The 72,089-nt window shown below is 45.7% G+C and overlaps 4 non-coding genes across 4 annotated transcripts; 1 reads left to right on the forward strand and 3 right to left on the reverse strand.

Annotated features, from left to right (window-relative positions):
* Positions 1-4,018: 4,018 nt before the first annotated feature.
* On the reverse strand, positions 4,019-4,091 carry trnav-uac (transfer RNA valine (anticodon UAC)). Its single transcript has one exon. It is a non-coding gene; the product is annotated as a tRNA-Val (tRNA).
* A 26,708-nt stretch (positions 4,092-30,799) lies between these two features.
* On the forward strand, positions 30,800-30,872 carry trnan-auu (transfer RNA asparagine (anticodon AUU)). Its single transcript has one exon. It is a non-coding gene; the product is annotated as a tRNA-Asn (tRNA).
* A 439-nt stretch (positions 30,873-31,311) lies between these two features.
* trnal-cag (transfer RNA leucine (anticodon CAG)) lies at positions 31,312-31,394 on the reverse strand. The gene has a single exon. It is a non-coding gene; the product is annotated as a tRNA-Leu (tRNA).
* Positions 31,395-54,558: 23,164 nt separating this feature from the next.
* On the reverse strand, positions 54,559-54,632 carry trnan-guu (transfer RNA asparagine (anticodon GUU)). The gene has a single exon. It is a non-coding gene; the product is annotated as a tRNA-Asn (tRNA).
* Positions 54,633-72,089: the final 17,457 nt, after the last annotated feature.

Below are 72,089 nucleotides of genomic sequence, written 5' to 3' on the forward strand. Positions count from 1 at the left end.
AAATGAAATGTAACTGTGCTGAAATGCAATTGTAGGGATGGAACCCCCTCCAAGCTGGGAGGGTGTAAACGTAAAAAGTTTGTACCTGTAAAGGGAAAAGTGTGTATCTGTGGTGATGTTGCATAAGTGTAATGCATATTTTGGTATGAGTTTAGTTAATTTACAGGGAAGGTTATTTCTTGGGAGCCAGGAACTTTGCTCACCTGTAAGATGATACCATAAATGACATGGTATCACAGGGGGGGAATGTAGAATTTATCAATATCTCGCAAAGATGCCTGTTACCTTTCCCCTGCAGAGGAGAAGAATCCCTTTCTGGGCTTTTAAAATGAGTTTAAAGGGGCAGACGACGCCTGCAGGGGATAAAAGGGAATGCATTCATCGAGACCCCCCCCCCCCCACAGTGTTTGGACTCATAGGAAAGAGAATTCAAAATGGACCTAAATTTCAGAAGCCTGAGATCCCCTAAACATCTATGGAAAGGAGCAGATCAATTTTAAGATTCTACAACATTTTGGCTGTGAAAAAGAGTTACCGAGTACAGAAGGTGGGGCTAAACTCTGTGAAGCAAATGCATGTATTAAGGATCCCAGACTGTCTGGGGGGAACTATTCACCCCCAAAGAGATAATCGAATTACCGAATCAAGCACAATGGAAATCATGGTCAGGAAACTGGACAATTCTCAAACAATGCAAAACCATGATAGCACATTCTCACTCCCTAATCGAGTTGCTGCCGACAAAGGAGACATTTGAAAATCAATGGACAGAACAGTTTAAACAGAGCCCAAGAGATTTGATGGGGGATAACAAAGCCTTTTTTGGGGGATATATCGATCCCCCAGTTTTACAAGGAAAAACTAACAGAACACAGACTGGAACTCGCACTGACTCGAACAAGGACATAGACTGGAACACAGACACAGACACAAGCAGCCTGCTTCCTCTACAGTGAAGAAATGGAACAGTGAAGGAAACTACCAGAACTCATCAAGAACTGACCGAGCACGAGGCCCAGGAAACGGAAGGTTGTCAGCAACCAAATTGACAATCACTCTACAATCTACTTCTGAACGACCCAACGGGGGAGAAATTACCAAAAGGGACTAACTAAAACTATTCCGAACCAAAGAAAGTGCGTACTTACCCCATACATCCAAAACGCAACTTAGCGCATCAACGGACGCACCCCAACCGAAGACTACGCAGTCCGAAGTCCTCTCCTCTGTCCGGGGTACGGCTCGCCGAGAAGGCCAAGTGCAGCGAACCCCGAAACCGCGAATCACCGGCAACTGTCTAAAGGGATTGGTGAGCATAGCCCCTGAAACCTGAGAGCTATAACTTAGTTAGTTAGGGGAATTGGGAGGTGGGAGGTTGGGATAACTTGTGTAAATGTATCTGCATTCTCCTCTTTACTCCATTTAGAGTTTAAGCTGTATTCTTTTCCCCACAGGCTGTAATTTGACAATTTATTCAATGTGTTGTACCCCTCAGTGTGTATTGGTCTGTGTGTGTTATTAAAGGTGTGCCTTTTACTTCTTTATAAACACAATAAAGCCATACCTTCTTCCTACCTTGAAACCGATTGTCTGTCCAAGTCTTTTACAGTCCCTTCATAATTCCAGTGTCGAGAACCAAGGGTGTGGGAGCGATTCGGAACCACTCATATAAGGTCAGAAGGGAAAGCTGACCCCATGAAAACCACCCCTTACACTGCCGGCCACAACTCCTTCATAACCGATCTTATTCCTCTCACTACTTCTTTACCCATGGATTCCTCGTGAGGTTGTGGTGACCTGAAATTTCTAAAATCTTAATTTAAAACTAGAACTCTTCAACATTCTTAAACTCATATCGTGCTATTATATACATCTGCCACCCGTCTCCGACAGGCCAAGTTAATCCCTGTTCTTCTCCTTCCCTTATTCAGCCTTTGGTTTGCCTGTGTGGCCGGCGGTAAGGCGGTCTGTACCACAGGACCCAGAGTGTTCTGACTGGAGGTGTGCCTGAGTCCCACATTATCGGGGGAATGGCCCCTCCGGGGCAACAACACACTTCCCCTTTAGGTGTGGCTGCTGAGTTCATTTCATTAACTGAGGGTTCTGCACAGCCGGGGGCTGTAGGCTGGGGACTCTCAGTTAGTGGCAGGTCCACCACGACCTCTCCTGTGAGTCCCTCACCGCCGAAGGCTGCCGGCTGGGGATCCCTGTCCGGAGACTGATCCCTGATCTTGGGTATTCTCTAACGGATGGCCAACCTCCCGGGGCTGACCCACTGAAACTGGGGCACTGGTGACCACGGTGTCTCCGGGAAGCGAGCCGGGACAGCTTTGTCAGGAATCTGTTTGAACATCTTAAACAGATTCACTGGCAGGCTGCTAACAACATGGGCAATGAACTCAGCACTTTAGCTCCAGTGTTCAGGACAGAATGCGCCCCTGAGCATGTATGAGGAAAAAGCTCCAGAAAATATTCTCGTACAGGGAGCTTTCGCTTGTGAGGTGAACGTGTTAAGCGCGACACTGTGGAAACATCTCCACTTTCAGCACCTGGTCAGACAGAAATGTGAAGCGAGCAGGTGGACTGCAGAATCCCACTTTTAAGGAGTTGGTCGTGGTGTCAAACAAAGAGTTTCACTAAATGATTAAAAATAAGAAATGTCAAAGTCGAACATGCATCTCCAGAGGAGACTGCAATCTGAACACAGCACTTTAAACCACTCCGCCACCCTGAGTATTCAATGCTAGATGTGGCCACCTGAAGGTTGATTTTGAACTTTTGTGTCCTGACACATGAAATAAATGAGGGCAGCATGCGTATCTCTGCCTGACACCGGGGAAACAGTGAGACAGACCTTGGAGCAAGGGTCTGGTTATTGCCAAACAGCAAAGAAAATATTTTCTGGAAGAACAATGTTGAAATTAATTGCAACCCCAACATGATTAGAACACATAACCTTTCGATTTGGAGTCAGGCATGCTACCCTTGCCTGACAAGGTCCACACATGAAGTCTGAGATGTTCGGCAATATGAAGGTTTCACAATACAAGGGGCTTTAAAATCCCCGCCCATTCCCACCAGGTATCAGAAGCAGCGCTCACCTGCCAGTCACCGTATGTTTTTTTCTTAAACTTTTGTATTGTTTTCACGGGAAAGCATCATTAATTAACCCATCACCTTCTTTTGCACAATGAAAGAAATGCTAACTGAGGGAGAGTCGATACTTCAATCATTTGTCCTGTGTTTTGGGGAGTGGGCAGGGAAGTGGACCTTAGTCCATGATTGCATCGGCCATGATCGTATTAAATGTCGGAGCAGGCTCGAGGGGCGTATGGTCGACTACTGCTCCTATTTCTTATGTTCTTATGTTCTTCTGCATGTTGACCCATTTTACTCACTGTATTTTAGGATCTGGTTCAAAATCTTCATTGCCGATGACATCAGGAATCTGGGGCAACTTTTGTCAAATTTAACAGCACCGGTTATTCCGACCGTGCACAGAAAATAGAATCAGTAGTGAAGATAAAATCCTACGGTGCTCATTTTCAGATTCAATGCAGCAGGATTTCAAATAAAGTAAAAGAATTTTACAGTGAAAAGATTTAGAAGTGTTACTTGTATTTGTGTCTTTAATTAAACTTTGTGGCGTCTGATTCCCGTTCATGCCTCTGCTGAATAAGAAAGGAGGGTTTGACGTTGACCAGACTGCACTGCCCCTGATATTTGTGAGCTCATCCTTTATATTCAGTGGTTTCTCGCCCTTTGATGGGCTGCAGTGTGGCGGATATCACGTTGGCCTCACACGCGAAAGGTCCCCGGTGGATCCGTTTTCTCTCACTCAAAGTTATCTATTTATTGGTTAAATAAAGAGCAATTCAGGAATAAGGGAACCCTTTTGCCAGGAGAATAAATAGCAAAAAAAATACAGCAAATTCTGCAAATCTCAGAAAATCAGGCAGCATTTGCCAGGAGACTCAACTCGCCTCCGATTGTTCCCATTTGGCAAGTTTAAACAAAATGTTCCTGCTTGGGATTGAAGCAGGGACCTTTTGCGTGTAAAGCAAACATGATAACCATTACACTACAGAAACCACTGGTACAACAGCCCCAACAGAGGGGAGCTGACCAATGAGCTCCCTCTGCGCTGATCGGGAATGAGGAGGCTCACCTGAAACAACTTCTGTCCCACACTGAAAGTTCTCAATCCTTCTCCTCCGCTGCCCTTTACAGAAATGTCACGGATCACCCAGCCACCGTGTTCACTTCCACATCCTCACAGTGGGGCCACAGATGCTCCTACCGTCTCCCCGAGATCAGCGAACTCACCCAGTTTGTAAAATTAAACCCAGAACACGTGCCCGGCAAAGGGCGGGAGAAGCCAGATAGTCTGTAAGCTCGGTCTATCGCAGAAAGTATTGGTATTCATGGTGCTTACAGCAATTATTAATCGTCTCACAGAACTCAATTATTTTTATGCGATGAATTGATCGAGTATCGTTACCACGTCAGTGCGGCAGATCTTAACCCCTCGACCACCAGGGAACAGTTATGATAGATGTTGATATATTTATATATATTTATATAAGAACCTGAATATCAACGGCTAGCTACCTTGACCTCATGGCGAACAGCAGTGCATCTAACTTTGAGTGAAGTAAATTGTTCCGCATTGAAACCCATTTCATCTTTTGTTCCCTTTTAAACACTAGAAACTGAGACAGGGGGAATAAATAGAGAAATAAAAGCACAGGGATAGAGACAAGAGGAAGAGAGAAGGGGAAAGATACTGTCCCCACCCAGAACTAATGCAGAAACCCCTCTGCTGCGCTCGAAGTGGCCACCCACAGCCTGGATACACTAACGGGAGAACACCAGCGGCAGGTCGGGGCCATAAAAGGAACGGCGAGCGGCCCTGGTAGCAGCTTGGAGGTCCCGGGAGACTGCTCCAGGGAGCAGCGTGAGCTGGTGCAGGAGGGCGGCGGCAGCGAAGAGTGACGTCATCAAGTTCCAGGTCAGTGATTGGAGCGTGGGCAGATACAGCAGGTAGCGGCGAGATCGGGGCGAAGGAGCGGCGAGAGACTGTAGAGGGACGTGATCAGGGCCCAGCGGAACATGAGTTCGGGGCCAGGGGCCCAGGGGCAGCACGGGCCAGCCCACACTGCGATATGTGTGCACACTGGGTCTGTGCAGCAGAGCTGGTCTCCAGTCGTCTTGTTTAACCCTTGCCACTGGACGAATACCTCGCTCTGTCAAGCCCGTGTGATGGCTGGAGTGCAACGGCCATCACACGTTAAAAAAATCCATGCACACGCATCTTCCACCCTTCAACATACATTTCAGGACCTGGAATATTGAAACACCTGTGAACTCATCCTTTTTTGGCGAGGAAGCAAGTCATCCTCTCTTCGAGGGACTGCCTATGATGATGATGAACTGGATTTGCTGCAGTACGCGGGCAGCAGGTGATGAAAGCGGGCGTGAGAGAGTGAGTGACAGGTGGGCACTGCTTCTGATGCTGTCTGACCCACGGTGGGATCGGCCGGGGATTTTAAAGCCCTTTCATTGCACCAATGCAGGGTAAATGAAACTGTGTTTCAGGAACCTTCATGTTTCCAAACATGGACAATTTGCACTGTAGACCTTGTGGTGCAACGGTAGTGTGTCTGACTCCCGATCAGAAGGCTGTGTATTCAAATCATGTCCGGATCATTGTTCTTCAAAAGTTGCAAACTTCTTTGCTGTTTGGCTATAACCTGACACTTGCTCCAATGTTTGTCTCACTATTTCCCCGGTGTCAGGCACAGATATGCCAGATGCCCTCATTTAATTCATGTAACAAGACACAAAAGTTCACAATTTAAATGAACTTACAGTCTGGATGGCCGAGCTGTCGAAGGTGCTGCGTTCAGTTTGCAGTCTGCTCTTAAAGCGCGGTTTCAAATCCCTTTTCTTATTTTTAGTCATTAAGCAAAACTCATTTGCTTGGCACCACGACCAGCTCCTTAAAAGTGGGATTCAGCAGTTCACCTGCTCGCTTAACATTTCCGTCTGACCGGGTGCTGAAAGTGGCGATGTTTCCGCAGTGTAGCGGTTAACACGTTCGCCTCACACGCGAAAGCTCACCGGGTGGGAATATTTGCTGGAGCTATCTCCTCATACATGCTCAGGGCGAGATTGTTCTCCTGTGAAAGGTCATATGATCATAAACATGTAAGGACTAGAAGCTGGAGTTGGCCATTCGGCCCCTCGAGCCTGGTCCACCATTCAAGAAGATCCTGGCAGTTCTTCGACATCAAGTTTAAACATCTGGGGCGGAGCCAACAGGCGCCTGTCTGCAATCAGTGACAATAACGTTTGCTTTAGCAGAAGCACAGCGAGCTCAGTTGATACAGCGTGAGATTTAGAAACATAGAAACATAGAAAATAGGTGCAGGAGTAGGCCATTCGGCCCTTCTAGCCTGCACCGCCATTCAATGAGTTCATGGCTGAACATTCAACTTCAGTACCCCATTCCTGCTTTTTCGCCATACCCCTTGATCCCCCTAGCAGTAAGGACCTCATCTAACTCCTTTTTGAATATATTTAGTGAATTGGCCTCAACAACTTTCTGTGGTAGAGAATTCCACAGGTTCACCACTCTCTGTGTGAAGAAGTTCCTCCGCATCTCGGTCCTAAATGGCTTACCCCTTATCCTTAGACTGTGACCCCTGGTTCTGGACTTCCCCAACATTGGGAACATTCTTCCTGCATCTAACCTGTCTAACCCCGTCAGAATTTTATATGTTTCTATGAGGTCCCCTCTCATTCTTCTGAACTCCAGTGAATACAAGCCCAGTTGATCCAGTCTTTCTTGATAGGTCAGTCCCGCCATCCCGGGAATCAGTCTGGTGAACCTTCGCTGCACTCCCTCAATAGCAAGAATGTCCTTCCTCAGGTTAGGAGACCAAAACTGTACACAATACTCCAGGTGTGGCCTCACCAATGCCCTGTACAACTGTAGCAACACCTCCCTGCCCCTGTACTCAAATCCCCTTGCTATGAAGGCCAACATGCCATTTGCTTTCTTAACCGCCTGCTGCACCTGCATGCCAACCTTCAATGACTGATGTACCATGACACCCAGGTCTCTTTGCACCTCCCCTTTTCCTAATCTGTCACCATTCAGATAATAGTCTGTCTCTCTGTTTTTACCACCAAAGTGGATAACCTCACATTTATCCACATTATACTTCATCTGCCATGCATTTGCCCACTCACCTAACCTATCCAAGTCGCTCTGCAGCCTCACAGCATCCTCCTCGCAGCTCACACTGCCACCCAACTTAGTGTCATCCGCAAATTTGGAGATACTACATTTAATCCCCTCATCTAAATCATTAATGTACAGTGTAAACAGCTGGGGCCCCAGCACAGAACCTTGCGGTACCCCACTAGTCACTGCCTGCCATTCTGAAAAGTACCCATTTACTCCTACTCTTTGCTTCCTGTCTGACAACCAGTTCTCAATCCATGTCAGTACACTACCCCCAATCCCATGTGCTCTAACTTTGCACATCAATCTCTTGTGTGGGACCTTGTCGAACGCCTTCTGAAAGTCCAAATATACCACATCAACTGGTTCTCCCTTATCCACTCTACTGGAAACATCCTCAAAAAATTCCAGAAGATTTGTCAAGCTTGATTTCCCTTTCACAAATCCATGCTGACTTGGACCTATCATGTCACCTCTTTCCAAATGCACTGCTATGACATCCTTAATAATTGATTCCATCATTTTACCCACTACCGATGTCAGGCTGACCGGTCTATAATTCCCTGTTTTCTCTCTCCCTCCTTTTTTAAAAAGTGGGGTTACATTGGCTACCCTCCACTCTATAGGAACTGATCCAGATTCAATGGAATGTTGGAAAATGACTGTCAACGCATCCACTATTTCCAAGGCCACCTCCTTAAGTACTCTGGGATGCAGTCCATCAGGCCCTGGGGATTTATCGGCCTTCAATCCCATCAATTTCCCCAACACAATTTCCCGGCTAATAAGGATTTCCCTCAGTTCCTCCTCCTTACTAGACCCCCCGACCCCTTTTATAACCGGAATGTTGTTCGTGTCCTCCTTCGTGAATACCGAACCGAAGTACTTGTTCAATTGGTCCGCCATTTCTTTGTTCCCCGTTATGACTTCCCCTGATTCTGACTGCAGGGGACCTACATTTGTCTTTACTAACCTTTTTCTCTTTACATATCTATAGAAACTTTTGCAATCCGTCTTAATGTTCCCTGCAAGCTTCTTCTCATACTCCATTTTCCCTGCCCTAATCAAACCCTTTGTCCTCCTCTGCTGAGTTCTAAATTTCTCCCAGTCCCCAGGTTCGCTGCTATTTCTGGCCAATTTGTATGCCACTTCCTTGGCTTTAATACTATCCCTGATTTCCCTTGATAGCCACGGTTGAGCCACCTTCCCTTTTTTATTTCTATGCCAGACAGGAATGTACAATTGTTGTAGTTCATCCATGCGGTCTCTTAATGTCTGCCATTGCCCATCCACAGTCAACCCCTTAAGTATCATTCGCCAATCCATCTCAGCCAATTCACGCCTCATACCTTCAAAGTTAGCCTTCTTTAAGTTCTGGACCATGGTCTCTGAATTAACTGTTTCATTCTCCATCCTAATGCAGAATTCCACCATATTATGGTCACTCTTCCCCAAGGGGCCTCGCACAACGAGATTGCTAATTAATCCATTCTCATTACATAACACCCAGTCTAAGATGGCCTCCCCCCTAGTTGGTTCCTCGACATATTGGTCTAAAAAACCATCCCTTATGCACTCCAGAAAATCCTCCTCCACCGTATTGCTTCCAGTTTGGTTAGCCCAATCTATGTGCATATTAAAGTCACCCATTATAACTGCTGCACCTTTATTGCACGCACCCCTAATTTCCTGTTTGATGCCCTCCCCAACATCTCTACTACTGTTTGGAGGTCTGTACACAACTCCCACTAACATTTTTTGCCCTTTGGTGTTCTGCAGCTCTACCCATATAGATTCCACATCATCCAAGCTAATGTCCTTCCTAACTATTGCCTTAATCTCCTCCTTAACCAGCAATGCTACCCCACCTCCTTTTCCTTTTATTCTATCCTTCCTGAATGTTGAATACCCCTGGATGTTGAGTTCCCAGCCCTGCTCATCCTGGAGCCACGTCTCCGTAATCCCAATCACATCTTATTTGTTAACATCTATTTGCACAGTTAATTCATCCACCTTATTGCGGATACTCCTTGCATTAAGACACAAAGCCTTTAGGCTTGTTTTTTTAACACCCTCTGTCCTTTTAGAATTTTGCTGTACAATGGCCCTTTTTGTTCTTTGCCTTGGGTTTCTCTGCCCTCCACTTTTCCTCATCTCCTTTCTGTCTTTTGTTTTTGCCTCCTTTTTGTTTCCCTCTATCTCCCTGCATTGGTTCCCATCCCCCTGCCATATTAGTTTAACTCCTCCCCAACAACACTAGCAAACACTCCCCCGAGGACATTGGTTCCGATTCTGCCCAGGTGCAGACCGTCCGGATTGTACTGGTCCCACCTCCCCCAGAACCGGTTCCAATGCCCCAGGAATTTGAATCCCTCCCTGCTGCACCATTGCTCAAACTACGTATTCATCTGAGCGATCCTGCGATTCCTACTCTGACTAGCACGTGGCACTGGTAGCAATCCCGAGATTACTACTTTTGAGGTCAGATTCTCGGGTTCGAACACCAAGTTTGTTGATTACTTTTTAACTACATTTTATGTTGCTTTCACGGGAATACATCGTTAATTAACCGATGATCTTCTTTTGCACAAATAAAGAAATTCTAACTGAAGGAGATTCCATAATTGGATAATTTACCTATGCTCTGCAAGTTAACTCTTAAACCATAAACCATTTTACACACTGCTTTCGGGATCTGGTTCAAAATGTTCATTGCTGGTAACATCAACAGGAGACTGGGGAAACAGTGAGACTGACTTTAGAGCAAGGGTCTGGTTATTGTGACACACCAAAGAAAATATACATTCTGGAAGAATAACATCGAAAGGAAATGTGACCCGACACCCAGAAAGAAGTGTTAAGACAGAAGATGAAATGCTGCATCCCTTTCTGCAAAAAATTCCTTTCACAAACATTTCTCTGACCGAAGCTGCACAAAACAAAAATGTTCGTTGCAAAGTCATTAAACTCCCGAATTTCCGCTTCACCAGAATCTCCTGAATCAGATGCCTCTAGTTTTGCAAATCAATCCATGTCCCTTTGCAATGTTCTGCTTCCACCCACACTATGAAATGTGCCGCTAACTTATAGAATCATGGAATGGTTACAGCACGGAAGGCCATTCGGCCCGTCGAGCCAGTGCCGACTCTCAGCGAGTCCCACTCCCCCGCCCTTTTAACGTAGCCCTGCAATTGTTTTTCCTTCAGACACTGATCCAACTCCCGTTTGAAAGATAAGATTGAGTCTGCCTCCACCACCCTTTCAAGCCGTGCATTCCAGATCCTAACCACATGCTGCTAAATGGTCATCTCCTGTTCCTATGTGTAAAGTCTGGGAAACACGAGATCAATTCCTGCCACACTCACAGACTTCCTAAATATAGCACCATCACTCTATTCTAATAAAACCAGCTCCTGAAGTGTGGGCCAGCTGTGCAGGTGAAAGCTCTGGTTATGTTCCTAACATCACTTCAATTGCAGTGTTTCTGTCGTGTAGTGGTTGTCACATTTTCTTCACCCGCGAATGATCTTTGGTTCGAAACTGGGCGGAAACATTTTGAAAACCCGTTTAATTAAATATTAGAAAAAATGGATTTATTCATATTAATGTTTCAATATTAACAAAACACAATGTCCCACAGCCTTGTTAAATTTTCTGATATCTATGTTCAGTTCTGTATACACTCAAACTCGACACTTGAACTGAATGCTCATATAAGTATTGAAGTGGGAACTCACTGGATAACAGCACAGCTGGCAATGTTTGCAGAATATATTCGTGACACCAAAGCACACAATGACAACCTGGAACTGTGCGGCACAGCATCCTCGGGGAAAACAGTTGAAGTCCCTGAGAGGGCTTAAACCACCAACTTTTTGGTTCACAACCGAACACGCTAACCCATTGCGCCACAGAGACTGACACAAGTGTATACTGCAAGACATCCCAAACCAGGGCGTCCGTCAGTTAAAGCTTCAGATTGCTCCGACCAGTTGGAACTTGTCTACTCTCAGTTGCACTTTTCCCAAATAAAGAGTGGGACATTCATTGTGGATATGTGGAAGCAATCTGATCCCGCACACTGCAGACACTTCCATGTCACTACCAACCAGCTCTCCCGCAACCGGTGTGATCTACCTTCCAGCCTTCCGGTGCCTTGTCTGTGACAAAGTATTCTGATTGTCCCGAAGCCTTATTAGGTTTTAATTCCTTTTCAGCTCCTGACTGCGGATATTCCTGTGATTAAACGGGAACTAAATGCTTGCAGGGACAGTTGGATTCACCATTTCTTTGCTTGGTGCAATTTCAAAGATTGAAAGTGACGCACATCAACCCCAAACCTCGTCACCTACTCGCTAACTGCTACACGCTGCTCCCGTCAGATGGAAGCTCAGTTGCTGTTTCAAGCTTGAATGCAGGTACAAGCAGAACTCATTCAAAGAAAGTCCAAGTCCCTGAGGCACCTGATTATTTGCACCAAACTTCTTTGTAAAGAGTTGAGGTTCGTGTGGGGTGATTTGGGCACATCTTTCCCCACACTACAACACTTCAAACATAACTCAAGGGCTGTAAAGCGCTTTGGGAAGTCATGAGTTCCTGAAAGGCACTGCAGAAATGCAAGTCTTCCTTTGCAAAATTTCTATGCAATTTCAAAACTCGCCGGCAAAATAATGGACTCGTCCAGGATTGGAACCCAGGACTTCTCACAAATTTCATTTAACTTCGACTCATCTAAAGTCACATCTTTAGATCAATGAACCAACTGCTTGATGGTAATGGTAATGTATAGCCATTATAGAAGCAAGTTTTTGTGTGTGGCTACTCTTGATTAGAGAAGCACGTGAGACCGAATCAGTGACTTTGCTTTTTCGACCTGTCTTCTGAAGCGCCGCACGGTCCCACTCCGACAGTCAATGACCTGTTGGGACGTTAGTGTATCCAGGCTGTGGGTCGCCACCCCGAGCGCAGCAGAGGGGTTTCTGCATTAGTTCTGGGTGGGGACAGTATTTCCCCTTCTCTCTTCCTCTTGTCTGTATCAATGTGCTTTTATTTCTCTATTTATTCCCCCTGTCTCAGTTTCTAGTGTTTAAAAGGGAATAAAAGATGAAATGGGTGTCACTGTGGAATAATTTCTCTCGCTCAAAGTTAGATTCACGACCGTTGTGCCATGAGGTCTACACAGCTTGCCGTTGACATACAGGTTCATATATAAATATATATTTTTTATTGATACAAGTTATCGAAGCTGTTCCCTGGTTGAGTGGTTAAGATCCCGAGCTTTAACCCTTTCCATTCTCAATCAGTTCATTGCAGAAACATAATTGAGGTGTGTGAGAGGATTAATGATTGCTGTAATCGCCGTTAATAACCCCACTACTATCTGTTACAGAATGAGCTTACACACTCTCCCGCTTCTCCTGCCCTTTGCCGGACACATGTACCGGGTTTAATTTTACAAACTGGGCGAGTTTGCTGATCGCGGGGAGACGGTAGGAGCCTCTGTGGCCCCACTGTGAGGATGTGGAAGTGAACACGTGACATTTCTGTAAAGGGCAGCAGAGGAGAAGGATTGAGAACTTTCAGTGTGGGACAGAAGTTGTTTCAGGTGAGCCAACACATTCCTGATCCTCCTCTCTTCTTAAGTAATCCCGGAGTCGAGGATGACTTGCTTCCACATTAACAATCAGTGGTGATCAACACAGAGGGAGCTCACTGGTCAGCTCCCCTCTGTTGAGATCACTGTGCCAGAGGTTTACCTAGTGTCGCGGTTATCACGTTTTGCTTTACACATGCAAGGTCACTGGTTCGATGCCAGGCGAGAACATTGTGTTGAAATTTCCTATAGGGGAACAATCGGAGGCGAGTCTTGTCTCCTGGCAAATGCCAACTGACTTGCTGAGATTTCCAGCATTTGCTATTTATTCTCCTAGCAAAAGGGCTCCCTTATTCCTCAATTGCTCTTTATTTCACCAATAAATAGATAACTTTTAGCGAGAGAAAATGGATCCACCAGGGAACTTTGGCGTGTCGGAATAACCGGTGCTGTTAAATTTGACAAAAGTTGCACCAGATTCCTGGTGTCGCCAGCGATGAGGATTTTGAACCAGACTCCGAAAACATAGTGTGTAAAATGGGATATGGTTGAACAGTTAACATGCAAAGCACAGAACAAATGATTGAAGTATCGACTGTCCCTCAGTCAGCATTTCTTTCATTGTACAAAAGAAGATGACGGGTTAATTAATGATGCTTTCCCGTGAAAACAACACAAAAGTTAAACAAAAAACATACGGTGACTGGCAGGTGAGCGCTTCTTCTGATACCTGGTGGGAATGGACAGGGATTTTAAAGCCCCTTGTATTGCGGAATCTTCACATAGACGAACATCTCAAGCTCCCTGTGTCGGCCTCGTGGTGCAACGGTAATGCATCTGACTCCAGATCAGAAGGTTGCGTGTTCCAATCACGTCGAGGTCACTGCGCTTTTGGGTAATCCCAGAATTAATATTTTCTTTGCTGTTTGGCAATAACCAGACCCTTGCTCCAAGGTCTGTCTCACTGTTTCCCCGGTGTCAGTCAGAGAAACACCTGTTGCCCTCATTTATTTCTTGTGACAAGACACAAAAGTTCAAAATCAACCTGCAGGTGGCCATACACAGCACTGGATAGTCAGGACAGCCGAGCGGTCTAAGCTGTTGTGTTCAGTCTGCTCTGAAAGTGTGGGTTTGAATCCCACTTCTGGCACCTTTTATTTTTAGTCATTAAGCAAAACTCATTTGCTTGGCACAACGATCAGCTCCTAAAAAGTGGGATCGTGCAGTTCACCTGCTCGCTCAGCATCTCCGTCTGACCTGGTGCTGAAGGTGGAGATGTTTCCGCGGTGTGGCCGTTCACACGTTCACCTTACTGTCATGTATCTCACACTACTCTGCAGTTCTAAGTCGTTTTGAACATCTCTTTCAGCCAGGTGTGGGTACCTTCAAAGGGGCTAAAGTTAAAATCTACATCACACAGGATTGCAGACCAGTCCATCACAAGGCTAGAGCTGTGCCTTATGTGATGAGGGAAAAGATTGAACACGAACTGGACCTGCGGGAAGGCATTATCTCATCCGTGGAATTTAGCGACTGGTCAAGTCCCAGCCTCCCCGTCATGAAGCCTGATGGATCCGTACAAATCTGTGGGGATTACAAGTCTACCATAACAGAGTCTCCCTACAGGACCAATACCCGCTGCCCAGAGCAGAGGACCTATTTGCCACGTTGGCTGGAGGAAAACTTTTCTCGAAACTTGATCTTACATTTGCGTATATGACGCAAGAACTGACCGAAGAGTCTCAGCTACTAACCACCATCAACACACATCGAGGCCTTTTTATGTACAATCGATGCCCATTCGGCATCAAGTCGGCAGCTGCTATATTCCAGCGCAACATGGAGAGTCTGCTCAAGTCCATCCTGGGGACGGTTGTGTTTCAAGTTGACATACTCATCACGGGCAGGGACACCGACTCCCATCTCCGCAATTTGCAGGAAGTACTAAGTCGATTGGATCGAGTAGGCCTAAGAGTTAAGAAATCCAAGTGTCTGTTTCTCGCGCCTGAGGTTGAATTTTTGGGCAGAAGGATTGCCGCTGATGGAATCGGCCCAACAGAATCAAAAACCGAAGCAATTCGTCTGGCACCCAGGCCCTGGAATATCTCGGAACTGCCTGCCTTTTTCGGGCTATTCAATTACTTTGGGAACTTTATGCAGAACTTGAGCACGCTGCTGGAGCCTCTCCACATGCTACTCAGAAAGGGGTGCGATTGGTTTTGGGGGGACGCCCAAGAACGCGCCTTCAATAACTCAATCTTATATGTTCCAACAGTGTTTTAGCCTTTTTGACCCAGGTAAAAAGTTAGTTCTTACATGTGATGCGTCAGCGTACAGGGTCGGGTGCGTTTTACAGCATGTCAATGATGCGGGTAAATTACAACCCATTGCTTGTGCCTCCAGGTCACTTTCGCGGGCGGCGTGCGGGTATGATATGGTTGAGAAGGAGGAGCTCGCGTGCGTGTACGATGTCAAAAAGATGCACCAATACCTTTTCGTGGCCAAGTTCGGGTTAGAAACCAACCACAAACCCCTCACGTCCCTGCTATCGGAGTGCAAGGCAATAAAGATCAAAGCCTCGGCACGCATTCAGCGGTGGGCACTCATGCTGGTGTCTTACGACTATACAATAAGGCACAGACCAGGCACAGACAACTGTGCCGACGCGCTTAGCAGGCTACCCCTGGCGACGACAGAAGGTTCGGACGAACAGGACTGTGAGATGGTCATGGCAATCAGTGCCTTTGAATCCACAGGTTCGCCCATGATGTCGCACCAAATCAGAGCCTGGACGAAAGATGCGGTTTAACTGGTGACAGGGCAGAGACCCGCGATGACTGCCCCGAGGAGATCAAACCTTTCCATAGGCGCAGGCATGAACTATCACAACAGGCAGACTTCCTGATGTGGGGCAGCCGAGTAGTTATGCCCTTGCGAGGCTGCGAGGCGTTTGTCCGGGAGCTCCACCGCGAGCACCCGGGGATCGTCATAATGAAGGTCATAGCCAGATCCCACGTCTGGTGGCCTAGCACTGACGCGGACTTGGAGCTCTGCATCCGTCGGTGCACCATTTGTGCCCAACTCAGTAATGCCCCCAGGGAGGCCCCCCTAAGCCTCTGGCCCTGGCTCACAAAAACCGTGGTCGCAGGTGCATGTAGACTATGCGGGCCCATTCATGGGCAAAATGTTCCTCGTAGCCGTTGATGCATTTTCAAAATGGATCGAGTTCACCATTTTAAACTCGAGCACCACCTCCACCACTGTGGAGAGCCTTAGAACCGTGTTTGCAATGCACGGAATTCCTGACATATTGGTCAGTGATAATGGTCCGTGCTTCACTAGCGCAGAATTTCAAGAATTTATAGTTGACCACGGCATAAATCACGTTAAGACGGCACCGTTAAAGCCGGCCTCCAATGGCCAGGCGGAGCAAGCAGTGCAGATCATTAAACAAGGCATGCTCAGAATCCAAGGTCCCACGCTGCAGAGCCGCCTGTCGCGACTGCTGCTGGCATACAGATCTCGTCCCCATTCGTTGACTGGGGTTCCCCCCGCGCAACTATTGATGAAATGAACCTTAAAGACCAGGCTCTCGTTAATCCTCCCAGACATGCATGAAATTGTTGAGGCTAAGCGCCGGAAGCTAACTGAGTACCATGACCTAAATTTGAGGGGGAGGTGGAATGAGATAGGGGACAAAGTGCTTGTGCTAAACAATGGCAGGTGTCCCAAATGACGTACAGGGACAGTAACAGGCAAGGAAGGAAACAGGCTACTGGTTGTACAAATGGACAATCGCCAAACCTGTCGGAGGCATTTAGACCAAGTAAAAAGTAGATTCACCAACAATACTACAGGACGAGAGGCAGACTACAGTATGGAACTCACACCACACCTGGTGGACAGACAGAGGGAACAACCTGAGGAAAGGGCAGTCTCAACAGACAGCCCAGGCGAGATACCAGCAATCACACTGAAAGAAAAACAGGCACCAAGGCAAACAACTGAACCACAACTAAGACGCTCCACGCGAGAGCGTAGACCACCTGAGAGTCTGAATCTATAAAGACAATAAGACCTTGGGGGAGTTTGATGTCATGTATCTCACACTACTGTATATAACTGTATCTTACCATGCTATACATGACTGTAACTAGATATGACCTGTAACCACAAGCATACGTTACCACCAGGGGTGCACTTGCAGGAGACACTGCATACCTGTTCTACACAGGTATATAAAGGCAGGTCTCAGGCAAGTGTGGCACTTGAGAGCTGTGAAATAAAGGTGCAGGTCCAGAGTGACCTTGACTTCAGCATGTGCCTCGTCTGAGTCTGTACTGCAGGGTCAGGACTTAACACTTACAAGCGAAAGCTCAGCGGGTGGTAATATTTTCTGGAGCTTTCTCCTCATGCTTGCTCAGGGGCGAGTTTGTTCTCCTGTGAAAGGTTATAAGATCATAAACATGTAAGGATTCGGAGCCGGAGTAGGCCTTTCGGCCCCTCGAGTCTGGTCCACCTTTCAAGAGGATTCTGTCAGTTCCTCGACAGCAAGTTTAAACATCTGGGGCGGAGCCAACAGGCGCCTGGCTGCAATCAGCGACAAAAAGGTGCATTTGGCAGAAGCCCGGCTAGGTCAATCGGTCGAGCATGAGAATCTTAATCTTGGATTCAGGGGTGCGAGCCCCACGTTACTTGGTAAATCATGTCCCATTTTACACACTGTGCTTTAGGGATCTGATTCAAAATGTTCATTGCTGGTAACATCAACAGGAGACTGGGGGAAAAGTGCGACTGACTTTAGAGCAAGGGTCTGGTTATTGTGAAACAGCAAATGAAATATCAATTCTGGAAGAATGACATCGAAAAGAAATGTGACCCCGACACCCAGAAAGAAGTGTTAAGGCAGAAGATTAAATGCTGCATTCCTCTGTGCAAAAAATTCCTTTCACAAACATTTCTCTGACCAAAACTGCACAAAACAAAAATGTTCCTTTCAAATTCATTAAACTCCCGAATTTCCACGCCCTCCGAATCTCCTGAATCAGATGCATCTTGTTTTGCCGACTCAATCCATGTCCCTTTGCAATGTTCTGCTTCCACCAACACTATGAAATGTGCCACTAACTTATAGAATCATGGAATGGTTACAGCACGGAAGGCCATTCGGCCCGTCGAGCCCCCCCCGTGCCGACTCTCAGCGTGTCCCACTCCCCCGCTCTTTCCCCTGAGGCCTGCAATTGTTTTTCCTTCAGACACTTATCCAACTCCTGTTTGAAAGATAAGATTAAGTCTGCCTCCAGTACATTCCAGATACTAACTACTCGCTGCTATATAGCCAGCTCCTGTTCCTATTTGTAAAGTCTGGGAAACACTGGATCAATTCCTACCACACTCACAGCCTTCCTAAATATAGCACCGTCTTTCTATTCTCGTAAAACCAGCTCCTGAAGTATAGTCCAGCTGTGTAGGTTAAAGCTCTGGTTATGTTCCTAACATTACTTCAAATGCAGTGTTTCCGTAGTGTAGTGGTTGTCACATTTGCCTCACACGCGAAAAGTTCCTGGTTCAAAATTGGGTGGAAACATTTTGAAAACTTGCTCAATTAAATATTGGAAAAAATGGATTGATTCATATTCGTGGTTCAATATTAACAAAACACAATGTCCCACAACCTTGTAAAATTTTCTGATATCACTGTACAGTTCTGTATACACTCAAACTCTACACTTGAACTGAATGCTCATAAAAGTATTGGAGTGGGAACTCACTGGATAAGAGCACAGCTGGTAATGTTTGCGGAATATGTTTGTGCAGTCAAAACGCGCAATGACAAACTGGAACCGTGCAGCACCGAATCCTCAGGGAAAACACAGTTAAAAACTTCGCTTCTGGGTGGGCTTGAACCACCAACTTTTTGGTTAATCGCCCAACGCGCTAAACCATTGCGTCACAGAGACTGACGCAAGTGCGCACTGCACGACATCCAAAACCAGGTTGTCAGTCAGTTAAACCTTCAGATTGCTCCGACCAGGATGGAACTTGTCCACTCTCAGTTGTACTTTTCCCAAATGAAGGGTGGACATTCAGTGTGGATGTATCGAAGCAGTCTGGTCCCGCAAACTGCAGACACTTCCATGTCACTGCCAACCAGCTCTCCCACAACCGGTGTAATCTACCTTCCAGCCTTCCGGTGCCTTGTCTGTGACGAAGTATTCTGATTGTCCCGAAGACGGTATTCGGTTTTAATTCCTTTTCTGCTCCCGACTGCAGATATTCCTGTGAATAAACGCGAACAAAGTGCTTACAGGGTCAGTTCGATTGACCGTTTCTTTGCTTGGTGAAATTTCAAAGATTGAAAGCGACGCACATCAACCCCAGAAAATGCTGGAAACACTCAGCAGGTCGGGCAGTATCTGTGGAGGTGGGGAAGTGGGAATAATCGATTGGTTTGTTTGCGGCTTTGATCTGCTGCTGGGAAGTGAGGCAGCGCTGCAGGATGCTTTTTTTCGAGGTGTAAGCAGAGGTTTCCGTCGTGTAACGGTTATCACGTTCGCCACACATGTGAAATATCCTCGGTTTGAGCACGGACAGAAACATTGTTTTGGAGAATATTTTTCTGTGGAATACATTTTTTAAAAGTAGCCCCAGGTTCCTTGTATCATGAGCGATGGGCATTTTAACTCACTCTCCTAAAATACAGTGTGTGTAAAATCAGATAGGGGATAAAACTTCATCAATGATTAAAGTTCCTTAACTCATTAAAGTTCAGTTCTTGAAGTTTCCATCAATTCATTTCATAAACATAATTGAAGTGTGTGAGAGAATTAATAATGGGCTTTAATCGTTAAGGACCCCATTACTTTATGTTATAGACCCAGGTTACACACTCTCTTGCTTCTGAAAGAGTTGAGGTCCATATGGGGGTGATTTGGGCACATCTTTCCCCACATTACAAGTGTGTCAGGAAATCAACCACCCAAAGCGCTTTCATTAACCACAGGGGTTCCCGCAATTGTCTGGTCTCAAAGCGGTTTTAGTCCTTGTCAATATCTCTTGTCCATTTCCCGATGTTTCCCGATTCTGTCGGTCTCCCTGGCTCTCTTCAATCTGTGTGTGGCCACCTACAGATTGGATTTCAATGAATACCTGTGTTTGTGTTTTCAATAACAACAGAAAATGTTTCTTATATATTTCTTATGTTCTCTCCAAATCCTCGATATCCTTCCTAAATTGTGGTGCCCAGAACTGTAAACAGGATCCAACTGCGGCCTAAGCAGGGATTTATAAAGCTTTGGTGTAAGTTCCTCACCGGTGTAATCTATTTCACGTTATAAAGCCAAGGGTCCTGTATTCTTTATTAGTAACCTTATCAACTTGTCTACCCACCTTCAAATATTGCTGTGTGTAAATCTCTCGGTCACTCTGTTTCTGCATCCCCTTTAAAACAACACCATTTAGTTGAAGTTTCCAAAGATGACCACCGTGTGTTTCCCAGACCTTACACAGAGGGACATAGGAACAGGAGGAGGCCATTTAGCCCCTCGAGCCTGTTCCACTATTCAGTGAGATCATGGCTGATCTGATCTTGGCCTCAGCTCCACTTCCCTACCATCTCCGCCTAACCCTTGACTCCCATATCGTTCAAAAATCTGTCTACCTCCACCTTAAATATATTCAATGACCGAGCCTTCACAGCTCTCAGGGGTAGAAATACAAAGATTCACGCCCCTCTGAGGGAAGAAATTCCTCCTCATCCCCATTTAAAATGGGCAACCCCTTATTCTGAAACTATGTCCCCTCGTTCTAGATTCCCCCACGAGGGGAAACATCCTCTCTGCATCTACCCTGTCTATCCCCTCAGAATCTTACACCTTTCAAAGATATCATCTCTCACTCTGCTAATCTCCAATAGGTAGATCCCAACCTGTTCAACCATTCTTCATAAGACAACCTTGTGAACCTTCTGTGAAATGCCCCCAATGTAAGTTTATCCCTCCTGAAATGAGGAGAGCAAAACTGTACGCAGTACTCCAGGTGTGGTTTCACCTGTGCTCTGTACAGTTGCAGCAGGTCTTCCGTACTTTTATATTCCATCCCCCTTGAAATAAAGGCCAACTTTCCATTTGCCTTCCTAATTACTTGCTGTATCTGCATGCTAACTTTTTGTGATCAGGAAGGCCAATGGTATCTTGGCCTTTATTGCAAAGGGGATGGAGTATAAAAGCAGGGAAGTCCTGCGACAGCTGTATTACGTATTGGTGAGGCCACACCTGGAATACTGCATGCAGTTTTGTTTTCCATATTTACGAAAGGCTATACTTGCTTTGGAGGCAGTTCAGAGAAGGTTCACTAGTTTGATTCTGGAGATGAGGGGGTTGACTTATAAGGAAAGGTTGAGTAGGTTGGGCCTCTACTCATTGGAATTCAGAAGAATGAGAGGTGATCTTATCGAAATGTGTAAGATTATGAGGGGGCTTGAGAAGGTGGATGCAGAGAGGATGTTTCCACTGATGGGGAGACTTGAACTAGAGGGCATGATCTTAGAATAAGGGGCCACTCATTTAAAACTGAGATGAGAAGAAATTTCTTCTCTCAGAGGGTTGTAAAACTGTGGAATTCCCTGCCTCAGTGAGCTGTGGAAGCTGGGACATTGAATAAATTTAAGAGAGAAATTGACAGCTTTTTAAATGATAAGGGGATAAGGGGTTATGGGGAGCGGGCAGTGAAGTGGAGCTGAGTCCCTGATCGGATAAGCCATGATCTTATTGAATGGCAGAGCAGGCTCGAGGGGCCGTATGGCCTAGTCCTGCTCCTATTTCTTATGTTCTTCTGTAAAAGGACTCCCAGATCCCTCTGCTCCACAGCATTTTGTAATCTCTCCCCATTTAAGTAATTATTAGCTTTTTTTGTTTTACCGACCAAAGTGAATAACCTCATATTTCCCACATTATACTGCAGCTGCCAATTTTTTCCTCACTCACTGACCCTATCTATATCGCTTTGCAGATTGTTTGCGTCCTCCTCCCAACTTGCTTTCCCACCATATCTTTGTATCAGCAGCAAATTTGTCCACATTACAAACATGCAGAGCCCAGAAGAAATTATTTTGCACCCTGGCGATGTTTTCCCATTGCCTTTGAAGGCGTATATCGCAGGTTATCCAGAATGAAACCGTACATTTAAGATTTATACTATGAGGGAAAATTGCATCTTATTGTATTAGTTCGAGGTGTTTCATTAATTGATTTGAAATGCTGTATTTGTTTGAGGTGCTGTGGAAAAATGGATCCTTACTCATTGCTGACTCTAAGTTAGAACAAATGAGTGTTCGACAGTAAAATGAGTACTGCACTTTAATTGAGAATTACATATCCAGAGTTATAGTAGGCAGCCGCATACCGCAGTGAAGTAGAGCAGACCCGAGAGACTCAGCTAACATTTGGAAAGTAATCACTGAAGAGTGCAAAACATTCATCAGAACAATATACAATGTGTACAATGCGTCTGATTGTGTTTGAAGGAACACGGCCATTGGAGAGAGAGCATCGTTTCCAATTACATTATAAAATAAGTCTGATCAACATTTTCCAGTTTTGGGACGTTTAGCTTCAATTTCGGAATTTTGCATGTAAACATATTCTATGTCATGAGGGACTCAAATCAGCGGCCGTAATGTGTTTGTTCAAACAACTGAAAGTAATTTCAATTCTGTTGCATCTTGACTGTCCCAGTGGGGAGCCCACAGGATATAATTGAAAGGCTCCGGGAATATTTCAGAGTTTAATTCAGAGAGATTGCCTAAAGCACGAAGAGGCAGCATCGCTTAACACAGAAAATGCCTGATACGTCCTTACTACACAGTATAAATACACACGAGGCCCATGCTTGAGAGAAGGTCAGTCTGTGACCTGTCCTTTATTCCTTCACACTCAAGTGATGAAGGTGGGTGGAGCTTCCCCTTTTATACCTGAAGGTACAGGTTAGGATTATCTCCCACCTAGTGGTCAGTGTTCTCACGGTGTACAACTTCGGTCAGTTTATACATGGGTTACAATGCTGGTTGAATACATGACATCACCTCCTACCCCAAAGTCTTATTGGGATCACAGGTTGAGTCTCTCTGGTGGTTTACGCTCCCTTGTAGAGCGCCTGAGTTGGGGCTCCAGTTGTTGGGCGCTGGCCTGATTGTCTGCTGTTTGCAGTGCTCAGGCCTGTCCGGACTGCCCACAGTGACTGGGCTCTCCTCCCTTTGGTTCCGGTGTTCGGTCACCTGTGGTTTAGTGAACTCTATATCGTTCTCTTCCTCTGCTTCTTCTATGGGGTTGGTGAACCTCCTTTTTGTTTGATCCACATGTTTGCGGCAGATTTGTCCATTGGTAAGTTTAACTACCAGAAACCAATTTCCCTCTTTGGAAACCACAGTGCCTGCGAGCCATTTGGGCCCTGCAGCGTAGTTGAGGACAAAAACAGGATCATTTACATCAATACATCATGCCCTCGCATTCCTGTCATGGTAGTAATATTGTGACTGGCGCCTGCTCTCGACAATTTCTTTAATGGTGGGGTGTATAAGGGATAATCGGGTTTTGAGCATCCTTTTCATTAGTAGCTCTGCGGGTGGAACCCCTGTGAGCGAGTGTGGTCGGGTTCTATCGGCCAACAGGAGGCGTGATAAGCAGGTTTGTAGGGAACCCCCTTGGAATCTGAGCATCCCCTGTTTGATTATCTGCACTGCTCGTTCTGCCTGGCTGTTTGAGGACGGCTTGAACGGTACCGTTCTAACACGGTTAATTCCATTGCCTGCCATGAAGTGCTGGAATTCAGTGCTTGTGAAGCACAGGCCATTGTCACTGACCAAGATGTCCGCTAGACTGTGGGCGGCGAACATTGCCTGTAGACTTTCTACCGTGGCAGAGGATGTGCTTGAATTTAAAATGTCACACTCGATCCATTTGGAGTAGGCGTCCACTACAACCAAAAGCATTTTCCCCATGAAAGGACCTGCGTAGTCCACATGGATGCGTGACCAAGGCTTGGCCAGGGGCTAAGGGGGGCTTCCCTGGGCGCATGGCCCAGCTGGGCACATGTGTTGCACCTGCGAACACAAAGTTCCAGATCTGCGTCTATTCCTGGCCACCAAACGTGTGACCTGGCAATTGCCTTCATCGTGACAATGCCCGGGTGCCCATTGTGGAGTTCTCTGATGAACACCTCTCTGCCCATCTGGGGCATGACTACGCGGTTTCCCCACAGTAGGCAATCGGCTTGAATCGAGAGTTCATCCCTGCCCCTGTGAAATGGTTTAAATTCCTCAGGGCATGCCCTGTACGTGGCTGCCAAGTCCCCATTCAGGACACATTTCTTGACTAGAGACAATAGCGGGTCTCTATTTGTCCAGACTTTAATCTGACGGGCTGTCACTGGTGAGCCATCGCTTCCGAAAGCTTCAACAGCCATGACCATCTCAGCACCATGCTCGGTAGCCCCCTCAGTGGTGGCTAGTGGGAGCCTGCTGAGTGCATCGGCGCAGTTTTCAGTGCCCGGTCTGTGCCAAATTGTGTAGTCATAGGCAGCTAACGTGAGTGCCCACCTCTGTATGCGGGCCGATGCGTTTGCATTTATGGCCTTGTTGTCGGCCAAAAGGGACGTTAGGGGTTTGTGATCTGTCTCCAGCTCAAATTTTCTGCCAAACAGGTACTGGTGCATTTTATTTACCACATATACACATGCGAGCGCCTCCTTTTCTACCATCCCGTAGCCCCTTTCTGCCTGGGACAGACTTCTGGAGGCATAAGCTACCGGCTGTAACTGACCCTTGGCATTGACATGCTTCAACACACACCCGACACCATAGGACGACAGATCGCACGTTAACACAAGTTTCTTACATGGGTCATATGGCGTTAACAGATTGTTGGAACATAACAAATTGCGTGCTCTATTAAAAGCCCTTTCCTGGCTGTCCCCCCAGACCCATTCACGACCTTTGCATAGGAGCACGTGCAGCGGCTCCAGCAGCGTGCTCAATTTGGGAAGAAATTTGCCAAAATAATTCAGGAGCCCCAGGAACGAACGCAGTTCCGTCGTGTTACGGGGTCTGGGTGCTCTCTGGATCGCTTCCGTCTTGGATGCAGTTGGGCTGATCCCGTCTGCTGCTACCCTCTTCCCCAGGAATTCTACCTCTGGAGCTAGGAAGACGCACTTCGCAATTTTCAGGCGCAGACCTACTCGGTCCAGTCTGCGTAGCACCTCCTCCAGGTTGTGGAGGTGTTCTTCAGTATCGTAACCCGTAATGAGGATGTCGTCCTGAAAAACCATCGTCCCTGGAATCGACTTGAGGAGGATTTCCATATTTCGTTGGAAGATCGCTGCGTCCGAGCGAATCCCGAACTGACATCTGTTGTGCTCAAACAGCCCCTTGTGTGTCGTGATGGTGGTCAGCTTCTTCAACTCACTCGCCAGCTCCTGGGTCATGTAAGCTGAGGTCAGGTCCAATTTTGAAAAATGTTTGCCACCGGATAGCGTCGCAAAGAGGTCCTCCGCTCTCGGTAGTGGGCACTGGTCTTGGAGTGACACCCGATTGATGGTGGCCTTGTAATCGCCACATATCCTGACCGACCCATCCGCCTTGAGCACCGGCACAATCGGGCTCGCCCAGTCACTGAATTCGACTGGCGAGATGATGCCTTCCCTCAGGAGGCAGTCCAATTCGCCTTCTATCCTTTTCCGCATCACGTTCGGCACCGCTCTGGCCTTGTGGTGTACTGGTCTGGCGTCCGGGTTTATGTGAATCACTACCTTGGCCCCCATGAAAGTGCCAATGCCGGGTTGAAATAATGAGTCAAATTTGTCCAGGAACTGTGAGCATGATACTCGCTCCACAGAGGAAATTGCATTGACATCGCCCCATTTCCAGTTCATGACAGCAAGACAACTCCTCCCCAGTAGTCCGGGACCGTCCCCCGGGACAATCCAGAGTGGCAACCTGTTCTCTGAATCTTTGTGGCTCACGACTTCCGTGGCGCTGCCTTGCACCGAAATGATCTCCTTGGTGTAAGTCCGTAGCTGTGCGTCAATCGGCGATAATTTTGGCCTCCTGGCCTTGGATGCCCACAACTTTTTGAACTGTTTGATACCCATCAGGGACTGGCTGGCACTCGTGTCTAACTCCATTGATACTGGGATGCCATTGAGGAGCACTTTCATCAATATTGGTGGCGTCCTGGTGTATGAATTGTATACGTGCTCCACATGAACTCGCTGAACTTCAGCTTCCAGCGATTTCCTCCAGTGTCCATTTCTGCAATTTCTGTAGGCATTTTGCTCATCTCTGCAAACTCCGGCTGAATGTATGCCTTTACGCCTCCAGCATGAGTTACGGTTTGAAACAAAAGGTCCCTTGCCAGTCGATCGTCCCTGACTGCCCCTGTTATTGTTCTTGTGTGCACCATTAACAGGTGTTGATGGCCCCATTACTGGCCGTATTGTCCCTTGCAATGGCGTGAATCACTGTTTAGCTTGCCATTGTCTCTGTCGAACTCCCCCTCTGGGTTCAACTACATGTTGGGGCATGCCTGACTGCCCTTGTCTGCCTGGAGAACTGTGTGCTGCTTTAACAATGTTGAATCTCTGTCCCAACCATTCCTTAACACAGTACCTCTCGTCTGTTCTGCTAGTGGCCATGCTCGCGTGGTTTAAATCCCAGTTTCTTGTCGCCATTGATAGGTCCTTACTTCACAGTATAAATGCACACAAGGCCTATGCTTGAGAGAAGGTCAGTCTGTGACCTGTCCTTTATTCCATAGCACTCAAGTGATGAAGGTGGGTGGAGCTTCCCCTTTTATACCTGAAGGTCTAGGTTAGGAGTGTCTCCCACCTAGTGGTCAGTGTTCTCATGGTGTGCAACTTAGGTCAGTTTATACATGGGTTACAATGCTGGTTGAATACATGACAATGCCTGCGACATTTTCCATAATTGATAAAATATTCTAAGTGATCCTTGCAGTCACTGCTCTTCCTGGTCAGTGATTATAGTCATTGACGTTGTGTAACTCTGTGTGTGATCCATATTTGGCCTTGTTCTGTATCTGACAATGTCGTGATGACCATTAAATGATAGGGGCAGTGACATAATTTCAATAAATCGGATGTCCACATTAGCCAAATTCCCACTGCTCATTTATGCCGTTCCTTTAACAGAAACCGTAACTCTGTACTCTGCAGACACGCAAATGATGAAGTTATTGCTGTTGTTGGAACACTTTGTATACTTGCACCTGCCCTCGGCACTAAAAGCTCTCTAAAGTTTGTTCCTTACTGGGATTCGCTGTCACAATAGAGTTGTGAGAACTGAGAGGCACTGGGCAGACTGCAATATCTGACCGGACTGAATCTGTATTACTGGGACTATCTGTCATTGTACAACTGTATTGAGTGTCGTTCATTGACTGGGGTCGAATATCTGACCATAGAGGCCATGTAATTACTGGAATTCTTTGAGGATACAACGAGCATGGTGGATAGAGGTGTACCGATGGATGTGGTGTATTTAGATTTCCAAAAGGCATTCGATAACGTGCCACACAAAAGGTTACTGCAGAAGATAAAGATACGCGGAGTCAGAGGAAATGTATTAGCATGGATAGAGAATTGGCTGGCGAACAGAAAGCAGAGAGTCAGGATAAATGGGTCCTTTTCCGGTTGGAAATCAGTGGTTAGTGGTGTGCCACAGGGATCAGTGCTGGGACCACACCTGTTTACAATATAAATAGATGACCTAGAAGAGGGGACAGAGTGTAGTGCAACAAAATATGCAGATGACACTAAGATTAGTGGGAAAGCGGGTTGTGTAGAGGACTCAGAGAGGCTGCAACGAGATTTGGACAGGTTAAGCGAATGGGCTAAGGTTTGGCAGATGGAATACAATGTCGGAAAGTGTGAGGTCATCCACCTTGGGGAAAAAAAACAGTAAAAGGGAATATTATTTGAATGGGGAGAAATTACAACATGCTGTGGTGCAGAGGGACCTGGGGGTCCTTGTGCATGAATCCCAAAAGGTTAGTTTGCAGGTGCAGCAGGTAATCAGGAAGGCGAATGGAATGTTGGCCTTCATTGCGAGAGGGATGGAGTACAAAAGCAGGGAGGTCTTGCTGCAACTGTGTAAGGTATTAGTAAGGCCGCACCTGGAGCACTGCGTGCAGTTTTGGTCACCTTACTTACGGAAGGATATACCAGCTTTGGAGGGGGTACAGAGACGATTCACTAGGCTGATTCCAGAAATGAGGGGGTTACCTTATGATGATAGATTGAGTAGACTGGGTCTTTACTCCTTGGAGTTCAGAAGGATGAGGGGTTATCTTATAGAAACATTTAAAATCATGAAAGGGATAGACAAGATAGAGGCAGAGAGGTTGTTTCCATTGGTGGGGGAGACTAGAACGAGGGGGCACGGCCTCAAAATAAGGAGGAGCCAATTTAAAACCAAGTTGAGAAAGAATTTCTTCTCCCAGAGGGTTGTGAATCTGTGGAATTCTCTGCCCAAGGAAGCAGTTGAGGCTGGCTCATTGAATGTTTTCAAGTCAAAGATAGATATATTTTTAACCAATAAGGGAATTAAGGGTTACGGGGAGAGGGCGGTTAAGTGGAGCTGAGTCCACGACCAGATCAGCCATGATCTTATTGAATGGCGGAGCAGGCTCGAGGGGCTAGATGGCCTACTCCTGTTCCTAATTCTTATGTTCTTATGTTCTTATGTTCTTATAACACGGCAGTGAGAATTGTACAGTGTGCTGCAAGTGTGGTCCAAAGAAAGTTTGATACCAGTTCAACAGAACTTCACTACTTTTCAACACTATCCGTCTTGAATTAACCCTTGGTGCTCCATTATCTTTTTATGGATGTATAACCCGCATCACGACCTTTACTGTTTATTTGTATTTCTACTCTGAGATCCCTTTGCTCCTTGACCTCACTTAGATTCTTATTCTCACGTAGTATTTGACCTTATCTTTCTTACCAAAGTACATGACCTCACTCTGTCTGTGTTGGATTGAATTTGCCAATTCAATGTCCAGTCTAGAAGGTTATTAATGTCTTGTCGTAGTTTGTTGCAGTCCTCCTCAATAATGTCTATCAGCCCCACCCCAATTTGGCCTCATCTGAAAGTGTAGAAATTGTTTTTTTGATTCCAAAGTCTAAATGGACAATTTAAATTGTGAACAGCATTGGTCCCACACTGATCCTCATGGGAGCCCACTTTACACCTTCTGCACTCAGAATAACAGTCCTTTACTTCTGCTTTCTGTCTTGGGGTCAGCTCGCTATACATTCCACGACTTGTCTCCTAACACCGCAAGCTCTGACCTTATTCATTATTCTAATATGTGGTACCTCATCAAAGACTTTTTGGAAATTTAAGTATATTATATCGACCACATTACCCTGGTCTACTCTCCCTGTTACTTCTTCAATGAAATCAAAGAAGTTGGTCAAGCAAGACTTTTGCTTTTGAATCCACGCTGATTATACATAATTATATTTTTGGTTTATAGATATTCTTCTATTCTCTACTTTAGAAGGGATTCCATTATTTTCCTACCACCGAAGTTCCACTGACTGGTCTATAGTTCCCCGGACATGTTCCATCATCCATCTCAAATATAAGTATTACGTTAGCTATCCGCCATTCCTCTGACACTACACATTTTTCAAACTAATCATTAAATATTTGTAATAGTGCTCCTGCTATCTCTTCGCTGAATTATTTTAAAGTGTATGGATGTAATCCATCCAGACCAGGGGTTTAATCCTCCTTTCATTTGGTTTTTCATTTAATATTTCTCCTCTTTACTTATTGCAGTTATATAATTTCCCATACATTATTCCACCATCATGTCCATCTGCCCTGTGTCCCTGGTAAATACAGAGGCAAAGTAATTATTTCATATTTTATGTCATTTTTCCATTGCTTCATGTGATTTAATATTGTCCATCGATATGTGGCCCTATTCCCATCCGACATTCTTGTTTAAATGAATGTGCCTGTAGAAATTTAGATGAGCGATTATTTTATCGGCCACCTAATAGTGGGAAGGATAAAGAGGTGTAAATTTAGGTAAAATGCAGAAAGATTCAAGGTCTGTCGTGATAATTTGGGACTTCAACGTAAACTGGGAAAATAACCATGCAAAGGGAAAATGCAGGGGAGGATTTCCTGAAATCTGTATTAGAACTTTCTCCATCAGTATGTTTCCAGCACGATGGGGAAGAAAGCAGTTCTGGATCTCGGAAATGGATTAAGTAGAGCATGTTTCTGTGGAGGAGCATTGAGGAAACAGTGATCACAATATCAATAGGTTTAGAGTAGTTATGGAAAAGGAGAAGGTATAATCATGTGTTAAAATACCCAACTGTAGGAGGACTAATTTTTTGAGTTGAAAGGGATCCGGCCCAGGTAGATTGAAACCAAAGTTTTCTCGGTAAAACAGTAAATGCACATTGGGAGACTTTCAAAAAGGAGATAGATCGGGTAACGACTAGACACGTTCTCATGCAGGGAGCAGAAATAGCATGATAGCTAGCTGCAGCTCGGTGGATGAATGAAGATCAACTAAAACACAAAAACGGAAGCTTGTGATAAACTTCAGGCTCATATTTCAGCAGAGAACCAAGCAGAATACAGAATGTACAGAGAAGGACTATCAAAGGAGGAGGAAGTAGAATCAGCAGAAAAACAGGATATTCGCCCCTAGTACTTATCTGAGGAAGGACACACTTGCCTTGCAGGTGGTGCAACAGAGGTTCAACAGATTGATTCCTGGGATGAGAGGGCTGTCCGATGATGAGAGATTGTGTAGAATATGTCGATTCTCTCTTGCGTTTCGAAGAATCGGAGGTGATCTCGTTGAAACGGACAATATTCTGAAGGGGATTGACAGGGTAGATGTTGTGAAGCCTGGCTAGCTCAGTCGGTAGAGCATGAGACTATTAATCTCAGGGTCGTGGGTTTGAGCCCCATGTTCGTCAATTGCAGTTCCTTAAAATTTATGTTGCTTTCACGGGAAAACATCATTAATTAACACATTATCTTCTTTTGCACAATGAAAGAAATACGAAATGAGGGAGAGTTGATAATTTAATCATCTGTTCTGTGCTCTGCATAAGAACACAAGAACCAGGAGCAGGAGTCGGCCATTTGGCCCTTCGAGCCTGCCTTCTTTTGCACTGAAACAAATTATAACCGTGAGTTTAAATTAGCAGTGCAAGATATTTACAGGGCACCTTTCAATGCTTCACAAACCCATTCCTTTCACTACAGCCACCCGGGATCGTTTCCCGGTTTAGGAAGGATATTTGATATCACCGCTTGCAATTGAAGTGGAGTAATTTTATTCCGTCAGATGGATGTCCCAAAGCACTTCAGAGTGGTGTCAAAACAAATGAGTTTGCAATTTAAAACACTGAATGTCAGGAGTGGGATTTGAACCCACGCCTCCAGAGAAGACTGCGACCTGAACGCAGCGCCTTAGACCGCTCGGCCATCCTGACTGTGTGATGCTTTACTTACAAGCTATTACTCAGGAAAGTTTCGGACCGGGCGCTTGTTCAGTGTTGCTGGAAGGCCCAGTGATCGGGATATCCTCTCCCCCGGGGTTTTCCTGAGCCTCTGATCGGTGCACGGGGAGGTTTGGCCCGGGTTGGAGGTAGCTTACATCCCAGGGATGGACAATAACACTCTGAGCTCTGGAACTGGGGAAGAGCGAATAATTAATGAGCTGTTTGTGGGTTTCAAATGCAACTTAAATCTGATGGTATTAACCGATAGTGTTGTTTCACAGAATGAAAGAAATGCGAACAGGGACAATCGAAATTTCAATAACTGAACTTTAATAATGAGTGAAACTTTAACCCTTGATGAAGTTTTATCCCCGATCTGATTTTACACATTCTGTATTTGAGTAGATTAGTTTTAAAATGTTCATTGCTCATGCGACAATGTACCCTGGACTGCTTTTGTTCAATTTTATTGCAGACAAGTTTTTGCTTCACAAATAATGTTTCCGCCCAGGCTCGCAACAGAGACCTTTCGCGTGTGAGGCAAACATGATAACCGCTACACTACGGAAACTGCTGCTTAGCTCAGTGCCCAGATTGCAGTGTTCAGCAACAAGCTGAAATGCTCAATCCCTCTCTCTGCAAAAAGTTCCTTTCACAAACATTTCTCTGACCGGAACTGCACCAAACAACAATGTTCTCCTTTCAAAGTCATTAAACTCCCCAATTTCCACATCTGCAATGTTAAGGACAAGGACTGAAAGCGCTTTGCGATCAGAAAATTGCCGGAAACCCCTGTGGCTAATGACAGGACTTTTGATGGTTGATTTCCGTACACACCTTGTGTTATGTATTTAACCTTTGGCCACCTGTATCACACCACCACCAGATGGCCTACCTGTTGGAGTCCCAATGGTTCCCAGCATCCATTTGTATATATAAGCACACTGGAGTCTTATTAAAGGAGCTAATGTCATACTTACTCATTGTTCACAGTACTCAGTTTCATTCTTTATTATGAGCGTATCAATTGGCGACGAGACAACGAACAACCACGCAAAAATGCAAGTAACAGTTGGTATAACTTGATAACAGCACAGCTGGCAATGGTTGCGGAATATATTCGTGCAGCCAAAACGCACACTGACAACTTGGAACTGTGCGGCACCGAATCCTCAGGGAAAAACAATTAAAGGCTTTGTTCCTGAATGGGCTACGATCCACCAACCTTGCAGTTAATAGCTGAACGCCCTAATCCATTGCACCACAGAGACTGATATAGCATATATTGCAAGACGTCCCTGTGATATCTTCACAGAGCACAGCACACACAGCTTCCGAACATGCAGGCTGCTCTCTCGGAACTCTCCGGAAAGAGCCTGTTCTGTTTCATGATTAACTATACAGTTGCAGTACACAATACGTCCACATCCACAGTGTGGAGCTACAAGCATTACATGCTGACAGACATTGCAATCCCAAACTAGGGTGTCAGTCAGTTAAAGCTTCAGATTGCTCTGACCGGGATGGAACTTGTCCACTCTCAGTTGTACTTTTCCCAAATAAAGGGTGGGACATTCATTGTGGATGTGTGGAAGCAGTCTGGTCCCGCACACTGCAGACACTTCCATGTCACCGCCAACCAGCTCTCCCACAACCGGTGTGATCTACCTTCCAGCCTTCCGGTGCCTTGTCTGTGACGAAGTATTCTGACTGTCCCGAAGCCGGTATCCTTTGTCATCAATAGGGTTTTAAGTTGATTCGGTAATTTTTACCTGCTGGACACTCGAGGCACAAATTGTAGAGTGGAACACTTGCGTGGACCCCGGTTTTCTCGTGGTTGATTTTCCTGGTTAGGTCCGTCGGTCGCGGTGGTCCGGTTGATGCCTGTTACCAAGTCAGTTGGTATTGATGTTCCACTGATTGGTTTTTTGAAGTTCTTTTCTCCGATGTCGTGATGTATCTTCCTGTGTTTTCTTGCCGTGTGCTCTCGATCTTGATCTAGTTGTTCCAAAGTGATGGTCAGAAAAATAGGTTGCTCTTGGTACGATAGGCCCCCAGTTATACTCTGAGAGGCTGCTTAATCTTCGTGCCAAATTTAACGTTTCTTTTGTTTAAGTTTTGCTGCCCATTGATTTAAGTGTTCTTCTTTGTATAAGTTTTGGCGGACTAGCTAACTGAGACTTGATTAAATGTTTTAATCTGGTGTTGATAGACTTTGGGAGGGCGATACTCCTTCTTTATGAACTGATGAACTCTTGTCCATTGAAATAGCACTGCTTTGGCTTCGGGAAGTCTGGGCTGAGCCAGATATTTCTATACATGTTGAAAAGGTGTTGGAATATGGATGTGATATTTGGGTCCTGTGGGTAAGGTGGATAATGTTTCTTCCGTGGTCGATTGTTTAAATGCTAATCTTTTCTTGGAGCCTGACTATGGTTAAAGAGCTCCCCCAGACAAACTGATTAGCTACAATATCCAAACTCTAAATCCCACCCCTCTGTCACTGCAGCATTTCCCCACAGGCCCAAACGTGCCTTTTAAAATCCCAAACTTGGTTAAGACTTGTAGATTTCTTCCATATGCTTTTTAGGATCCCAAACTTTATGTTTACTCATCCCAAATCGAATTTCCTTTTCACTTGGGGGTTTCCACGAATCTTGGAATCTACATAGGCAGTCCCTCGGAATCGAGGAAGACTTGCTTCCACTCCGAAAATGAGTTCTTTGGTGGCTGAACAGTCCAATACTAGAGCCACAGACCCTATCACAGGTGGGACAGATAGTCGTTGAGGGAAGGGATGGGAGGGACAGGTTTGCCGAACGCTCTTTCTGCTGTCGACACTTGATTTCTGCATGCACTCGGCGATGAGACTCGAGGTGCTCAGCGCCCTCTCGGATGCACTTCCTCCACTTCGGGTGGTCTTGGGTCAGGGACTCCTGAGTGTCAGTGGGGATGTTGCACTTTATCAGGGAGGCTTTGATTGTGTCCTTGTAGAGTTTCTGCTGCCCACCTTTGGCTCGTTTGCCATGACGGAGCTCCGAGTAGAGCACTTGCTTTGGTAGTCTCTTGTCTGGCATGAGGACAATGTGGCCTGCCCAGTGGAGCTGATCGAGTGTGGTCAGTGCTTCAAAGCTGGGGATGTTAGCCTGAATAAGGTCGTAGATGTTGGTGCGTCTGTCCTCCCAGGGGATTTGTTGCATCTTCGGAGACATTGTTGGTGATATTTCTTCAGCAACTTGAGGTGTCAACTGTACATGGTCCATGTCTCTGAGCCTTACAGGAGGGCAGGTATTACTACAGCCCTGCAGACCATGAGCCTGGTGGCAGTTTTGAGGGCCTGGTCTTCAAACACTCTTTTCCTCAAGCGGCCGAAGGCTGCACTGGCGCATGGAGGCCGTGTTGAATCTCGTCGTCGTTGCCTGCTCTTGTTGATAGGAGGCTCCCGAGATATGGGAAGTGGTCCATGGTGTCCAGGGCCGCGCCGTGGATCTTGATGACTGGGGGGTAGTGCTGTGCGGTGAGGACAGGCTGGTGGAGGACCTTTGTCTTACGGATGTTTAACGTAAGGCCCATGCTTTCATAGGCCTCAGTAAATACATCGACAAAGTCCTGGAGTTTAGCCTCTAATGTGCGCGGACGCAGGCCTTGGTGAGGCCACACCTGGAATATTGTGTACAGTTTTGGTCTCCTAATCTGAGGAAGAACGTTCTTGCTATTGAGGGAGTGCAGCGAAGGTTCACCAGACTGATTCCCGGGAGGGCAGGACTGACATGTATAGAAAGACTGGATCAACTAGACTTATATTCACTGGAATTTAGAAGAATGAGAGGGGATTACATGGAAACATAAAATTCTGACGCGATTGGACAGGTTAGATGCAGGAAGTATGTTCCCGATGTTGGGGAAGTCCAGAACCAGAGGTCACAGTCTAAGGAAAAGGGGTAAGCCATTTAGGACCGAGATGAGGAGAAACTTCTTCACTCAGAGAATTCTGAACCTGTGGAATTCTCTACCACAGAAAGTTGTTGAGGCCAGTTCGTTCGATATATTCAAAAGGGAGTTAAATGTGGCAATTACGGCTAAAGGTATCAAAGGTATGAAGAGAAAGCAGGAAAGGGGTACTGAGGTGCATGATCAACCATGATCATATTGAATGGTGGTGCAGGCTCGAAAGGCCGAATGGCCTATTCCTGCACCTGTTTTCGATGTTTCTATGTTTCTATGTTTCTATGCAAAGCACAGAAAAAAATGGTTGAAGTATCGACTCTGCTTCAGTTAGCATTTCTTTCATTGTGCAAAAGAAGGTGACAGATTAATTAATGATGCAATCCCGTGAAAGCAACACAAAAGTTTAACAAAAAAACATAAGGTGGCTGGCAGGTGAGCGCTGCTTCTGACGCCCGGTGGGAATGGGCGGGGATTTTAAAGCCCCTTGCATTGTGAAACCTTCAGATAGTCAAACATTTCCGATGTGCTGTATCGACCTCGTGGCGCAATGGTAGCGCGTCTGACCCCAGATCACGTCGAGGTCACTGTTCTTCAGGGTAATTCGGGAATTAATATTTTCTTTGCTGTTTGGCAATAACCAGACCCTTGCTCCAAGGTTTGTATCACTGTTTCCCCGGTGTCAGGCAGAGATACGCATGCTGCCCTCATTTATTTCATGTGGCAGGACACAAAAGTTCAAAATCAACCTGCAGATGGCCACATACAGCATTAAATAGTCAGGATGGCCGAGCGGTCTCAGGTGCTGTGGTCAGTTTGTAGTTTTTTTTCTGGAAGCGTGGGTTCAAATCCCACTTCTTCATTCTCGTCATTGAGCAAAACTCATTGTTTGACACCACGACCAACTCCTGAAAAGTGGGATTCAGCAGTTCACCTGCTCGCTTCACATTTCTGTCTGACCAGGTGCTGAAAGTGGAGATGATTCCGCAGTATAGCGGTTAACACGTTCGCCTCACACGCGAAAGCTCACCGGGTGGGAATATTTTCTGGAACTTTCTCCTTGTGCTCAGAGGCGAGTTTGTTCTCCTCTGAAAGGTCATAAGATCATAAACTTGTAAGGATTAGGGGCCGGAGTAGGCCATTCAGCCCCTCTAGTCTGGTCCACCATTCAAGAAGATCCTGGCAGTTCCTCGACAGCAAGTTTAAACATCTGGGGCGGAGCCAACAGGCACCTGGCTGTAATCACCGACAAAAAGGTGTATTTTGCAGAAGCCCAGCAAACTCAGTCAGGAGATCATGAGATTCTAAAACGAGCGCCACATTGGGTGATTATTTTTCATAGAATTATATAATCAGAAGTTTACAGCACGGAAGGAGGCCATTTCGGCCGATTGTGACCGTGCCGGCCAATAACAGGCTCTCCAGCCTAATCCCACTTTCCAGCTCTCGGTCCATAACCCTGCAGGTTACGGCACTTCAGGTGCACATCCAAGCACGTTTTAAATGTGGTGAGCGTTTCTGCCTCTACCACCCTTTCAAGCAGTGAGTTCCAGACCCCCACAACACTCTGCATGAAGAATTTTCCCCTCAAATCCCCCCTACACCTACTACCAAGACTTTAAATTTATGCCCCATGGTTGTTGACCCCTCTGCGAAGGGAAATGGGCAAATTCTATCCAATATATCACGGCCCCTCATAATTGTACACACTTCAATGATGCCTCCCCTCAGCCCACTTTGTTCCAAGAAAAACAACTCCAGCCTATCCAATCTGTCCTCATAGCTAAGATTCTCCACTCCCGATAACATCCTCGAAATCTCCTCTGTAAGTCTCCAGTGCAATCACAGTCTTCTTCCTGTAAAGTGGTGACGAGAACTGCACGCAGTACTCCAGCTGTGGCCAAACCAGTGTTTTATATTCAAGCATAATCCACCTGCTCTCTTATTCTAGGCCTCGGCTAATAAAGGCCAGCATTCTGTATGTCTTCTTAACCAGCTAATCCACCTTGCCTGCTACCTTTAGGGATCTGTGGACATGCACTCCCAGGTCGCTTTGTTCCTCTACAATTCTCAATGTCCTAACCTTTAATGTTTAATCTCTTTCTATTGTGTCTGTAAGCACTCAAGTAATGACTCCATGAGGCAAGGTATTGTACTTGAACTGTGGTGACCTTAGTCCATTTATTGCAGCTCCTGAGTGAGGGTACAGGATGGTGAGCTCCGTTTTATACCTGGTTACCTGTCGTGTACCGGTGACCCCGAGATCTCCACCAGTTGCACCCTCTGGTGGTACAGGCATAGTGTATACAGTGTGAAGGTACATCCAGTAGTCTTATATAACTGTACATTGAGTGTACAGGGAGTATACTTATATTATACAGACACAACATCACTCTCCCCTTAGTCTTGTGCCACTGGCCTTTGCATTGTGTGCTCTGGCCCGAGACTAGAGTGCCCAAAGCCCTTGCACCTTGTCTATGCTTTGGCTTGGTTATCTCCCTGTGGACCCCCAAGTCCTTATTGCCACGACATTGGGAAATGGTCAGCAGTGGATGGTTGGAGGTTGCAGTGGGGGTTGTGTGGGTTCTGGGTGTGATCCATGTGTGTCCATGGCTACATACATCCATTCCCCCCCCCGTCACCCCCCCCCATATATAGACCATGTGTGTGGCTCAACACCTGCATGTGCAGACCTGTACAGACAGAAAGAACAAAAAAACATCGGATTAGTTACATCACTGTTTGGGTTCTGCAGTAGTGGAACAAGTACATTTTACAGGTAAGCTACATACGTGGTGTCACAGTCTTGCCCCTGGGTTGTGCAGGTGCAGGTGGGTGAGGACACCAGTTCCAGAGTAACCAGACTGTGTCCAGGTTGTCTGATGGCGGCGCTGTGTCCCCTGCCAGCTGGGTGGGCTCAGATCGCTCACCTGGCTGAGTCTCAGAGCCTTTGCCGTTGCCTCGTGGTCGGCAGAGCCACAGGAGTGTGTGGCCTCCCTGTCCACCTTTGAAGGCTGCGGTGTCTCCCTGCTGCTCTTCAGCGATAGTGGGAACCTTGTCATCCCAGGTCCTGTTGGGAGGTCAGGAGGGTGCTATCCGCTCGCTCCCAGTACTGGCCCTGGTGGCCAGAGAGGTGGAGCCGATCGGGGGCAGGGTACCGGTAGTGGTGCCTTTGCCGTCCGCTGATCACTGGCCCTGCAGCTGGTATGCTCCCTCTGTGTGTGGCCACACTCCCTGGGGTATCACATTGGGCCCGGAGGGGCAGGCTACATGATCGCGGGACCTGGGTGCTGACGGGAGGTTGCCCTTGGTTTTGTCGGCAGACATGTAAATCGCAGCATCGCACGTCATCACTTCGTTTACTCTCACAATACATTGGTTCTGATCGCAAGTGCCCGACTTATCATGATTAGTTACATTTACCAACTTGAAATTGTCAGTTACATCTTTTACATTTGTATCACCATCATCGCTGTATAAACATAGAAACATAGAAACATAGAAAATAGGTGCAGGAGTAGGCCATTCGGCCCTTCTAGCCTGGAACGCCATTCAATGAGTTCATGGCTGAACATGCAAATTCAGTACCCCCTTCCTGCTTTTTCGCCATACCCCTTGATCCCCCTAGTAGTAAGGACTTCATCTTCTCCGTTTTGAATATATTTAGTGAATTGGCCTCAACTACCTTCTGTGGTAGAGAATTCCACAGGTTCACCACTCTCTGGGTGAAGAAGTATCTCCTCATCTCGGTCCTAAATGGCTTACCCCTTATCCTTAGACTGTGACCCCTGATTCTGGACTTCCCCAACATTGGGAACATTCTTCCTGCATCCAACTTGTCTAAACCCATCAGAATTTTAAACGTTTCTATGAGGTCCCCTCTCATTCTTCTGAACTCCAGTGAATACAAGCCCAGTTGATCCAGTCTTTCTTGATAGGTCAGTCCCACCATCCCGGGAATCAGTCTGGTGAACCTTCGCTGCACTCCCTCAATAGCAAGAATGTCCTTCCTCAAGTTAGGAGACTAAAACTGTACACAATACTCCAGGTGTGGCCTCAACAAGGCCCTGTACAACTGTAGCAACACCTCCCTGCCCCTGCACTCAAATACCCTCGCTCTGAAGGCCAACATGCCATTTGCTTTCGTAACCGCCTGCTGTACCTGCATGCCAACCTTCAATGACTGATGTACCATGACACCCAGGTCTCGTTGCACCGCCCCTTTTCCTAATCTGTCACTATTCAGATAATAGTCTGTCTCTCTGTTTTTACCACCAAAGTGGATAACCTCACATTTATCCACATTATACTTCACCCGCCATGCATTTGCCCACTCAAGAGTGGAACTGTCCCTTTAATTGTGATGGGTTGCCGGTCTCCTTTTAGAGGGTCTTGCAAACTTTACCCCAATCCGGTTCGCCGCTCGGCGTCACGTGATGCTCCCTTTTGGTCTGGCTGCCGCCATCTTGACTTCAGGCGCTTCACCTCGTGGTTTGGACGCCATCTTCTTTCTCTCCATGGGGTAGGCTGCGGTGATCCTTTTCTCCCCAGGTTCTGCCACGGAAGCCGGGAAGTTACCTTCTGCGTGCATTTTCTTCTCTGGAGTCCTGCCACTGGAGCCTGGAAGGTGAGGTCTGGTTGTTTGGGCTGGATCATCTCGCCGTTGGTTTGAGCGGTCTGTGTCGTCGCCTCACAGTCGAGTTGGGCGGTTGGTTTTTCAGGTGTGGTGCTGGATCCAACTTCGGGGCCGCGGAGGACGTCGATCGCTGGAGGTTGGAGCTTTTCCCAGCTCCAAGTGATCTTTTTCATCCACCTTCTTCCTAATAGCTTTGGACCATCACCAGCAATGATCCACAAAGGTAACCTGTACATCGCGCCGCCATGGGACACCTGGACATCCACGGTGCCAACGACTGGGATGTATCGTTTGTGTAGGTGAGCAGCTTCACTTTGATCGGGATCATTTGACGTCGTTCGATTGGATTGTCACCGAATTTCTCAAAGGCCACCTGATTCATCAGTGAATGGCTCGCCCCTGTGTCCACCTCCATCGTGACTGGAACATTATTGATTTCAACTTCAATTTTCACCGGGGAACTCTCGGTGGTGCAGGTAAACACTCCGTACACCTCATTGTCGCTGGACTCCGGATGATCAGCCAACTCTTCATCGACTCGGTGAGTACGATTTCTCTTGCATATTCGCTGGAGGTGGCCCTTCATGTTACAGCCTTTGCAAGTATAGTCTTTATAGCGGCACTGGTGGGCCCTGTGATTTCCTCCACAGCGCCAGAATGGGGTTGGCCGGTTGGCCCCATGTGGTGGACTCAGGATTGCGGGACTCAGGGTTCTCTTCTCTCTTCCCTGAGAGAGACTGCTAGCAGCAGCCCTGCCTCTAAAAGGCACCAGTCGGTTCACAGTACTTGGCGGGTTAGAGTCCTGGGGGTGAGACATCCACTTGGAGATGCAGGCCGAGATCATGAATACCTGGCTCACGTTAATTGCCTTCTGTAGGGTGACCGTGGTGTCTGCAAAGAGCAGCCTGTGGAGAAGGTCCTCGTGGCCGATTCCAGTAACAAAGATGTACCTTAGTGCTTTGGTGAGGTGATCGCTAAAAGCACATGGTGCAGCCAATCGTTTCAGGTTTTCAGCATATTTTGCGATTTCTTGGCCTTCGTGCCACCGGTGGGGAGAGAACCGGTGTCTGGCTGTGAGGATGCTCTCTTTAGGTTTGAGCTGTTCCTGTATCAGCGTTATGAGCTCCACATATGTTGTTGTCTTCTCTGGGACTAGCAAATCCCTGACAAGGCCACAGACGGTGGGCCCACAACTGCTGAGCAGGATAGCTCAGCACTTATCAGCCAGCGAGGTCGGGTCGTCTCCCGCCAGGTCGTTCGCAATAAAGAAGTGTTCGAGCCTTTCCCCAAAGGCCTCCCAATCTTCGCCATCGGCGAATTGTTCAAACGTGCCAAGGTTAGCCATTGTCGTGTGGAAATTCGTATTCTCGTCACCAGTTATTGTGTCTGTAAGCACTCTAGTAATGAATCCACGAGGTAAGGTATTGTACTTGAACTGTGGTGACCTTAGTCCATTAGTCAGGGAAAGCATTTTTACAGAGCAATTTGTCCAAAATAATTCAAGTCTGTGAGAGACTGCGACAATAATTGTTTCAATCATCATTCATCCACCCACATGTGTTGCACACTGAAGGAAATACAAATATGTTTGCTGACCGACGGCAGAATTTTAATAACTTTTTATACAGCCATAGAATCAGCAGAAAAACAGGTTATTCGGCCCATAGTACCTAATATATAGCCCATATTACAAGAGTAAGGAAATCTTGCTACAATTCTACAGGGCCTTGGTGAGACCACACCTGGAGTACTGCGCACAGTTTTGGTCTCCTTATCTGAGGAAGGATATACTTGCCTTGGAGGTGGTAGAACAGAGGTTCACCAGATTGATTCCTGGGATGAGAGGACTGTCCTATGGTGAGAGATTGTGTAGAATATGCCGATACTCTCTGGAGTTGAGAAGAATGAGAGGTGATCTCATTGAAACGGATAATATTTTGAAAGGGATTGACAGGGTAGATGTTGAGCAGCCCGGCGAGCTCAGTCGGTAGAGCATGAGATTCATAATCTCAGGGTCGTGGGTTCGAGTTGGGCGAATTATTTTCCTTAAACTTTATGTTGCTTTCACTGGAAAACATCTTTAATGAACCCATGATCTTCTTTGCACAATAAAAGGAATGCGAACTGAGGGAGAGTTGATAATTTAATCATTTGTTCTGTGATCTGCATAAGAACACAAGAACTAGGAGCAGGAGTCTACCATTTGGCCCTTCGAGCCTGCCATCTTTTGCACCGAAACAAATTATAACCGTGTTTTTAAATTAGCAGTGCGAGATATTTAGAGGGCACCTTCACAAACCAGGATTCGATCCCAGGTGGCTGTCGTGAAAGGAACGTGCTACAGCCACCTGGGATCGATTCCTGGTTTGTGAAGTAAATTTGATATCACCGTTTGTATTTGAAGTGGAGTAATTTTATGAAGTTAGATGGATGTCCCAAAGCACTTCAGGGTGGTGTCAAAACAAATGATTTTGAAATTAAACACAATGAATGTTCGGAGTGGGATTTAAACCCATGCCTCCAGAGAAGACTGTGACCTGAGCAGTGCCTTCGACCGCTCGGCCATCCTAACTGTTGGATGTATTTGTTACAAATTATTACTCTGGAAAGTTTCAGTCCGGGCACTTGTTCAGTGCAGCTGGAAGTCCCAGTGACCGGGATATCCTCTTCCCTGGGGTTTTCCTCAGCCTGTGCTCGGTGTACAGGGAGCTTTGGCCCAGGCCTGAGGTAGTTTGCATCATGCGTCAATGTACCCTGGAATGCTTTTGTTCAATTTTATTGCAGACATGTTTTTGTTTCAACAACAATGTTTCTGTCCGTGATCGAGCTGCGGACTTTTCACCAGTGAGGCGAACGTGATCAGCACTGCACTTCGCAAGCTGCTGCTCAGCTCAGTGCCCAGAGAGAAGTGTTCAGCAACAAGCTGAAATGCTCAATCCCTCTCTCTGCAAAAAGTTCCTTTCACAAACATTTCTCTGACCGGAGCTGCACAAAACAACAATGTTCTCCTTTCAAAGTCAAAAACTCCCGAATTTCCACGTCTGCAATTTTCTGGACAAGGACAAGGACTGAAAGCGCTTTGTGATCAGAAAATTGCCGGAACCCCTGTGGTTAATGACAGGGCATTTGATGATTGATTTCCGTACACACCTTGGAATTCAGGAGAACCGATTTCGTGGTTTGAAGTTCGAGGTAAACCCACGGGGCGGAGCCAACAGTCGCCTGTCAGCAATCAGCGACAGGAACATACAACTTAAGCAGGCTCGGCTATCAACGGCATTATCATCGCCGAATCCCCCACCATCAACATCCTGGGGGTCACCATTGACCAGAAACTTAACTGGACCAGTCACATAAATACTGTGGCAACAAGAGCAGGTCAGAGGCTGGGTATTCTGCGGTGAGTGTCTCAACTCCTGACTCCCCAAAGCCTTTCCACCATCTGCAAGGCACAAGTCAGGAGTCTGATGAAATACTCTCCACTTGCCTGGATGAGTGCGGTTCCAACAAGACTCGAGAAGCTCGACACCATCCAGGAAAAAGCAGCCCACTTATTGGGCACCCCATCCACCACCTCCAACATTCACTCCCTCCACCACCGGTGCACCGTGGCTGCAGAGTGTTCCATCTACAAGATGCACTGCAGCAAATCACCAAGGCTTCTTTGGCAGCTACTCCCAAATCCGCGACCTCTACCGCCTAGAAGGACAAGGGCAGCAGGCGCATGGGAACACCATCACCTCCGTTCTCGGGGAGTGGGTGAACAGCCAGAGATCGTGGTCCATATCAGGACCAATGACATGGGTAGCAAGAGAGATGAGGTCCTGCAGGCAGAGTTTAGGGAGCTAGGGGAGAGATTAAAAAGCAGGACTTCAAAGGTAGTAATCTCCGGATTACACTCGGTGCCACGAGCTAGTGAGTACAGAAATAGGAGGATAGAGCAGGTGAATACGTGGCTGGAGAGATGGTGCAGGCAGGAGGGCTTTAGTTTCCTGAGGCATCGGGACCACTTCTGGGCGAGGTTGGACCTGTACAAGCCGGACAGTTTGCACCTAAACAGAGCCGGGACCAATATCCTCGCGGGGGGGGTTTGCTCGTGCTGTTGGGGAGGGTTTAAACTAGTTTGGCAGCGGGATGGGAACCTGAAAATAGATTCAGTAGGGAGGGAAGTAATGCTGGAATTAGAAAGCAAAAATAAAGAAAGTGAGTTTGAAAGAGAGAGGAAACAAGCAGGTAAAAAGGGTAAATAAACAAATTGAAAGACACTGTTGTAGGAAGGCAAAGGCACCTGCTGAATATATAAATGTATGTATGTTTAAAATGTTAGCCAAATATAAAATGGCTGCCAGGGGGCTTAGCAAAGCATGATGGGGACTCGGTAAGCCAAGTTAGCTAAAACTGCTGACTGAGCGCTGACCCTGCAGAGTCTGGTACCAGGAATGTGTTGAATCAACAACTTGAGGCAAGATAGTATACAGAACACTGCGGTACCGAGTACGGAATGTCCTCAAGTCAGTGACCCCCAGATGGGGTGCCTAGCAACCACGGAGATAATGAGTTAGGCACCGGTGGAACAAATGATTAACGGAGATAAGGGAGGTCTGGAAAACATCACACGGATATGAATCAGCCCCGAACTGTCATGAACTGATCATGCAGCCCCCTGATGTACCAGGGTTAATTCTATTGGCCCATTTAAACCTATATGTAATATATAATCATTATGATTGGATTATGTCCAGCCAAAGTGGGCTGAGTAACTGTAATGAACGATTGTAAAACATATAAATATCGATGAATTTTTTTGTTCGGCGGAGTAGAGTGCCTGGAGTTGGACCAGAGGCTCTCTCCTTGCCGGCATAATAAAGGCCATTTTTGCATTGGAACCGACCCCGATTGTCGAGTGATTCTTCCATGAAAACATTTCCGCTTGCAGTGGCGTCATGAACAGGATTTCGTGGAGTCGCTGGAAGTCCTTGGAAGAACCTGGGTGAGTATCAACAAATTTTAATTATAAAGGGTGCAGAAGGTGGAGGCCGGTTGACCGACACGAGGAGATGGTCTAATATCTCAAACGCCTAGCCTGAGCCTGAATTAAGAGGACTTTTGTCCCACGTGACGGCCAGGAACTAAGTAGGCGTAGGGCACACACTTAGACCGTAGGATCGTGATACCGAGCGACATCTCCTGGACCCAGTAGTGTGATTTGAAAATATACCCCGGAGACCAGGCGGTGCACAGCGACCAAAGGAAACCAAACCTGTGAACAGGGTCGGACCGACAGACAAAACGGTGGTAGGTAGTCTTTAAGGAGGCGTGGGGCACTGCGGGAATTGCTTAAACGCGTTTTAAGAATTGTATAAGTTTGTGTAATTGCAGAACTTGTGACCTGACAGTAGCCAGGAGACGGTCTGCTACAAGTTACACAAGGAAGAAAGTGGATCTCTGAGAGTCCATTCTTAACGGTTCTAGTCCTACCCGGGAATGGCCAATAAATCAAGTAATCTCGAGTGGGGACTAGAAGGGTCCCTTACCTGCCACCTGGCGGAAAAACAAAATAAACTAATTGAGAAGATGATTAAGTCAGGATGGAACCCCCAGGACCCGCCATCAAATCAACGGGAATGGTGGGAGAAGGAAAGGAAAGATAAAGATGAGAAAGCCGTGGTCTTAATTCTTCAAGCCCACATAAAATTAACAGAGGAGGTTCATCAATATGTAAGAAATAAAAAAACCTGATAGTGATGATCTTAAGTGAAGTATGGATCCAAGAATAGAGCCAGCCAAACAATAAACTTTGCTGAATGAAAAGAGACTTTTTTGAATGTCTGTCTAGGAAAGAGATAAAGAATGGAGAAGGGAAGCTGTAATGTCTTTTAAAAAAGCCTGTGTCTCTGGAGGCTGCAGGCTGGGGAAGTACGCTCCCATTTTTCCTTTGTGTAAAACCTTGAAGCGAAAGCTTTTAGCTCAGGAAAGAGATTTTTAAATTACAGATTGGCAGTACAATACTTGAATTGTGATTTTGAGATATTTCAGCTGATTCTCATTGATAAACATTTTGGTTGTATAGGAAAATCTTGGGTTTGGAAGCATTTTTAATAAAAGTAGACATACTGCGTCAGGAACTGAAGCTTAAAAAAGATGTAATTTATGAGATATAGTACCACAAAATTGAAGTTACAGAGCAAAAGATTAGAGTTTTTGATCAGCTTCTAAAACGGAAATTAGGCAAAAAAATCCAGTAATACCATATTTGACATTCTGTAATTCAACAATAAATACAAATTCTACAAAAGGGGAGCAGAAATTAGGATGGGAACAGTGAAGAGTTAATTTTGTTGTGAAGGTTTCAAGTACCACTGGTTAAGAAAAGGCACAACAAAATGCGATACATTTAAAACAAAAAGTTAAATCTGATCTCTTTTAAAAAATAAAACTAAAAGGTTTGGAAAAAAAGACGTAACGTACTAAATAAGTGCTGAAAAAAAAGTGTTTGCGATGGAAAAAGAAATAAAAGGGGTCAGAGGCTCTAGTAAGGAGGAGGAACTGAGGGAAATCCTTATTAGTCGGGGAATTGTGTTGGGGAAATTGATGGGATTGAAGGCCCATAAATCCCCAGGGCCTGATGGACTGCATGCCAGAGTACTTAAGGAGGTGGCCTTGAAAATAGTGGATGCATTGACAGTCATTTTCCAACATTCCATTGACTCTGGATCAATTCCTATCGAGTGGAGTGTAGCCAATGTAACCCCACTTTTTAAAAAAGGAGGGGGAGAATAAACAGGGAATTATAGACCGGTCAGCCTGACCTCAGTAGTGGGTAAAATGATGGAATCAATTATTAAGGATGTCATAGCAGCGCATTTGGAAAGAGGTGACATGATAGGTCCAAGTCAGCATGGATTTGTGAAAGGGAAATCATGCTTGACAAATCTTCTGGAATTTTTTGAGGATGTTTCCAGTAGAGTGGACAAGGGAGAACCAGTTAATGTGATATATTTGGACTTTCAGAAGGCTTTCGACAAGGTCCCACACAAGAGATTAATGTGCAAAGTTAAAGCACATGGGATTGGGTGTAGTGTGCTGACATGAATTGAGAACTGGTTGTCAGACAGGAAGCAAATAGTAGGAGTAAATGGGCACTTTTCAGAATGGCAGGCAGTGACTAGTGGGGTACCTCAAGGTTCTGTGCTGGGGCCCCAGCTGTTTACACTATACATTAATGATTTAGACGAGGGGATTAAATGCAGTATCTCCAAATTTGCGGATGACACTAAGTTGGGTGGCAGTGTGAGCTGCGAGGAGGATGCTATGAGGCTGCAGAGTGACTTGGATAGGTTAGGTGAGTGGGCAAATGCATGGAAGATGAAGTATAATGTGGATAAATGTGAGGTTATCCACTTTGGTGGTAAAAACAGAGACAGACTATTATCTGAATGGTGACAGATTAGGAAAAGGAGAGGTGCAACGAGATCTGGGTGTCATGGTACATCAGTCATTGAAGGTTGGCATGCAGGTACAGCAGGTGGTTAAGAAAGCAAACGGAATGTTGGCCTTCATAGCGAGGGGATTTGAGTACGGGGCAGGGAGGTGTTGCTGCAGTTGTACAGGGCCTTGGTGAGGCCACACCTGGAGTATTGTGTACAGTTTTGGTCTCCTAACTTGAGGAAGGACATTCTTGCTATTGAGGGAGTGCAGCGAAGGTTCACCAGACTGATTCCCGGGATGGCGGGACTGACCTATCAAGAACGACTGGATCAACTGGACTTGTATTCACTGGAGTTCAGAAGAATGAGAGGGGACCTCATAGAAACGTTTAAAATTCTGACGGGTTTAGACAGGTTAGATGCAGGAAGAATGTTCCCAATGTTGGGGAAGTCCAGAACCAGGGGTAACAGTCTAAGGATAAGGGGTAAGCCATTTAGGACCGAGATGAGGAGAAACTTCTTCACCCAGAGAGTGGTGAACCTGTGGAATTCTCTACCACAGAAAGTTGTTGAGGCGATTTCACTAAATATATTCAAAAAGGAGTTAGATGAAGTCCTTACTACCACGGAGTTCAAGGGGTATGGCGAGAAAGCAGGAAGGGGTTACTGAAGTTACATGTTCAGCCATGAACTCATTGAATGGCGGTGCAGACTAGAAGGGCCGAATGGCCTACTCCTGCACCTATTTTTCTATGTTTCTATGTTTCTATAACTTACTAAATACTAGTTGATATTGGCTGTGAAAAAGATATTGGTTTAATTGGGAAAAGGAAAAAAAAATTGGAGGAGGTAAAAGACACTCTCCATTGATAATGATTTTAAATTACGAGAAAGTTTCACTGCAGTTTGAAAAGATTTCCAGAATAGACGTTATTAATCAAGAAAAGTCCCGAACAGACTAAACAAGCAGAAGGGTTTTGAAAATAACGAGGAGAAAAGATCTAAGCTATGCGAAATCAGCAGAGAGAGAAATAAAACACAAGATTTGCCCATTGAACGGGACTGTTAAAAAAACCCCGAAATGATGGCATGTTAACAGCTTGTGTGAACATTGGATTTCAGTAAACAAAATAGCTATTAAAAATGTGTGTTCTTATTTCAACAAAAATCTTTGGCAAGTACTTGAATTCGATGTTAAGCAAAAAAATTGGAGTTTTATCTAAAATGCTGTCTTTACCGATGAGACGATTTTTATTGGGACCACTTTACGAATGATTTCTGCTATTTTAACGGATTCCTAATTTCTAAGCAAGTTTTGAAGGCACAAAGATTTGGATGATTACGCGAAGTCACGTAATGACATCAGGCCTTCTTACAAACCTGTAAAGGAGTTAATCCTTTCCATTGACCGCTGTTTTACACTGGACCTTACTCATTTGAATTTCTTACTAAAATAAAGAAGACTCACCTGACAGACAGTGGAAATGGTGGGATAGTCAGAATAAAAATAAAACAGAACTAGCTGGTCAAGAGTTAAAAGCGAAGATAAATAAGCTGGAAGAGATTTAAAAAAACAGGACCAGACGGATAGTGCAGTGTGCAGCCAAAGCACCATCACCTGTGGCAATCGAGCCAATGTATCCCACGGTGGGTCGGTGTAGTCCACAAACCCAACCTAACAGTAAAGCAGACTGGGATGTTTGGAGGAATAGTGGTGGCATTGGTGTTGATTAGAGTTTGGATAATATTTAGATGGTTCATCGTGCAGGCTCGAGCACAGCAGGCTCAAATACAAAACCGACTGCAGCCCAGACAGGGACATGAAGTGATCGAGATGGCACGACTATAAAGAATATGGATAACCTAACCCTTACATCCGGTTCCACAGAGTGACCGCGACACAAGTAGACCAGAACCTAACATCTGGTGACGACCAGGCTATCTGTTTAAAATTTGCAGATAAAACCATCACCGAGATGGGACTGCAGTGGTGACTTCGACTCTGGGGACTCATGATACTGGGAACCTTGAGGCCCACACAAGCACTGCATAATACAGACGGACTACGAGAGATGCAGCACACGCAAGAAAGACACAACTGTATCAACTATAGGGTTTTGTTTACTTTGACTGACGAAATATGCATTCCAGCAATCAAGGACTGGAGCAAGAACAGAACTGATTTTAACACGTGGCTGCAAATAAATCCGGATAAGAATAGAGTATGTGTGCGATACTCTACGGGTACAAGAAGCAGTTGCATTAGACGAAGGGAGGCCGGTGGGGCCCGATGAATGTACCTTTGGAATAATTTGCTCGCCTCCTGCCCAGCCACAACCGTTAGTCACCCACAAAGTGGGGGTGGGGCTGTGTGGATACTATGAGGAGGTAGAGGCTGCCGCAATATCGTTGTATGTATGCTTCTCACCCCCTCCGACACCACGCCCCATAAGAACCACCACACTGCCCATGGAATTGTCATGTCCAACAATTACAAGGGGACCAGAAAATGGGATTGTGCTGTCCAACGAGGGTGAACTATTGTATAATAATGTTAAGCATGAAATTGTGCCTGTCCTGATCAATATCTCAGGTATACAGATGCCGGAATATTGTACAGAACAGGCAAGAAATATGTATAATGTATGAAGTAAAGTTGTAATGCAGCAGGCTGCCGATGGCCATGGGTGCCAGTAGATTCCGAGGACAGGAGCCAGTTCATAGGACTAAGAGGGAAATAGTTAATGATGTTGCGACCGGTTTTAATGCTGGAACCTCCATAGTAAACTCACTGGACACACAAAGGCTAAATGAAAGGGTGGAGCAGCTTAAAAGGGTGATGAAGGGATTATTAGAACGGGAAGAGCGGACTCAGGAAGGTCAATCCGAACTCGGAAGAGAGGGTGCTGAAATCCAATTGGATGGCCTCTCGGTCCTGAAAGCTCAGGCAAAAACAATCAATCACCTTATCAACAGAGAGAGAGAAGATACCGCAAAACTTAGACAGGGACAACTCTGTCACGCTTATGGCCTATGGATGGTGGGACAGATACGACACAACCACGATCATATCCAAAGGGGGGAGTTTCCAGACCGGATAGACAGCCCACATCTGGCTCAGTTGGCCAAACTGAAGGGGACACTGGGTAATTGCACTCTGAAGGGACTAACCAGAGTATGCCCAGTGATCTCAAACTGCCGAAAGTGCAAAGCTGCCGGAGTGGAAATAGCCCTGATGATACCTATAGTCACACAAGACTCAGGACCGTTTCCCCTTTATCAACTGTAGAATATCGGGATCATACGGGAAAACACCTCCCTCCATTACTATCTGACCGCAGCCCCTGCTGTCCGCAGAGACAACACACTCTACGGGATCTCCCTGACGGGATGCAAGCAGACGGGTGACATTATGGTGTGCCCTCACCCGGTGGGACAGCAAGAACTAGTCGAATGTGGATTTAATCCAACCGATGGATGTGTATTGGAAATAGTACCTGCCCCCACTCATTTTGCCAGAACAGGTAACGGGGGCAAAGGGAAATACTGTGTCTCTACCACGGCACAATCATATCGGTACAATGGCTTACAATGCCAGATCGCGCAAACAAACTTTTGCCTCACAGCCCTACGACCTCACAATAGGACAAGCCCGCATTATCCAGGTTAGACACCGAGGCCCAAAATCATTAACGCCATCGATCAGCTCCACGATCACCTGCAGTATTATGACGAGCAGAGCAGGCCCCTATCCCACATTTAGTTGCAGTATTAAGGGAACTAAGACTCAGAGTAGGCCAGTGTGTCAGACTCTACCACCAACTACAGACAAAGATTAAAATACTGGAGAAGGATACTGACCAAGAGTTACAAAACCAGAGTTGGTGGAGGAGGGTCTGGGACTGGGGCATGAACGTAAACATCCACCCCTGGATTGGAATAATATCACACATGCTGGTAGGGATACAGCTGGTCTTAGCACTAACATGGAGAATCATGGCCTGTCGATCCTGCAGGCATTATGCACGACAAAGGAGTATCAGAACAAGGGCTCAAGTAAATAAAATGACTTGTCCAGCAGAGGGACAGGGGAATCTGAACTATATCAATTTGATCTAAGCAACTGGGACTTCTGACACCACATGACTGGCCAGCACGTTGTGACAGGAAGTACCGGGTGGTACATAAAATTATAAGTCGAGTAACAAATAATGTTGTCGGTTAAAGGAGACTAGGATTAGTCCATTACCGAAAGGGGGGATTGTTGTAGGGCAAAGGCAAAGGCACCTGCTGAATATATGTCTGCATATATGTATGTGTAAAATGGTAGCCAGATGCAAAATGGCTGCCAGGGATTCTGCAAAGCACTAGGGGAATTCAGCTAACAGTTAGCTTGAATACATTTTTGGGTAGCTGATGACACTGCAGTTCCATGTACAGGAACACTGGAAAGAGCGAGCTCAGCAGAACGTCCTTAATCAACAAACCACAGAAAGATGTCCTAGCAGAATACTGAACAAAGAAATTCCTGTGACTGTATAAGGATAAGGTGGTTAGGTGCAGACAGAACCCAAGGACAGTAGAGATAAGGGGATCTGGAGAATATCACGAGGCCATTAATAAGCCTCATCTAAAACATGAGGTGATCACGCAGTCCCCTGGTGCCTGTGGGCCAATTCCATTGGCCCAGTGGAATCGATTTGTAATTTATAGTCGTTATGATTGGATTGTGTCCAGCCAACATGGGCTAAGTAATTATAATGCACTGTTGTAAAACATATAAATATCGATGAATTTCTTTGTTCGGTGGAGTGGAATGCCTGGAGTAGGACCAGAGGCTCTCTCCCCGCCGGTGTAATAAAGGCCATTTTGGGATTGGAACCGACCCCGAATGTCGAGTGATTCTTCCAGAAAAAGATTTGTGCTTACATAACCCGTGCTGTACCAGCCGTGGGAGAGATTGATGGGAAATTTTAGAGGGAGCTTCACTCTGTAGCTAACCCGGTGCTGTACCTGCCCTGGGAGAGATTGATGGGACAGTGTAGAGGGAGCTTCACTCTGTATCTAACCCCGTGCTGTACCTGCCCTGACGGGATTGATGGGACAGTATAGTGGGAGCTTTGCTCTGTATCTATCCTGTGCTGTGCCTGCCCTGGGAGGATTTGATGGTACAGTGGAGAGGGAGATTTATTCTGTATCTAATCCATGCTGTACTTGCCCTGGGAAGGTTTGATGGGACAGACGAGAGGAAGCTGTGCTGTATATCTTAGATGGGCTGTATCTGCTCTGTGAGTCTTTGATGGGACAATATCGGGGGAGCTTTAATCTGTATATAACACATACTGTAACTGCCCTGGGAGGGTTTGATGTGACAGTGTAGAGGAAGCTTTAGTCTGTACCTGCCCTCTGAGTCTTTGATGAGACAATGTAGAGGGGGCTTTGATCAGTATCTAATCCGTACTGTACATGCCCTGACGGGTTTGATGGGACAGTATAGTGGGAGCTTTGCTCTGTATCTATTCTGTGCTGTGCCTGCCCTGGGAGGGTTTGATGGGACAGTGTAGAGGGAGATTTAAACACGTGCTGCACTGTAATGTATATATGCCCGGGTTTACCTGCCATCAGGGGGACCGACCGTCGAAGGTCATTGGGCCACAGACACACACATGCAACTCTTGTATATAAAGAAAGCCTCCATGTTTAATCCTTTGTTCTAGAGCTAGAAAAGTAGGGTCAGGATGCACCTGGTTGTGTTCACGGTCGTAAACCTGCTGAGTTATTGCATATGCAACATGCACCTGCCCCTGGAAGAGTTTGATGGGACTGTGTCGCGGGAGATTTATGTTGTAACTAATTTGTGCTGTACATGCCCTGAGAGTTTGAAGGGACAATGTAGAGGGAGCTTTCCTCTGTATCTAACCCCGTGGTGCATCTGCCCTAGGAGCGTTTGATGGGACAGTTTAGAAGAATCTTTACTCTGTATTTAACGCATGCTGTACCTGCCCTTGGAGAGTTTCATGGGACAGTGTTGAGGGAGCTTTACTGTGTATCTAACCCGTTCTGTACCAGCCCTGGGAGTGTTGATGGGTCAGTGCAGAGGGAGCATTACTCTGTATCTAACACATACTGTACCTGCCCTGGGTGAGCATGATGGGACAGTGTAGAGGGAGTTTTACTCTGTATCTAACACGTGCTGTACCTGTCCTGGGATAGTTTGATTGGATAGTGCAGAGGGAGCATTACTCTGTATCAAACACGTGCTGTACCTGTCCTGGGAGAGTTTGATGGGACAATGTAGAGGAAGCTTTACGCTGTGTCTAACGCCTACTGTACCTGCCCTGGGAGGCTTTGATGTGACTGTGTAGTGGTAGCTTTACTCTTTATTTAACATTATTGTCCTTTTTAATCCACTTGTTTCACACCGAAACAAATCGTAACCGTGATGTGAATTTAACGCCACGTGATTCTTTGAAATCATCTTTAAATGATTGGGGAAAACCACTTCTTATGCCACCGAAAAACAGCTTTGATTCCAGGTCTTGGCGATAAATTTTGTAACACCATTTTTAAATTCAAAACCTAATAAAATTGACGACATGCAGCCAACGTGCAAAAGTAAGAATTCTTTTAATCACCGTTAATTAGCCGATAAACTTCTTCAGAATGAAATAAATAATAATATAATTACTGAGGAACAGTGGTATCTTCAATCATTCATTTTCTCTTTACATGTGATGAAGTTTTATCCCTATCTCATTTACACGCTGTATGAGAATGGTTTAAAATTGTAAGTGTTTATGACCCAGTTGTAAAACCATTGATTGTGTGTGTGCCGATTCTTGATAGCAGGAGCACTTGAGACCGAAGTTCCAGTTCTATATATGTATCAATAGAATCAATTTCCACCAGTTTCTTTAAACCCAATAACATAATTTATTTCGAGTGGGCTGGATGGAGGAACATGATCCATGTAAAAAATTGTTATCGTTTTACTTGAACTGAATGCTCATAAAATATTGGAGTGGGAACTAACTGGATAACAGCACTGCTGGCAACATTTGCAGAAAAGATTCGTGCAGCCAAAACGCACGATGACAACCTGGGATTGTGCGGCACCGCATACTCGGGGAAAAACAGTTAAACACTTCGTCCCTGGGTGGCCTCGAACCACCAACCTTTCGGTTAACAGCCGAACGCGCTAACTCATTGCGCCACAGAGACTTATGGAAGTAGAAGGTTCAAGGCATCCCAAACCAGGGTGTCAGACAGTTAAAGCTTCAGATTGCTCCGACCGGGATGGCACTTGTCCACTCTCAGTGGTACTTTTCACAAATAAAGGGTGGGACATTCATTGTGGATGGGTGGAAGCAGTCTGGTCCCGCACACTGCAGACACTTACATGTCACCGCCAACCAGCTCTCCCACAACCGGTGTGATCTAACTTTCAGCCTTCCAGTGCCTTGTCTGTGACAAAGTATTCTGATTGTCCCGAAGCCGGTGTTAGGTTTGAATTCCTTTTCAGCTCCTGACTGCGGATATTCCTGTGATTAAACAGGAACTAAATGCTAACAGGGACAGTTGGATTCACCGTTTCTTTGCTTGGTGAAATTTCAAAGATTGAAAGCGACACACATCAACCCCAAACCTCCCGTGAGATGGAAGCCCAGTTGCTGTTTCAAGCTTGAATGCGGGAACAAGCAGAACTTGTTCAAAGAAAGTCCAAATCCCTGAGATGCCTGATTATTTGCACCAAACTCCTTTGCAAAGATTTGAGGTTCATGTTGGTGACATGAGTTCCTGAAAGGCACTGCAGAAATGGAAGTCCTTCTTTGCAAAAGTTCGATGCAATTTCAAAATTTGCGAGCAATATCAGGGCTCCTCTGGGACCCCTCGTAAATTTCAATGAACAACTCCAAAGGGAGAATCATAGCCCGAGACCAACGAGCCAACTGTTTGACAAACGTGAAGATAAGATGTAACCATGATCAAAGCAGTTTTGTGTGCGTCGCTATTCAGAACATTAGAACTTAAGAACTAGGAGCAGGAGTAGGCCATATGGCCCATCGAGCCTGCTCCGCCATTTAATATGATCATGGCTTATCCGATCATGGACTCAAGTCCACATCCCTGCCCGTTCCCCATAAGCCTTATTCCCTTATCAGTTAAGAAGCTATCTCTGTCTTAATTTTATTCAATGTCATGGCTTTCTCAGCTCTCTGAGGCAGTGAGTTCGGCAGATTTACAACCCTCTGAGAGAAGAAATTTCTCCTCATCACAGATTTAAATGAGTGGCCCTTTATTCTGAGATTATGCCCCCTAGTTCGAGTCTCCCCTATCAGTGGAACCATCCTCTCTGCATCCAACTTATCAAGCTCCCTCATTACCTTATACGTTTCGATAAGATCACCTCTCATTCTTCTGAATTCCAATGAGTAGAGGCCCCAGCTACTCAACCTTTTCTCATAAGTCAACCACTCATCTCCGGAGTCAACCCAGTGAACCTTCTCTGAACTGCCTGCAAAGCAAGTATATCCTTTCGTAAATATTGTAAGTGTTTGTGATCCACGCTCAATTGCCAGACGGACGGTTTGAATCGCCCCCACCTTACGAAAGTTCTAGATCCGGGAATTATTATTCAGAGTGTAAATTAAATTAGTCACGGAAAGGGATGCTTCGGTGATAAATCATAGTATATTTATTTGGTGTAACATACACTGTCTAAAACACGCACTGCTAAACGAAATTCTCTGTGGAGAATAAAATCCCGGTTACAAACAACATACATACAGTACAGAAATGAACCTAGTAATACGCAGTAATTCCCTGGTGGATTCTAACCCCACCCCTACCAATGAATTACCCTCCCCAGAATAGCCCTGAAAAGCTTCACTTCTGAGAAAACCCTGAGCCCTTACCCAGCTGGCCTGGGATATCTGGTTACTTGCTTGGGACACTCGCGACCATGTTCACCACCACACGCAGCCGGTTTCCTTGCTCAGCTCAGCTGTGGGAAGTCACTGCCTGGTCTTCAGTCTTGGTGGCTTCTTCTGCAGTACTGCGGCCCCTTCCTCTGGTACATGGATCGGTGGAGTGAGAGCAAGAGGGAGAGGGGGCTCTCTCTAGACACAAGTTGCAAGCTGCAAGCTCCAAGCTTCACACCAAGCTCCAAGCTAAAAATAAAGTGGAAAGGACCCTGTCTTTCTGGGAGTCTTGCTACCCCTATCTTTCCCGCCAATCTTTAAAACCCATTTGTTTCTAAGCACGGGTACTTAGTCAGTGATGGGCCATCCCACCCATGCATTGGGCTGATGGCCCGAAGTCTGGGCATCTCTCTGAGCCTTTGTGTTGGGAAAGACCCAGCTCCTCCTTGGCTGGCCAGGCTGGTGGGTTCATTGTTCTGTGTCTCCTTATGAGATGGAGGTGAGAAGTGCTTTTACAAATTAGAGTGGCTTTGTCAGTGGCCCCCCTTCCTGGCCGACAGCTCTTTTGTCAATGGATGACTGACAGCTCTTTTGTCCCAGCTCACTGCCATGCGGTCTCTGGTGTTTTAACAAAACCAGCTTTTTCACATATCTGCGCAGGGTGTCCCCAGCACAGGGAAGATAGCCTCAGAAAAATAAAATCCACAAAATATTCTCGACTGAGTCCATTCTTTAAACAGAAACTTTGCGATCTCTTCATTCTGCTCTGCTAATTATCGATCTTGCCACGTAAAAAGTGCGTTGGCATTGCAATGCATTAATGTAAAATTAATGAAAAGAAAATGCAACGTTTTGTCGAGTGCAAAACATGCAGTGTCTGCATTTCAAAAAGCATTGCTTTTATTCATCCTGCGGAATGCATATTGCACAGATAATCTTATCACACATTGTGCAGGCAAAGGCAGCATTAGACAACAAAGTATTTGTTCTCCGCTGATTTGTAGCAGATAACTGACGGTTGAGCACACAATTTGACAACTAGACTTGTCGATCAAGCATCAATGAAAAAGGCAACAAAACTGCCCACCAGCACCAGGTGTCTTTCACTTGTTTGTCCCAAATTTCCAGCAGCTGGGACAACAAGAATTTAGGTTTTACTGAGATTTGAACTCAGATCACGAGATTTAAAATCAAGAGGGCTCACCATTACACCATGGAACCAACTATGCCAAAACTTTTGAAACATACTTCGTCACAGACAAGGCATTGGAAGGCTGGAAAGTAGATCACACCGGTTGTGGGAGAGCTGGTTGGTGGTGACATGGAAGTGTTCACAGTGTGCGGGACCAGACTGCTTCCACACATCCACAATGAATGTCCCACCCTTTACTTGGGAAAAGTACAACTGAGAGTGGATAAGTTCCATCCCGGCCGGAGCAATCTGAAGCTTTAACTGACTGACACCCTGGTTTTGCATTTCTTGCAGTGTGTATCTGTGGTGCAATGGTTTAGTGCATTCGGCTGGTAACTGAAAGGTGGGTAATCCAAACCCATCTCCGGGCGAAGCCTTTTAATGTTTTTCCCCGAGGATTCGGTGCCGCACAGTTCCGGATTGTCATTGTGCATTTTGGCTGCACGAATATATTCCGCAAACATTGCAAGCTGTGCTGTTATCCAGTGAGTTCCCACTCCAATACTTTTATGAGCATTCAGCACAAGTAAAATGATAACAATTTTTTTACATGGATCATGTTCCTCCATCCAGTCCAATCAAAATAAATTATGTTATTGAGTTTAAAGGAACTGGTGAAAATTGATTCTATTGATACATATATCGAACTGGAACTTCGGTCTCAAGTGCTCCTCCTATCAAGAATAGACACACACAAAATCAATGGTTTTACAACTGAGTCATAAACACTTCCAATTTATCATACAGCATATAAATGAGATAGGGATAACAATTCATCACATGTAAAGAGAAAATGAATGATTAAAGATACTACTGTCCCTCAGTAACTATATTATTATTTATTTCATCCTGAAAAAGGTTAGCGGTTATTTAACAGTGATTAAATTAATTCTTATTTTTTGAATTGAAAAAAGCTGTTACAAAAGTTACCGCCCTGACCTGGAATCGAAGCTGTTTTTCGGTGGTATAAGGAGTGGTTTTACCCAATCATTTAAAGGTGATTTCAAAGAATCACGTGGCTTTAAATTCAGCTCACGTTTACAATGTATTTCGGTGTGAAACAAATGGATTAAAAAGGACAATAATGACACCACGCATTACCATGCAGCGATGCAGCAATGCAGCGTTCCCTGGTGGTCCAGTGATTCGGATTCGGCGCTCTCACCACCGCGGCCCTGGGTCGATTTCCGGCCAGGGAAATTGCACTTCCATCAAAATTAAAACCTTATAAGAAAGAGTTGCATGCATCCAATGTGGTAAAAAAAGATTCATTGATTTAAAAATCATTAATTAATCCATTGTAAAACTTCAATCATTTATTTTGCCCTGAGTACGTGAGGAACTTTTATCCCGACCTCATTGTATTTTAGGAGCATGGTCCAGCCCCGGTATCTCCACCTGTGAAAGTAGGAAACTGCTGTAAATACACAACAGAACGGGTAGCCTTTGACAAACAATTAAACCCAGGTAACAGACTCTCTTCTTCCCCTTCCCTTTGCGGGACACTTGTTCCCCTTTAATTTTACAGACTGACTGAGTTCACTAACCGCGGGGAGAGAGTAGGTGTCTCCGCGGCCCCACTGTGCTAACATGGAAGATAACACGATGGGGATGTGGGGTGGTGGGTGGGGATCAGTGACATGTTTGTGTAAAGGGCAGCGGAGGAGAAGGATTGACAGCTGTCAGTGAAGGACAGAAGTTGTTTAAGGTGAGCCAACACATTCCCGATCAGCACAGAAGGCATTCACTGGTCAGCTGCCCTCTGCTGTACTTCTGGTCAGAGCGGTTTCCACAGTGGAGCCGTTATCACATTTGCTTTCCACGCAAAATGATCCCGTGCAGGAAGATTATGTTTAAACTTGCTGTGGATGAACAGCCATAGGCGAGTTTATTCTCCTGTCAAAAGGGCGACAGTGGCTTCTCCCTTATTCTTTAATTGCTCTTTATTTCACTTCACTAAATAGATATATTTGAGTGAGAGAAATTGTTCCAGAGTGTCGCACACTTCATCTTTTCTTCCCCATTAAACACGTAAAATGAGGCCAGGGAATAAATACAGAAAACAAAGCAGAGGGATACAGACAAGAGGAAGAGAGAAGGGGAAATACTGTCCCCACCCAGAACTAATACAGAAACCCCTCTGCTGCGCTCGGGGTGGCCATCCGCAGCCTGGATACACTAACGTCCCAACAGCTCATTGACTGTCGGAGTGGGACTGTGCGGCGCTTCAGAAGACAGGACGAAAAAGCAAAGTCACTGATTCAGTCCCATGTGCTTCTCTGACTGACACCGGGGAAACGGTGAGACAGATTTTGGAGCATAGGTCTGGTTATTGTGAAACAGCAAAGAAAATATTACGTCTGAAATTAAATTATTTAATGCGTATCCTGCTCGTTTAGTGGTTAGGCATTCACAGAGGGAGCCCGAGTTCGGAAAGTAACTTTTTAATTCAAACTTTTTTCAAATAATTACATGCAATTAATTAAACTCTGTGGGAGGCGGGGTGATTAAAACATCACCGATCGGAAAGGAATTGTCCGCGGGAAGCCTCCAACCGGAATTTTTGGGCCAATATTCACACCCGGATTGTTTTGCAGACTTACAGTCAATACTTCAATAACTGAACTGTAATAATTTCAGGATCTTTCATCATAGATGATATTTTACACCCTATCTGACTTAACACACTCTGAATTTTTGAAATTGGTTTAAAATGTTCATTGCTCAGAAGACAAGGAACCTGGGGTACTTTTTGCAATTTATTTCACAGCAATTATATTCTAAAATAATCTTTTTATCCCGGCTCGAACCTGGGACCTTTCGTGTCTGAGACAAACGCAATGACCGCTACAGTACAGAAACCACTGCTAAACTTAGTGCCCAGAGAGAAGTGTTAAGCCAGAAGGTGTAATTCTGAGTCCCTTTTGTGAAAAAATCTTTTCACAAACATTTCTCTGACCGAAGCTGCACAAGTCAAAAATGTTCTTTTCAAAGTCGTCAAACTCCCAAATTAACGCACCCCCCGAATCTTCTGGATCAGAAAGCTCTCGTTGTGCCGACTCAATCCATAAATCTGACTTTACTCACCCTGTATTTTAGGAGATTGGTTTAAAATGTTCATTGCTCATAAGACACGGAACCTGGGGCTACTTTTGTTCAATGTATTTCACAGCAAACATATTCTAAAACAAAGCACGCGCCCAGGCTCAAACCAGGAACATTTCATGGGGAGGTGAACATGATAACGGCTACACTACGTAAACCTTTCCTGAACCCAGCCCCCGGTTCGTCATTTGTACCACAATTAAACCCAATGAGACCGGAATAAAAGTTCCTCACATGCTCATGGCAAAATAAATGGTAAAAGATTTACAAAATAATTTATGTATTAATTAATGATGTTCAAGTCAATGAATCTTATTTTTTATACATGATTTGCATATAGATCTGTAAAATAAATGAACTCTTTTTTTTATAAGGTTTTGAACTAAAAGTACAACTTCCGAGGGTGGGAATTGAACCCAGCACACAACGTTGAGAGCATGGACTCCTGACTACTCGACAACCAGGGACCGAAATACTGTTTTATTGCTGCATCGTTATAGTTCATGACATTATTGTCATTTTCAGTTCACTTGATTCACATCGAAACAGATTGTAACTGTTGTGTATGCATGCCTGTTTACTGTGTGACGTCTGCAACACTACTATGCAACACTGAATGTACTCTTACACTGTACACACCTGACCTACGCCAGAGGATGCTGCTGCTTGAGACCGAAAGGTTACCTGCAACCCAGTATATAAAGGAGCGCACAGCTTGGTGTCCTCACTCGAGGAGCTTCAAATAAAGGACTACACGTCTACACAGTTTAAGTATCATACCCTGCCTGATGGAGTCATTATTAAAGGTGCCAACAGTAAACGTGATCTGAAATTCACGCCACTTGAGATCACATTCAAATGATTCACTGAATCCACCCCTTGTACCACCGCAACACAGGTTCGATTCTTGGTCAGGGAGATAATATTTGCAACACAGTTTTCAAACTAATAGCCCTATATAAATGTCAACATGCAGCAAATGTGAAAAAATGAATTCATTTAATCATGTTCAATTAACCGATAACTTTCTTTTGCAGAATTAAAGATATGATAATATGGTTACTGAGGGATAGTGGTACATAAGAACATAAGAACAGAAGAATTAGGAACAGGAGTCGGCCATCTAGCCCCTCGAGCCTGCTCCGCCATTCAACAAGATCATGGCTGATCTGGCCGTGGACTCAGCTCCACTTATCCGCCCGCTCCTCATAACCCTTAATTCCCTTATTGGTTAAAAATCTATCTATCTGTGACTTGAATACATTCAATGCGCTAGCCTCAACTGCTTCCTTGGTCAGAGAATTCCACAGATTCGCAACCCTCTGGGAGAACGAATTCTTTCTCAACTCGGTTTTAAATTGGCTCCCCCGTATTTTGAGTCTGTGCCCCCTAGTTCTAGTCTCCCCGACCAGTGGAAACAATCTCTCTGCATCTATCTTGTTATCCCTTTCAATATTATAAATGTTTCCACAAGATCCTTCTGAACTCCAACGAGTAAAGACCCACTCTACTCAATCTATCATCATAAGGTAACCCCCTCATCTCCGGAATCAGCCGAGTGAATTGTCTCGGTAATCCCTCCAAAGCTAGTATATCCTTCCTTAAGTAAGGTGACCAAAACTGCATGCAGTACTCCAGGTGCGGCCTCATCAATACCCTATACAGTTGCAGCAGGACCTCCCTGCTTTTGTACTCCATGCCTCTTGCAATGAAGGCCAACATTCCATTCGCCTTCCTGATTACCTGTTGCACCTCCAAACTAACTTTTTGGGATTCATACACAAGGACCGCCAGGTCCCTCTGTACCGCAGCATGTTGCAATTTCTCCCCATTCAAATAATATTCGCTTTTACTGTTTTTTTTCCCAAGGTGGATGACCTCACACTTTCCGATATTGTATTCCATCTGCCAAATCTTAGCCCATTCATTTTACCTATCTAAATCTCTTTGCAGCCTCTCTGTGTCCTCTACACAACCTGCTTTCCCACTAATCTTTGGGTCATCTGCAAATTTTGTTGCACTGCACTCTGTCCCCTCTTCCAGGTCATCTATGTATATTGTAAACAGTTGTGGTCCCAGCACTGATCCCTGTGGCACACCACTAACCACTGATTTCCAACCTGAAAAGGGCCCATTTATCCCATCTCTCTGCTTTCTGTTAGCCAGCCAATTCTCTATCTATGCTAATATATTTCCACTGACTCCGCGTACCTTTATCTTCTGCAGTAACCTTTTGTGTGGTACCTTATCGAATGCCTTTTGAAAATCTAAATACACCACATCCATCGGTACACCTCTATCCACCATGCTCGTTATATCCTCAAAGAATTCCAGTAAATTAGTTAAACATGATTTCCCCTTCATGAATCCATGCTGCGTCTGCTTGATTGCACTATTCCTATCTTGATGTCCCGCTATTTCTTCCTTCATGATAGTTTCAAGTATTTTCCCTACTGCAGATGTTAAACTAACCAGCCTATCGTTACCTGCCTTTTGTCTGCCGCCTTTTTTAAACAGAGGCGTTACATTAGCTGCTTTCCAATCCGCTGGTACCTCCCCAGAGTCCAGAGAATTTTGGTGGATTATAACGAATGCATCTGCTATAACTTCTGCCATCTCTTTTACCACCCTGGCATTTCATCAGGACCAGGGGACTTGTCTACCTTGAGTCCCATTAGCCTGTCCAGCACTACCCCCCTAGTGATAGTGATTGTTTCAAGGTCCTTTCTTCCCACATTCCTGTGACCAGCAATTTCTGGCATGGTTTCTGTGTCTTCCATTGTGAGGACCGAAGCAAAATAATTGTTTAAGGTCTCAGCCATTTCCACATTTCCCATTATTAAATCCCCCTTCTCATCTTCTAAGGGACCAACATTTACTTTAGTCACTCTTTTCCGTTTTATATATCAGTAAAAGCTTTAACTATTGCTTTTTATGCTTTGCACAAGTTTACCTTCGTAATCTATCTTTCCTTTCTTTATTGCTTGCTTTGTCATTCTTTGCTGTCGTTTAAAATTTTCCCATTCTTCTATTTTCCCACTAACCTTGGCCAACTTATACGCATTGGTTTTTAATTTGATACTCTCCTTTATTTCCTTGGTTATCCACGGCTGGTTATCCCTTCTCTTACCGCCCTTCTTTTTCACTTGTAGATATTTTTGTTGAGCACTGTGAAAGAGCTCCTTAAAAGTCCTCCACTGTTCCTCAATTGTGCCACCGTTTAGTCTGTGTTTCCAGTCTACTTCAGCCAACTCTGCCCTCATCCCACTGTAGTCCTCTTTGTTTAAGCATAGTATGCTCGTTTGAGACACTACTTCCTCACCCTCAATCTGTATTACAAATTCAAGCATATTGTGATCACTCATTCCGAGAGGATCTTTTACGAGCTTCAATCATTCATTTTCTCTTTTATCCCTATCTCGTTTACACAATGTATTTTAGGAGAATGGTTTAAAATTTTAAGTGCTTATTGTCATGTATTCAACCAACATTGTAACCCATATATAATCTGACCTCAGTTGTACACTGTGAGAAAAATGACCACTAGGAGGTGAACTTGTGGGAGATACTCCTAACCTGGAGCTTCAGGTATGAAAGGGGAAGCTCCACGCACTTTCATCACTTGAGTGCAAAGGAACAAAGGACAGGCCACAGACTGACCTTCTATCAAGCATGGGCCTCGTGTGCATTTATACTGTAGAGTAAGGATGTATCAATGACGACAAGAAATTGGGATTTTAACCACGTGAGCATGGCCGCCAGCAGAATAGACGAGAGATACTGTGTTAAGGAATGGTTGGGACAGAGAATCAACATTGTTGAAGCAGAACACAGTTCTCCAGGCAGACAAGGGCAATCGGGCATGCCCCAACATGTAGTCGAACCCAGAGGGGGAGTTCGACAGAGATAATGGCAAGAAGAACGGCGATTCACACCATTGCAAGGGACAATGTGACCAGTAATGGGGCCATCAACACCTGTCAATGGCACACTCAAGGACAGTCACAGGGGTTGTCAGGGACGATTGACTAGCAAGGGATCTTTTGTTTCCAACAACAGCTCATGTTGGAGGCATGGAGGCACAAACTCAGCAGGAGTTTGCAGAGATGAGCAAAATGCCGACAGAAATTGCAGAAATGAACGCTGGGGGAAATCGCTGGAAGCTGAAGTTCAGTGAGTTCATGTGGAGCACGTATACAGTTCATACACCAGGACGCCACCGATAATGATGAAAGTGCTCCTCAGTGGCATCCCAGTATCAATGGAGCAAGACACGGGGGCTAGCCAGTCCCTGATGGGTATCAAATAGTTTGAAAAGTTGTGGGCGTCCAAGGCCAGTAGGGCCAAAATTATCACCGATTGACGCACAACTATGGACATACACCAAGGAGATCATTCCGGTGCTTGGCAGCACCACGGTAATCGTGACCCACAAAGATTCGGAGAACAGGTTGCCACTCTGGGTTGTCCCGGGGGATGGTCCCGCACTACTGGGGAGGAGTTGGCTTGCTGTCATGAACTGGAAATGGGGCAATGCCAATGCTATTTCCTCTGTGGAGCGAGTATCATGCTCACAGATCCTGCACAAATTTGACTCATTATTTCAACCCGGCATTGGCACTTTCATGGGGGCCAAGGTAGTGATTCACATAAACCCGGAAGCCAGGCCAGGACACCACAAGGCCAGAGCGGTGCCATACGTGATGTGGGAAAACATAGAAGGTGAATTGAACCGCCTGCTGAGGGAAGGTATTATTTTGCCAGTCGAATTCAGTGACTGGGCGAGCCCGATTGTACCGGTGTTCAAGGCGGATGGGTCGGTCAGGATATATGGTGATTACAAGGCCACCATCCATCGGGTGTCACTCCAAGACCAGTACCCGCTACCGAGAGTGGAGGACCTCTTTGCGATGCTATCCGGTGGCAAACTTTTTTCAAAATTGGACGTGACCTCAGCTTACATGACCCAGGAGCTGGCGAGAGAGTTGAAGAAGCTGACCACCATCACGACACACAAGGGGTTGTTTGAGTACAACAGATGTCCGTTCGGGATTCGCTCGGCCGCCGCGATCTTCCAACGAAATATGGAAAGCCTCCTCAAGTCGATTCCAGGGACGGTGGTTTTTCAGGACGACATCCTCATCCCGGGTTACGATACTGAAGAACACCTCCACAACCTGGAGGAGGTGCTACGCAGACTGGACCGGGTCGGGCTGCGACTGAAAAAGGCGAAGTGCATCTTCCTAGCTCCAGAGGTAGAATTCCTGGGGATGAGGGTAGGAGTAGACGGGATGAGCCCTACTGCGCCCAAGACGGAAGCGATACAGAGAGCACCCAGACCCCGTAACACGACGGAGCTGCGTTTGTTCCTGGGGCTCCCGAATTATTTGGTAACTTTCTTCCCAAATTGAGCACGCTGATAGAGCCGCTGCACGTGCTCCTACACAAAGGTCGCGAAGGGGTCTGCGGGGACAGCCAGGAAAGGGCTTTTAATAGAGCACACAATTTGTTATTTTCCAACAATCTGTTAACGCGATATGACCCATGTAAGAAACTTGTGTTAACGTGCGATGCGTAGTCCTATGGTGTCGGGTGTGTGTTGCAGCATGTCAATGCAAAGGGTCAGTTACAGCCGGTAGCTTTTGCCTCCAGAAGTCTGTCCCAGGCAGAAAGGGGCTACGGGATGATAGAAAAGGAGGCGCTCGCATATGTATATTCGGTAAAGAAAATGCACCAATACCTGTTTGGCAGGAAATTTGAGCTGGAGGCAGATCACAAACCCCTAATGTCACTTTTGGCCGACAACAAGGCCATAAATGCAAGCGCATCGGTCCGCATACAGAGGTGGGCACTAACGTTAGCCACCTATGACTATACAATTCGGCACAGAACGGGCACTGAAAACTGTGTCGATGCACTCAGCAGGCTCCCACTAGCCACCACTGAGGGGGCTACCGAGCATGCTGCTGAGATGGTCATGGCTGTTGAAGCTTTCGGAAGCGAAGGCTCACCTGTGACAGCCCGTCAGATTAAAGTCTGGACAAATAGAGACCCGCTATTGTCTCTCGTCAAGAAATATGTCCTGAATGGGGACTGGGCAGCCACGTACAGGGCATGCCCTGAGGAATTTAAACCATTTCACAGGGGCAGAGATGAACTCTCAATTCAGGCTGATTGCCTACTGTGGGGAAAGCACGTAGTCATGCCCCTGATGGGCAGAGGGATGTTCATCAGAGAACTCCACAATGAGCATCCGGACATTGTCATGATGAACGCAATTGCCAGGTCACATGTTTGGTGGCCAGGGATAGATGCAGATCTGGAACTTGGTTTTCGCAGGTGCATCACGTGTGCCCAGCTGGGCAATGCGCCCACGGAAGCCCCCATTAGCCCCTGGCCATGGCCCGCCAAGCCTTGGTCACGCATCCATGATGACTACGCAGGTCCTTTCATCGGAAAAATGTTTTTGGTTGTAGTAGACGCCCACTCCAGATGGATTGAGTGTGATATTTTAAATTCAACCACATCCTCTGCCACGGTAGACAGTCTACGGGCAATGTTCGCCGCCCACGGCCTACCAGACGTCTTGGTCAGCGACAATGGTCCAGGACTTCATGGCAGGCAATGGAATTAACCATGTCAGAAAGGTACCGTTCAAGCCAGCCTCAAACGGCCAGGCAGAACGAAAAGTGCAGATAATCAAACAGGGGATGCTCAGAATCCAAGGGGGTTCCCTACAAAGCCAATTATCACGCCTCCTGTCGGCCAATAGATCCCGACCACACTCGCTCACAGGGGTTCCACCCGTAGGGGTGCTAATGATAAGGACGCTCAAAACCCGTTATCCCTTATCCACCCCACCATGAAAGAAATTGTTGAGAGCAGGCGCCAATCACAATATAACTACCATGACAGGAATGTGAGGGCACGATATATTGGTGTAAACGACCCTGTTGTTGTCCACAACTACACTGCAGGGCCTAAATGGCTCGCAGGCACTGTGATTGCCAAAGAGGGCAATAGGATTCTGGTCGTTAAACTTACCAATGGACAAATCTGCCGCAAACACGTGGATCAAAAAAAAAGGAGGTTCACCAACCCAATAGAAGAAGCAGAGGAAGAACACGATATAGAGTTCACTCCAGCACAGGGGACCGAACACCGGAACCGAAGGGAGGAGAGCCCAGTCACTGTGGGCGGTACGGATAGGCCTGAGGCACTGCAAACAGCAGACACACAGGCCAGCGCCCAACAACCGGAGCCCCAACTTAGGCGCTCTACAAGAGAGCGTAAACCACCAGAAAGACTCAACTTGTGATCCCAAAAAGACTTTGCGGTAGGAGGTGATGTCATGTATTCAACCAGCATTGTAACCCATGTATAAACTGACAAGTTGTACATTGTGAGAACAATGACCACTAGGTTGTGAACTTGTGGGAGGCACTGCTAACCTGGACCTTCAGGGATAAAAGGGGAAGCTCCACCCACTTTCATCACTTGAATGCAAAGGAATAAAGGACAGGTCACAGACTGACCTTCTCTCAAGCATGGGCCTCGTGTGCATTCATACTGTATAGTAAGGGCGTACCACTTATGACTTCAGGAACCCGGTGCAACTTTTGTTAAAATTAACAGGACCGGCTATTTCACAGAAAACATCTTCTCTGAAATCATGTTTTTAGATCATGCACTGGTCGATCATTCTTCGGTGCAAAGTGGATGAACTGACCCTTCCCCACATTGAACCCCAGTAATCACAGTTAAGGGGATATTTAATAGAGGTTTTCAGAATTATGGGGAAACTGCTTCCACGGGCAGGAGTGTCGGTAACCAGAGGACAAAGACATAAGATAATTGGTAAAAGGAAAAATCCGGGGCGGGGGATGTGGGGTGAGGAGATGTATTTTTACCTGCTCCTGATCCTTACATGTTTCTGATCTTATGACTTTTCACAAGAGAACAAACTCATCCCTGAGCATGTATGAGGAGAAAGCTCCAGAAAATATTCAATATTCCCACCCGGTGAGCTTTCGCGTGTGAGGCGAACGTGTTAACCGCTACACTGCGGAAACATCTCTACTTTCAGCACCAGGTCAGACGGAAATGTTAAGCGAGCAGGTGAACTGCTGAATCCCACTTTTCAGGAGTTGGTCGTGGTTCCAAGCAAATGGGTTTTGCTTAATGACGATAATAAAGAAGTGGGACTCAAACCCATACTTCCAGAAAAAACTGCAAACTGAACACAGCACCTGAGACCGCTCGGCCATCCTGACTATTTCATGCTGCATGGGGCCATCTGCAGGTTGATTTTGAACTTTTGTGTCCTGTCACATGAAATAAATGAGGGCAGCAGGCGTATCTCTGCCTGACACCGGGGAAACAGTGAGACAGACCTTGGAGCAAGGGTCTGGTTATTGCTAAACAGCAAAGAAAATATTAATTCTGGAATTATCCAAAAGCAATGTGACCCCGACGTGAAATAATCAGGGGCTCAGTTTTGCCGTTATTTTCACAACTTAATGTTGCAATGTGAAACAATCCAGAAAATCAGTGGTGAAGATAAAATCCCACGGTGCTCATTTTCAAATTCAACACAGTACGATTTGAAATAAAGTGAAAGAATTTTACAGTGAAACGATTTAGAAGTGTTACTTGTATTTGTGTCTTTAATTAAACTTTGTGGCGTCTGATTCCCGGTCATGCCTCTGCTGAATAAGAAAGGAGGGTTTGACATTGACCAGACTGCACTGCCCCTGATATTTGTGAGCTCATCCTTTATATTCAGTGGTCTCTCGCCCTTTGATGGGCTGCAGTGTAGCGGATATCACGTTGGCCTCACACGCGAAAGGTCCCCGGTGGATCCGTTTTCTCTCACTGAAAGTTATCTATTTATTGAAGTGTAATACAGAGCAATTAAGGAATAAGGGAGCCCTTTTGCCAGGAGAATAAATAGCAACTAAAAACAGCAAATGCTGGAAATCTCAGCAGGTCAGGCAGAATTTGCCAGGAGACTAAACTTGCCTCCGATTCTTCATCCACAGTAAGTTTAGGGAAATTCCAACGTCCTGGGCCTGTACAAAGTTTCTACGGATTGCGGGATTTACGCATATCTTGCCCAGCAAATATCCTCAAAATCCTTGCAGCTGAAAAAGCAAGCGCATAGCGTAATTTTACAGGCGCAAGTGTTTAAAAACACTCATAACCACAATAAAATAAAATAAAATAAACACAATGTATTGTGAAAAACTCTGCCAACGTAGGTAAGTTTATTTTTAACCCAAATTACAAAGCTTAAAAAAAATTGGAACTACCTTGTTTTTTTCTAATGCGTTTATTAACTTTAATTTCAATTAATTTTAATTATGTGAGGTCTGTTTTTTATTATTTCTCAGTGTGTGTGTGTTTTTTGTTCTCATGAATAGCACTGAGAACCCGTAGGTACGCGAGTCCCATTGCTATTAATGGGAAAGCTGTGGAATACGTACCTGATTGGCTGAGCAGTCACACGTGGGATCCCTCCGGACGGGAGTGTGGTTCGCAGCGCGGGGAGAGAAGGCCTCCCCAGTGGAATCCACGATGCCTCCTAGACCACCAGGTAGGTTCGTAAAACATCTCCGGTCGGAAGGGAATTGTCCGCAGGAAGCCTCCAACCGGAATTTTTGGGCCAATATTCCCACCCGGATTGTTTTGCAGACTTCCAGTCGAGACTTCAAAAACTGAACTGTAATAATTTCAGGAGCTTTAATCATCGATGACATTTTACACCCTATCTGACTTAACACACTCTGTATTTTATCAGATTGGTTTAAAATGTTCATTGCTCATAAGACAAGGAACCTGGGGTACTTATGTTCAACTTATTTCACAGCAAATATATTCTAAAATGATATTTCTGCCTGGGCTTGAACTGGGGACCTTTTGTGTGTGAAAGACTAACATGATAACTGCTACACGATGGAAACCATTGCTTAACTGCCTGCCCAGAGAGAAGTGTTAAACCAGAAGGTGTAATTCTGAATCCCTTTCTGTGAAAAAATCATAACACAAACATTTCTCTGACCGAAGCTGCACAAGTCAAAAATGTTCCTTTCAAAGTCGTTAAACTCCCAAATTTCCGTGCCCCCCGAATCTTCTGAATTAGAAAGCTCTAGATGTACCGACTCAATCCATAAATAAAAAATAAAAACAGAATTGCTGGAAATCTCAGCTGGTCAGACAGCATCAGCGTTTTTAGCAGGAGACTAAGCTCGCCTCCGATTGTTCATCCACAGCAAGTTCAAACATAATATAGAATCATGGAACGGTTACAGCACGGAAGTAGGCCGTTCGGCCTGTCGAGCCCGTGCCGACTCTCAGCTAGTCCCACTCCTCCGGCCTTTACCCGTACCCCTGAGATATTTTTCCTTCAGATACTTATCCAAATCCATTTTGAAAGGTAAGATTAATTCGGCCTCTGCCACTCTTTCAGGCAGCGCATTCCGGATCCGAACCACTCGCTGCCAAATGGCCTTCTCCTGTTCCTATGTTCCTGTGTATAAAGTCTGGTAAACACGAGATCAATTCCTGCCACTCTCACAGCCTTCCTAAATATAGCACCGTCATTCTATTCTCGTCAAACCAGCTCCTGAAGTATCGGCCAGCTGTGTTGGTTGGAGCTCTGGTTATGTTCCTTAGACAACATCTACCACTGTGTGTCTGTAGTGTCGTGGTTATCATGTTCCCCAAACACACCAAAGGTCCCCGCGTGGAATCATTTTGAAAACTTTAAAATGGACCGAATGGCCGACTCCTGTTCCTAATTCTTACGTTCTTATGATCTTATGTCCTTTCACTGGAGAACAATCTCTCCCCTGAACATGCTTGAGGAGAAAGTTCCAACAAAATATTTCCACCCGGTAAACTTTCCCGCGTGTGAGGCGAACGTTTTAAACGCTACACTGTGGACACATCTCCACTTGCAGCACCAGGTCAGACGGAAATGTAAAGCGAGCAGCTGAACTGCTGACTCCCACTTTTAAGGACTTTGTCGTGGTGTCAGAACAAATTCTGGGTGAGCCTCCATTTGCCAGCGAAGTTTGAACTTGCGGATAGAACTTTTGCAAAGAATGACTTGCATTTTTACGTGACCTTTCAACAACTCAGGGTGTCCCCAAGTGAGTTAAAGTCAATGAAGTACCGATGGAGCCTTGTAATGTGGGGAAAGATGTGCCCCAATCATCCCACATGCATCTGAACTCTTTCAGAAGCAGGAGAGTGTGTAACCTGGGTCTATAACATAAAGTAATGAGCTCATTAACGTTTAAAGCCCATTATTAATCCTCTCACACACCTCAGTTATGTTTATGCAATGCATCGATGGAAACTTGAACAACTGAACTTTACTGCGTTAAGGAACTTTAATCATTGATGAAGTTTTATCCCCTATCTGATTTTACACACACTGTATTTTAAGAGAGTGAG

The sequence above is a fragment of the Pristiophorus japonicus genome, unplaced genomic scaffold (assembly GCF_044704955.1).
Source record: "Pristiophorus japonicus isolate sPriJap1 unplaced genomic scaffold, sPriJap1.hap1 HAP1_SCAFFOLD_52, whole genome shotgun sequence".
Classification (NCBI taxonomy): Eukaryota; Metazoa; Chordata; class Chondrichthyes; family Pristiophoridae; genus Pristiophorus; species Pristiophorus japonicus.